The sequence below is a fragment of the Mobula hypostoma genome, chromosome 10, assembly GCF_963921235.1.
Source record: "Mobula hypostoma chromosome 10, sMobHyp1.1, whole genome shotgun sequence".
Taxonomy (NCBI): Eukaryota; Metazoa; Chordata; class Chondrichthyes; order Myliobatiformes; family Myliobatidae; genus Mobula; species Mobula hypostoma.
The window spans coordinates 119,468,613-119,540,701 of NC_086106.1; positions in this window are offsets into that span (position 1 = coordinate 119,468,613).

Below are 72,089 nucleotides of genomic sequence, written 5' to 3' on the forward strand. Positions count from 1 at the left end.
AATTTTTGTTTCTCTCTGAGTCAGGTCAGTCCGCTTGCTCTCTTCACAGGTCTGCATTTTCTGGCCAACATGTGCTGTGTATGTCACTGACACCTCACTAAAATTTACTGAAAACACTTGCGAAATTGGGGCAACAATATGAGCAGGACCACCCACATAAACAGGGTTAGTATTGTTAAGGTGCAATGCCACAGTTGTGCTAATGGGCTGGGAATGAGGCAACACTAGTTAAAATTGAACTAAAGAACTGAGTGTGCAAATCTTTGCGAGTCCCTGGGGAGGTTGGAGCCCAATATCTGCAAGTCTGTGTCCACTGGAGACTGGAGGCTGAAACTTTATCCTGGAGTTAAAGGACCATGTATGTTCATGGGTGGGAGAGAGAAACAAAGCTAGCTCTTCTTTCAGTTAGTCCTGACGAAGGGTTTCGGCCCGAAACATCGACTGTACCTCTTCCTAGAGATGCTGCCTGGCCTGCTGGGTTCACCAGCAACTTTTACGTGTGTTGCTTGAATTTCCAGCATCTGCAGATTTCCTCGTGCTCTTGTTTTACTGTTGTTGTTTCATCGTGTGTCGTGTTCTGCATTGTTCTGCTGAGCGTTGTGAGCATCCTATGTTGGCATCAGAATGTGCAGCTGCCCACAGCACATCCTTGAGTATGTTGGTTGTTAGCACAAGTGACACATTTCGCTTTACATTTCAATGTACATGTGATAAATAAACTTGAATCTTGAAACTCCTCCTGTCCGTCACTCCCTGCATGTCTGAAGCTATAGGCGACTGTCATCACAGTAGTGCCAAAGCCCATTCTCAAATGGTTACTAGTTGACATGTGAATGATTGCTACCTTACATAGGGAAAAGTCATAGTCAACTCTGTCCAATTTTTAGGCATTAAAGTTTACTAATGTCAAGGGCCCACCAAGGAACGCCAAATAATGTGTTTACAAACTTAAGATAATAACCAGCCTAAAATTTGATTATATTTTTGATTCCTCCTTACAACACCTGGAGAATAAAGACACATACGTAAAGGCTCCTTTTCATTGCCTTTAATACCATCATGCCAAATAAACTGATTCCTAAGCTCCGGAAACTGGGCCTTGGCACTCAGATCTGCAGCTGGATCTTCAACTTCCTCACAGACAGGACCCAGGCTGTAAAAATAAGGGACAAGCTCTCCTCTACAATCACTCTGAGCACCGGTGCCCCACAAGGCTGTGTACTCAGTCCCCTGGTGTACTCACTGTACACCCATGATTGTGTAGCCAAGTTTCCATCAAACTCAATATATAAGTTTGCTGATGACACAACAATTGTAGGCTGTATCTTGGTTAAAGATGAGTTTGAGTATAGAGAGGAAATTAAGAAGCTGGTGGCATGGTGCGAAGACAATAACCTATCCCTCAATGTCAGCAAGACGAAGGAATTGGTTGTTGACTTCAGAAGGAGTAGCGGACCGCACGACCCAATTTACATCGGTGGTGCACAAGTGGAACAGGTCAAAAGCTTTAAGTTCCTTGGGGTCAATATCACAAATGACCTGACTTGGACCAACCAAGCAGAGTCCACTGCCAAGAAGGCCCGCCAGCGCCTTTACTTCCTGAGAAAGCTAAAGAAATTTGGCCTTCCCCCTAAAACCCTCACTAACTTTTATAGATGCACCGTAGAAAGCATTCTTCTAGGGTGCACCACAACCTGGTATGGAAGTTGTCCTGTCCAAGGCCAGAAGAAGCTGCAGAAGATCATGAACATGATGCAGCACATCACACAAACCAATTTTTTGTCCTTGGACTCACTTTACACCGCATGCTGTCGGAGCAGTGCTGCCAGGATAATCAAGGACATGATCCACCCAGCCAACGCACTTTTTGTCCCTCTTCCCTCCAGGAGAAGGCTCAGGAGCTTGAAGACTCATACGGCCAGATTTGGGAACAGCTTCTCTCCAACTGTGATAAGACTGCTGAACGGATCCTGACCCGGATCTGGGCCGTACCCTCCAAATATCTGGACCTGCATCTCGGTTTTTTTGCACTACCTTACTTTCCATTTTCTATTTTCTATTTATGATTTATAATTTAAATTTTTAATATTTAATATCGATTTGTACTCCAGGGAACAGGAAGCGCAGAATCAAATATCGCTGTGATGATTGTACGTTCTAGTATCAATTGTTTGGCGACAATAAAGTATAAAGTATTTCCAAAATGCAATCGAGATGTCTTGAAAAAGTAAACAGATCTAGTTGTTTTGAAATTACAGCTACTAAAGACTCCTGTTCAAAAATGCAATCATGAGGTAATCTGAAGAGATGTCTGGTTATTATACTATAAAATGCATTAATTCCTGCACATGATAACTGAGCAAAAATGCCAAAAGGAACAGCAAAACCTAAAGTGGGCTGACTATTTACAGCTTCTTCAGAATTTCCTCAATGTCCTTTTAGTGAAAACATGTCAATTTGTTCCATCAAATTTTCAGTAAGTTTGGTGTTCATTTCCAGACTGATTCATCAAAGACACCATGCAGTTCTGTGATTTTCTATCATTGTCTGTGATAATGTGTTTCTGTGATTGCTGCTTATATCTGTAAGCATCAATATCAAGTATCAAGCCACACAGCAGAAGCACCAAGCAAAATACCATCCATTTAAAAAAAAATGTCTTGTATAGAGCTTAAGTGTGGTTACTGTAAATTATTCAGTTCCTGGCTAGACATGTTTTAAGTTAAATGCTTTACGATCGTAGCAAAATAACATTTTTCATGGACAGTAATCTAGAGAATGGGTTTAGTGATCTGCAGACATGAGTTCAAATCCCAGTAAGGTGATAAGAGGTAAAGACAGTACAGCCAGAGACTTTTCCCAAGGTGAAAATGACTAAAGCGAGGAGGTATAATTTAAAGATAATTGGAGGGAAGTATTGTGGGGAGACGGAGAGAGCAGTGGTAGAGGCAGGTACTTTAGGGACAGATAAAGGAAAAGTTCTAAGTAAATTTTGTTATCAAAGTACATATACGCCACCATATGCAGCCACTTTGTTCAAGAGCCTGATGGTTGTGGGGTAGTAACTGTTCTTGAAACAGCTGGTGCAAGAACACATGGATGATGGAAAAATGGAGTCCTATATAAGACGGAAGTGTTAGATTGATCTTGGAAGAGGGTAAAAGATCAGTGCAACATCGTGGGAAAAGGGACTGTACTAAGCTATACCGATCTATATTCTTTGTTCAAAGCAACTGAAGAATTCAAGTTAAGCTAATTAATTTTGGAAGGCCAAGCTGCAAGGCTAATTTGACAGTTCTCCAGCCATATCCTACCATTACTATACACCTAGTTTTGCAGCTAGGGTCATTCTCTGCGTCTGCACGTTTCCTGAATCCAAGACATGCCGCGGTATTGTAATGAGAGGAGTAAAAACAGATCTTTCAACTTGAAATGGAGTTATCTGCTTATAATGAGCAGGTAAGGTAAGTAAAATGTAAAGTTTTGATCCATGGGGTCATTGAGGCCTTGACAAATGCAGATGCAAACCATAAAGGAATATGATATGATAACTTTTGGAGAAGAGCAAGACTGGTTTGATCGACAATGTAAAATCTTACCTACACATCTATCATTGAGAAACATGACTAGTTTCATAGTTATAGCTGACAGGTTGTCAGGGAACCTTATTGTTATGGAATCTTATTGTCATGGAATTTTAAAATAAAGCTTGATACCAGACTTCAAGTGGCAAATCTTTTATTTTAGCATAATATCATTGATAGTCCACATGTGTGCAACCTTGAGTTGCAAGGAAATCAGCTTGTGGTGATATCTGGTAGCAGACAAGTGAGTGAAACCAGTATCCGCCCTTAGATGTCAAAAAGTTGACAGTCTATAGAGTCTCTTCTCATGATTTGTGGCACCCTTGTCTGTGCTCATCTTGTTTATGCAGCTGTGTAAGGAGTAGCATTACTGCCTAGCACAATTATCTTAGTTATGTAAATTTGCAACTTAATTGGAAAACATAGGGTGCCTGGAAGGTCACAAAACTTTAGCAACACACTGCTCTTTTAACCCTTGATTTGAAATTTTCTTCAACACTGGTACATGTAAATTGGAAAAAAAAAAGACTCCATGAGATTTCTTAATGATAGGAGCACGAGTAGTAAGCAAGTCCATTGGATGCCTCCTCTGACCGGAATTGCAATCGGCACCAAGGTCTCTCCTGGTCAGTTGTTGTAAAGTCAGAGTCCTTGACCAGCTGAAGAGCATGAGACTTGTTATTTTTATCAATTATTTAATAATGCATTTTTAGACTCATTGTTTTATAAATCTTTCATAGCATTTATTATATTTTAATAAAATACCATGTTGAAGTGTTTTTTCCCCTCATTTGATTAGAATCCTCAGAAAACTGCTTATTTTTAGGGTGGCATGGTAGCATAGCAGTTAGCTTAACAGGTTACAGCACTGGAAATCCAGGTTCAATTCCTGCCCCTGTCTATAAGGACATAGCCTCACGATTTGGGGGAGTAGATTTAGGACAGAGATGAAGAGGAACTGCTTTTCCAAGATAGTGGTGAATCTGTGGAATTCTCTGTCCAATGAAGTAGTGGAGGCTACCTCAGTAAATGTATTTAAGACAAGGTTGGATAGATTTTTGTATGATAGGGGAATTAAGGGTTATGAGGAAAAGGCAGGTAGGTGGAGATGAGTCCATGGCCAGATCAGCCATGATCATATTGAATGGCTGAGCAGGCTTGAAGGGCCAGATGGCCGACTGTTGCTCCTATTTCTTACGTTCTTATGTGTTCTCCCTATGACCATGTGGACTTCCTCTATGTGCACTGGTTTCCTCCCATGTTCCAAAGACATATGGGTTAGGGTTAGTAATTTGTGGGCATGAAATGTTGTCGCAGGAAGCGTGATGACATGTGGGCTATTGGTCATGTTTTATATCGCATGGTGATGATGTTTGATTCACTTCGATTCCTGTGCATGATACAAGCATGAAAAAATAAAGATACTTTTTTCTATCTTCACTTTCAATTGCATTAACAGAAACCAACCCACATTATTCCACATGCTTACCCCAGAAACAAGCCTCATGTAAATAAACACATGATCCTCTTGTGACTCTGTTGATTGGGAGACACTGCTCAACATGGCTGCCCAGGCTTTGTGCTTGCATGTCAACGCAAATGACGCATTTCACTATATGTTTCAATGTTTTGATGTACATGTGACAAATAAAGCCAATCCTCTTTATCTTATCCTGACGAAGGGTCTCGGCCTGAAACGTCGACTGCGCCTCTTCCTATAGATGCTGCTTGGCCTGCTGCGTTCACCAGCAACTTTGATGTGTGTTGCTTGAATTTCCAGCATCTGCAGAATTCCTGTTGTTTTTCCTCTTTATCTTTATTTTCCATTACAAGACATCCTGACTAGCTGGTAGCAAGTTCCTTACCAATACTGACAATGAAACTATTTGATACTTGTATTGTATGAGAAGCGATGTCCAATGCTTTTGTCACATTTCCCATGAGTACCCAGCTCAGACCTGATATGTATCAAGGGCAATACGGTTGATACCTGGGGAAGCAAAGGATGTAACCAGCAGACCGAATTCAAATAGGATCTCATTCACATAATGCTACATCTGAAACTCTCACAAATAAGAGATGTAGAGCAACCAATAGAACATCCTCCACTGAAGACAATGAGCTCCTGATTAACAGCAGTTGTCGGTACATTAATGTATTAAAGGTTACATTTCCAGGCTGCAGGAGTATGTGGTGAGAGAAGCACTGAAGCTTGATGCAGCCACCTTAAGGGCTCGGTGGGGAAGGACAACAGTATAGAGTTCTTCCGCTGCTGGGCAGGGAGGAGCCAGGTTGAATAAGGAAGCCCCTCAATCATTGTGGTAGAGTACCACCCCAGGGGGTCACAGGAGTGGCAACAATCCTATTGGTAATATAAAAAACAAAGCATTGACTATGAATGTAAGAATGAGAAGGTATTCTGCTGTTTATTCCTATAAATAATTTTTTTATTCTGAATAAAGTTTATTTTGATTTAAAAAATTACCTTACAAGCAAGCTTAATTTTTAAAGGTACCTTTATATAACACACAGATACTGCTTAAAAATCAAAATAAGTCATCAACTGCTAACACATATTTAGTTCTTCATTCAGTATCCAGATAATATGAATATGTTGTAATATATGTATGGAGAAGTATTTCTTTTCATGTCAACTGTAAAAGTTATATCAAACTTATAATTGTTCATATAAAGTTTGACACAGGATACCAATTCTTATCAACTGATACAGAAGTTTCAAATTATACATTTTACAATCATACATTCAGCCTTGACCCATAATGACAGAGAGCATTTGGATCCCTCTGTTTCAGTTGGTAACCTCTGCTGGTAAGTCTGCCATTATCACTGCTTTACCTGGAGAAGCCATTACAGATTCAAATTCAGATCCAGATTCAGATTCAGATTCATAATCAGATTCAGATTTATTTATCACTTGCACTTCAAAACGTACAGTGCTTGTGACACATGTGGTGACACTTGCTGGGCTGCCCCCAAGCACACCCAAGGATGAGCTGGAGGCAGCCCGCAAATGTCGCCACCCCGTCCAGCTCCAATGTAGCATGCCCGCGATATCCGACACAGCAACGCAACAACACACAACAGAGCAAAGCAACTTTAACCCTCTGCCCGACCACTCATTTAAACAACATTCCCAAAACTAATGTCAGTGTAGAGTGTATAGGCACTTTACAAAGAATAATCAATGGTGTTAGAATTGATAATCGGATATCCTGTAGTGAAAGCAGTACATAGTTAAGCAGGCACCCCTGGGCCACAAATGATCTGACTTGGGAAATTCGACATTATACACATTCTCTCAAACACTTTTAAAGTATTGTTAAAGTTATTGGAGAAAAAAAACACTAAACTAACCTAAAACAAAAAAAAGGGGACTGGGCAGTCCATTTTGAGGATACAGTTAAAAAAAAGGGAAAATCCTTCTGATCGAATTTAAAAATTTACGGATATCTGCATGAAGTGTTTTTAATTTCTTAAAAATCCTTTTGCGCTTAATAGGATGATTCATGCCATTCAAAATCTAAGAAATTATATTAATATTATTAACATCCATGTTTAAGACTTAATTTAAAATTTTATAAAGAAAGCTATTGCTCAAGCACAAACTCGATCCAAAAGAAAAAACAGCACTGACTTGACCAGAAGTGACAACATGATTGATATAAGATATAAACTCTCAGAAATGCCCAGTCCAGAAAAGACTACTCTAATAGCCCCCCCCACCAAAGACCGAAAAAAAAACTATCCAGTAAGGGGATAGCATGCTAACCTATGACCCTAACCTCAATCTCCATTTTGCAGCTTTGTTAACAAAGTTATATGTTTACTCCACCGATTGTGGACATAATGAAAGAAATGAACAAATTTCAAATATTGTAATGTTACGTCTAACAATAGTTAAAACGTAGTTGACAACGGCCATCTTAAATTCATCTAAAGTATATTAATTATGTATTCAGAAAAGGATAAATCCAAGCAAATAATATATTACAACTGAAGTTTTTTTTTAAAAAAGCTTACAAATCATAAAAAAATAAGTAAATATATATGTATCAAACCCAGGGCTATGTTAATATTAAGGCAAGCAAGAAAAAAAATTAAATCAACCAGGTCCTGTGCAGACATCCATAAAGTGTGAAACAGACTTTCTTCAAAAACAACTATAGATATATACTAACAGTTGACAAATAATAAAATAAAATAAAATTAGCCAAATCCTGTACGGACATCCATAAAACGTAGAACAGATTTTCCTCAAGGCATCTATAAACATCTCCCAGCTCAGGATTGTCTATTTAAGTTGCATTCAACATAGACTTAAGCCCCTTGATAAATTCCCAGCCTTCTTTTGTGGCTGAGAGTCAGGCGGAAAAATTATCAAACGTGCCAGATAATGAAGCAATTTCATTTTATATAATTCAGCTATCGGTCCCCGGTATTTCCTTCTTTAGGCATAGATCTCTGGGGCAAAGTCCTCCACTATACGAATTTCTGTTGAATTGTAGATCAGCTTACCCCTTTTTCTTGCCTCTCGGAGTATAGCTTCTTTGGTTGTAAAATAATGCAGGGATAGTACCAGTGGTTGTGGACGTAGCTCGGGTGAGGGCTTAGATCGTGGGATTTGAAAAGCAGTATCGAGTACAGGGTTCGCTTCAAGAATCTCATTAAAGAGTGAATACAGCATATCTGAAAAGAACTTTAACAGGTCACTGGCTTCAGAATCTTCAGGCAAGCCCAATATATGTAAGTTCCTCCCGCGCATTCTGCTATCTAAATCAGTCGTTTTTTTCTTCGTTCTTCGTAATTCCAAAGTAACTTCATTAAGTTTCTTTTCCATAGATGACATCTTCAATTCTTGCTCATTAATAGTTTGCCTGAATGACTCCTGTTCCCTCTTGACTTGATGAGTAGTCTGTTTAAGCATCTGAATTTGAAAATCCAAATTCTTCAAAGATTCTTGAACAGTAAAGATGGATTTTTCAAGCTTTCCGTTAGCATCTGTAAGTTTATCAATCTTAGTGTTAAGCGATCCAAATTCAAGTTTCATATCTTGTATTGAAGAGAATATGCTTTCTAAAGTAGAAAGTTCCTCCGATTTCTTAGATTGTTCTGATTGTTTCGTTTCGGGAAGGATCTTGCCGCATCTCAATTCAATACAGGATTGACTTCCTGCCATCGTAGTTAAATCATAAATCCTTCAACAAAAATAGTGAATCTTCAACTTAAAAAGGATCTATCAGTGGAATGTAAGACATGACAAATAGAGCCGTGGTGAAAAACACGTCTCACTCCATTCGCTGCAAAATGGAGTCCAGGGCTTTACTCTTTGGAGAGAAGGAGGATGAGAGGAGACATGATAGAGGTATACAAGATATTAAGAGGAATAGATAGAGTGGATAGCCAGCGCCTCTTCCCCAGAGCACCACTGCTCAATACAAGAGGACATGGCATTAAGGAAAGGGGTAGGAAGTTCAAGGGGGATATTAGAGGAAGGTTTTTTACTCAGAGAGTGGTTGGTGCGTGGAATGCACTGCCTGATTCAGTGGTGGAGGCAGATACACTAGTGAAATTTAAGAGACTACTAGACAGGTATATGGAGGAATTTAAGGTGGGGGTTATATGGAAGGCCGGGTTTGAGGGTCAGCACAACATTGTGGGCCAAAGGGCCTGTACTGTGCTGTACTATTCTATGTTCAATGTTCTACGTTCTATGAATAATTGCTTCTCTTACTTTTGGTGAACCTTCACAGCTGAACTTCCTTGTGATTTAAATGCTTTACTTAGAGAATAAGATTTTAATGAGTTAATACCAGGTGTGATTATATGTTATGAATTTTGATAAGATTTTAATTATTTTACACACTTTTCTCGAGGCTTTTTTTTAATCAATGTGGCTTAGTTTGGGTATTTTTTGTTCTATTGTTTTGAAACTGTAATAATTATTCTATTTGTGTTTTTTGTTATGAGGCTTTTTGGCCTGGAATACAGTTGACCTTGGAATTAATTAGGAGTCAAATTCAGCTGGCTGTTTTGGGAGGGTGATGTCATTAACGGTAGCTGCCAGCCTTCTTTGGGCTGGCCTTCTGACTTTGAGGGGCAGTGTCTTTTTCTGGGAGCTGTTTTGCGATGTTAGTCAAATCTATTGCTTGGTTACCTCATTTCAAGGCTTATTGTTTGGTTTTAATGTTCATTTTATTGGTTATTACTTTAATTTCTCTATTAAATAGTATTAACAATGGGTCATACTATTAACTTACTCAGTCCTAACGTGAAAGGATTAAATCACCATGTGAAGCGAAATAAGATTTTAAGAACTTAAGGCCCCAATTATTTTTTTACAAGAAACACAGTCCTGACGAAGGGTCTTGGCCTGAAACGTCGACTGTACCTCTTCCTAGAGATGCTGCCTGGCCTGCTGCGTTCACCAGCAACTTTGATGTGTGTTGCTTGAATTTCCAGCATCTGCAGAATTCCTGCTGTTTACGTAATTGTGACAACTTACGTCTTTTCAGTAGATGGAAAAGACAACATTTTTACTCCTCATTGCAGGCTAAGTCTAGGGGCGTTTTAGTGTCTGATACTAATGGGCATTTTGCCAGAGTGTCAGGAAAATTAGATAATAAATTAATGGTATTTGCTAATCTGTATGCTCCAAGTACAGATGATCCAGGATTTTTTGAGCATTTTTTACGTTTCTGCCAAATTTGAGTCTTTATTCATTGGTGATGGGAGGAGACTTTAATTGCTGGTAAGATCCAGTTTTAGATAGGTCATCCTTTAAAACAGCAACACCTAATAAATCAGCTTTGTTTATTCAATCTTTTTTAATGAAATACGTTATTATTGATGTATGGCGTTTCTTACATCCACTAGATGTTTTTTTCTCATGTCCATCATACGTATTTCAGGATTGATTACTTTTTTATTGATAGTCAAATGATTCCTTTAGTTTGATCCTGTGAATATAAAGAAATTGCTGTTTCAGATCATGCTCCGGTGCTTTTATCTTTAAATCTCCCTGGTCTTCCTCAAATAAACAGATCTTGGCATTTTAATTTAACTTTGTTATCTGATAAATATTTCTTAAAATTTCTGGAGAGACAAATTATTCTTTTTTTTTAAGAGAATACTTTGAAAGAGACTTCTATCTTATTATATGGGATTCCTTTAAGGCTTTTATTGGAGGTCAAATTATTTCCTACACTGCAAGTGTCAAAAAAAAAGCTAATAAAGAGAGAATTGAGTTAGCTAATGAGTTAAAACAATTAGACCAGAAATATGCCTTGGCTCCAGATCCTGCTTTATATAAAAGGCGTGTTGAAATTCAAACTAAATATGATCTTCTTTTAACATATCCAATTGAAACTCAACTTTTAAAAGATAAAAGTCAATTTATATCCACAGAGACAAAACAGGTAAATTATTGGCTAACCAATTAAAAACCTTTATAGCTAAATGGCAAATTAAAGAAATTTGTAAAGCCAATGGTGATAGGACAACTGATCATTTAGAAACAAACGATATTTTTAAAGAACTTTATTCTAATATTTATAGTTCTGATCCTTCCAAAGATAACACTGTAATGAATAATTTTTTAGATCAATTAAACATTCCTACACTTTCTGTTGATAACCGAAAATAGTTAGATCAACCTATTTCCTATGAGGAAATTGCTGAGGCTGTACATTCCTTGCACTTACGGAAGGCTCTGGGTCTTGATAGATTTTCTGCAGAATTTTATAAGGCTTTTTCCTCACTGCTTATGCCTCATTTTTTTGGACTCCTTTAAGTTGGGTAGGTTGCCACAATCTTTTTATGAAGCTTCTATTTCGCTTATTCTTAAAAAGAATAAGAACCCAACCGAATGTTGTTCATACAGACTAATCTCTTTACTTAATGTTGATACTAAAATCCCATCTAAAGTTCTGGCCCGTAGAATTGAAAATATTTTACCATCTATCATTTCTGATGATCAGATGGGATTTATTAAAAATTGATATTCCTTCTTTAATATTCATTGTTTATTAAACGTTATTTATTCCCCTTCTAAGGAGATATTGGAATGTGTGATTTATTTGGACGCTAAGAAGGCTTTTGATCAGGTTGAATGGAATTATTTATTTAAAACTTTAGAAAAATTTAATTTTGGGCCTGATTTTATTCAATGGATTAAATTACTTTATCTATCTCCCTCTGCGAAGGTCCTTACTAATTTTTAATATTCCAAACCTTTTAAACTTCAACATGGAACTAGACAAGGTTGTTCCTTGAGCCCTTTGCTCTTTGGCTTGGCTTTAGAACCTTTAGCCATTGCTTTTCGAGAATCTAATAATATTACTAGTATTCTAAGGAGAGGGACTGTTCATAAAGTTTTGCTTTATGCTGATGACCTATTGCTTTTTATTTCTAATGTTGAGACTTCTTTACCTTCTGTACTTTCTCTACTTTCTTGTTTTAGCCAGTTTTCAGGATACAAACTGAATTTACATAAGAGTGAACTTTTTCCTCTGAATAATTTATCAATTCATACTAACCTTCCTTTTAAAATTGTAAGAAATCAGTTTACCTATTCCTGTGTAACAATTACCAAGAATTATAAGTACCTATTTAATGAAAATTTTCTTACCTTACTGAATTTTGTGAAAAGGACACTATCAAACTGGTTACCTTTTTTGTTATCCTTGATTGGCCAAATTAACTCTATTAAAATGAATATTTTACCTAAATTTATATACCTTTTTCAGGCATTACTGGTTTTTATTCCTAAATCTTTTTTTGATTCTCTTGATTCTATTATATCTTCTTATATATGGAAAAACAAACATTCTCGACTAAATAAAGATCATCTTCAAAAATCTGAGAAGAACGGAGGTTTAGCTTTACCAAATTTTAGGTTTTATTTTTGGGCAGTCAATATAAGAAATCTTACGTTTCGGACACACTATATTAACCATGTGGACTGTCCGATATGGGTTTCTTTAGAAGCTAACTCTGATAATAAATTTTCTATTATTTCTCTTCTCGGATCCTTACTCCCTTTATCCTTTAATAAACTAACTGAAAATTTGATAGTTAAACATACTTTGAGGATCTGGGTACAATTTAGGAAAGTCTTTGGTCTATTGAGATTTTCTTTGTCTAGTTCCATTTGTCTTAACTATTTTTTTAAACTTCGATGACCGATTCAGTTTTTAAAGAATGGGATAGATTGGGTATTAAATGCTTCCAGGATTTGTTTATTGGAGGATGTCTTCTTTCGTTTGAGCAAATGTCAACAAAAGATAGTTTACCGAAAACTCACTTTTTCATTATTTACAAATTAGAGACTTTCTGCATTCTCAACTACATATATTTCCTATAAGTTTCGATAAGGACTTATTAGATGTAATTTTTAATCTGAAACCTTTTTATAATAGTTCAATATCCAATACTTATGGTATGTTGCTAGGAATGAGAAATGTTCCTATAGACAAAATTAAAGGTCTTTGGGAACAAGATTTACAGATTTCAGCCTCTGAGGAAACCTGGAATGAAATTTTTAGGTTGGTTAACACTTCATCGTTATGTGCCCGTCATTCCCTCTTACAATTCAAAGTGGTTCATAGGGCTTATATGTCTAAAGATAAGCTACCTTGGTTTTATTTGGGTATATCTCCTTTCTGTGATAGATGTAATATTGGAGAAGCTTCATTAATTCACATGTTTTGGACATGTCCAAGTCTTGAAAGATACTGGAAGGAAGTATTTCAAACTTTCTCGGTACTTTTCAAGGTAAATTTTAAGCCTAACCCTTTGACTGCATTATCTGGTATTGTTCGAGGAAAAGACTTTATTTTGGAGACACCTGATTTGCATATTTTGGCTTTTATCTCTCTTATAGCTAGGAGAGCGCTCTTGCTTAAATGGAAGGATGCTGTTTCGCCTACTCACGCTCAATGGTTACATGATGTTATGTCATACTTAAATTTAGAGAATATCCATTGTTCAGTTTTTGAATCTAACCAAGACTTTTCTACATTGTGTGGACCATTTTTGGGTTATTTTCAAAACCTTTGATTTGTTGTAAAAGTACAGATAGTGTATTGTTATATGATAAGGGTTTTTTCCCCTTTTTTTCTTGTTTTTACTAACAGCTCTGACTTTGATAGTGGGCTTAGATTTTTTTATCTGTATAACAAAATTATTATATTTCAATGTTACGATTTAATTAATTTTTATGACTAGAGAGTTTTGTGATTGTAACTGTGTTTTTAATACAATGTATTTGGTACGATTTTATTTTTTTCTTTTGACTTATATATCTTCTTGTACTCTGTATTCTTCTATGCAGAAACTAATAAAAATATTGAAAGAGGCATTGCTCTGTGAGGATGTCCTGAATGCTATGGAGGATAGTGCCCGAGATGGAGCAAAGTTCAGGACTTTCTGCAGCTTTTTTCAATCCTGTGCAGTAGCCTCCTCCCCCCATACCAGACAGTGTTGCAGCCATCGTTTGCATCAAATCAAAAAGCAAGGATTGTGCTGGCAGCCCACAAGTGTCGCCACACTTCCAGCACCAACATAGCACACCCACAACTCACTAACCATAAACGTATGCCTTTGGAATGTGGGAGGAAGCCAGAGCACCTGGAGGAAAACCTCACGGGGAGAATGTACAAACTCCTTAGAGGCAGCGGTGGGGATTGAACCTGAATCTTACAGCTGGCACACTGTAAAGCATTGCGCTAGCCGCTACGCTACTGTGCCACCTATAGGCTTCATCTGTCAGGGGCAAACATCAGGGATGTCATTGAAATCCAAAAGCAAAAAGTCTTAAAATAACTAGGACCAGGACAATAAATACTGTTCAGTCCAACAAATGGTCTTTAATGTTTGGCCCAGGGGTTGTAGCCATGGCAATGCTCTGATTTTCGACAAACCTTACTTTTCATGTTGAATTGCTAGTTGCCCGTGCTGAAGCGTTCGCTTTCAACACCTGCTCCAATAATCCAACTGTTAGAGCTATTGCAATATTGACTGATGATGTTGGTATTTCAATAACTCGGCACTCAACTGCACTTGAATCTTTTACTGAGGAAAATCTGAGATGACCAAAGATCTGGCAGGGATATTTCAGAAAGGACAATGGCTGCTGTAATTTGAGCCGCATTTCAAGATCATTTCTGAAATCTTTGAACATCAGAGAAGTTTGGGTAAGTGCATGGATAGGAGGGGAATGGAGGGCTATGCTCCAGGTATGGCTCAGTGGGACTAGGCAGAGTAACATCTTGGCAAGGACTGGATGGTTCAAAGAGTCTGTTTCTGTGCTCTATGATTCTATAAATGTACACATTACTGAAGTGATTGTTTGCTGCCTGCTTCATTCTCGACAGCAAAGTTTACTCTGTGTGTGTGTGTGTGTGTGTGTGTGTGTGTGTGTGTGTGTGTGTGTGTCTGTCTGTCTGTCTGTATTTTGGAGGGTGGGGTTGACAAAATAGTGTGAGAGAATAGAAGAGAGTGCAGTTGACAAAGCTATTAACATTCAGTAAAACATATAAATGGGCTAGCAATAGGGGCTCAAGCCACTTCAATACAAATGTACCTAATAAGTGTCCATTTTAATAGGTACACCTGTACACCTGCTCATTAATGTGGCAACAACTCAATGCATACATGGCCAAGAGGTTCATTTGTTGTTCAAATATAAGAATGGGGAAGAGATCTGATCTAAGTGACTATGACTGTGGAATGATTGTTGATGCCAGATGGCGTGGTTTGAGTATCTCTGAAACTGCTGATCTCCTGAGATTTTCACACACAGCAATCTCGAGTTTACAGAGAATGGCGTGAAAAACAAAGAAAAACATCCAGTGAGTAACAGTTCAGTAGGCAAAAGGGCCTTGCTAATTAGAAGAATCAGAGAAGAATGGCCAGACTAATTCAAGCTGACAGGAAGGTGAAAGCAACTCAAATAACCATGTGTTACAACAGTGGTGTGCAGAAGAGCATCTCTGAATGCTCTGCACACAGACCTTGAAGTCGACGGGCTAAAGAAGCAGAAAGTGCCTAATAAATTGGCCTCTGAGTGCGGGCCAACCTGTACTGAAGAGTAAAGTTTGAAGCTTTATTCTTGTGGAATTAAGATCTGAGCCCTTTGATGTACCTAGGAACCCCTCGAGGTTGATGTAACCCAGCTGAGTCTTGTGTAACTTTGATCAGCATCGACCAGAAACCTGGGGTCAGTATCTTTCCACTTTTGAACAGGTTGCTGGGAGAAAAATATCCTCTTGGTTGAACTGGCTCAGCCTGGGGCATTGATAAACCTCCTTTCCCAGACCTGATTACAGTAGCCACCTTTTACTCAACCCATCATACAGTACTGATTCAATGTGAAACGTCTCCAGAGTTCACTGGGCTTATCATTTTCTCTTACATTATTTATTTATTTTCATAATTTATATATACTTTTGCAAACCAACTGATTTCACATCATACAAACCGATTTCTCTTAAAAACATAATGTCTTGCTGTTTAGTTTAAATTATTTTTGTTTATTTACAGTAGGGGTTCCCACCCTGCAGTCCACAGACCCCTCAGTTAATAGTAGGGGGTTGTTGGCATAAAAAAGGTTGGGAATCCCTGATTTAGAGATTCAGCACAGAATAGACTCTATGGTCCTTTGAGCTGCGACGCTCAGCATTTGTCAGGTTGCAGTCAGTGTGAGGTCATTCGCTGGCGATGCAGCGCAAACTTTAAAAAGAGCACAGGTGTTTTTCAGAGGGCTGCAATGAGTGCGAGAGGTAGTTTGTCGGTGACACAGTGTGGGGTTCAGAAAGTGTGAGAGGTTGTTCTTTGGGCGCTTTTTTGGCCCTTTTTGGCGGGCTGGATGCAGCCTGAGAGATCGTTCGCTGGTGACACAGCACAAGGTTTATTGTGAGCTTGAGTGCTTTTCAGCTCTTTTTCGAAGTGGAGCCAATAAAAAGAAAGGTGTAAGTGGAGCGGATATTGTTGAAGTGCAGCAGTGTTAGAGTGGTTCAGCTTTGGCTCAACAGACTTGGGCAAGCACAGGCAGAGGTTCTAAGTAAGTTTCTAGAAGGCATGACTTCAGGATTGAAGGACGCCCTTTTAGAACTGAGATGCAGAGAAATTACTTTAGTCAGAGGGTGGTAAATCTGCGGAATTTGTTGCCACAAGTGGCTGTGGAGGCCAGGTCATTGGGTGTATTTAAGGCAGAGATGGATAGGTTCTTGATTAGCCAGGGCATCAAAGGGTATGGGGTGAAAGCAGGGGAGTGGGGGTGACTGGAAGAATTGGATCAGCCCATGATTGAATGGTGGAGCAGACTCGATGGGCCAAATGACCTACTTCTGCTCCTATATCTTATGGTCTTATGGTCTAATTCTTTTTTCCTGTTAGTACATAGCACTGAGCCTGGCTCTGTGGTTCAGAATGAAAGGAGGGGAGAAGAAGAGGACAGTAGTGATAGCGGATTCTATAACTAGAAGAGCAGAAAGCAAATTCTTCGGACATGACAGACACCTGAACAGAATGTTGCCTCCCAGATGTCTTGGATCAGAACAACAGTATTCTAAAGGGGAAGGCTAAACAGCTGGAAGTCATGGTAGATATTGGTACCAATGGCATAGGTAGGAAAAGGGAAGAGATCCTGATGAAAGAATACAGGAAGTTCAGTAGAAAGTTGAAAAGCAGGAACTCTAGGGTAGTAATTTCTGGATTGTTGCCTGTGCCACATGCCAGGAAGGGTAAGATGCACACAGTATACGTAATAAGGAAGATGATCTTGTAGCGCAGTTGGAGATTGGCAGATCTGATGTTGTGGGCATCTCTGAGTCGTGGCTGAAAGAAGATCATAGTTGGCAGATGAATATTCAAGGATACAGGCTATTTCAGTTCTGTTTTTTTCATCTTCTCGTCCATTCTTTCTGTTCGGGGCTGGTGTCTGGGGTTCGATGTTCTTGCTGTTGTTTCGCCAGGTGGATGATCAGTTAGTATTTGTGTGTTGGGGGGTTGGGGGCTTTGGGGTTTGCAAGTTTTTGTTTCTTTTCTTTTCATGTGTGGGGGTAATTGATGGCTTTTTTTTAACCACATCTATGGATTTCTGTATTTTATGGTTATCTGAAGAAGACAAATCTCAAAGTTGTATTCTGCATACATACTTTGATAATAAAATGAACTTTTGAAACGTTGAACCTTTGATGCACATTGCATTGAAAGGACAGGCAGGTAGGAAGAGGGGGTAGGGTTGCTCTGTTGGTAAAAATTGAAATGAAATCTTTAGGAAGAGGTGACCTACCCAACACTAATTTCTTCAGATATCTCCAAATTAGACATTTTATCAACCTCTTAATACCAAACTTTCCTGAGGTACCCAATAAAAATGTTGTGGACTTGTTTCTTCATATGAACCCATTGAGTAAAGGTTTAATTTCCACTGTTCAAGATAGGTTAGCGATTTTGAGGCGAGCCCCCTTTGACAAAATTAAGTGTCAGGATGGGAGAACACATATCATCTACTCTCATCCTGAACACCGGTACACCACAGGGGTGTATTCTCAGCCCCATCCTCTATTCTCTTTTCACCCATGACTACTCTACCATTCACTCCACCAACACTATTGTCAAATTTGCTGACGATACCACCCTAATAGGTATCATATCAGACTGTGATGAGACAGCCTATAGGGGGGAGGTACAGCATTTGACAGAATGGTGTTGTCATAATAACCTGGACTTGAACATCACAAAAACCAAAGAGCTGATAGTAGATTTCAGGAAATCAAAGCACGTCGAGCACTCTGATCTGCACATATATGGGAAAGAGGTGGAGAGGGTAGAGAGTTTCAAGTTCCTCGGCGTCCACATCTCGGCTGACCTCACCTGGACTGCCCATATCTCTTATCAGGTGGGGAAGGCCCAACAGAGGCTCTACTTCCTAAGGAAGCTAAAGCACGCTCTCCTCCCTCATCACCTGCTGATCAACTTCTATCGGACAGCTATAGAGAGCCTCCTGACGTATTGCTGTGCAGTGTGGTTTTCCAGCTGCACAGAACAGAACAGGAAGGACTCGCAGTGGGTGGTGAGGGTAGCAGAGTGGGTTATTGGCACAACATTACCCTCTCTCAGAGACATTCATACCGGCAGACTTCAAAAGAAGGCTACTTGTATTTCAAAGGATCCCACTCATCCTGGACATCACCTGTTTTCCCCTCTACCTTCTGGGAAGAGATACAGAGCATTAAGGACGAAAACAAAGAGACTCCTTAAAAGCTTCTACCCACAAGCAGTGAAATGTATAACACCCACTTCCCTTCTCCTGCCCCCCTCCTAAGACGGCGGCAGCTAAATGCATCACACTTCCAGGAATGGCAGGTGTGCTATAGTCCTACCCCCCCCATCCATATATTATTAATTTTGGACTGCACTCCTGAGGTTTTAGAGTTTATTTATGTATTTATTCTTTGTCATGCTGCAAAACGTTGAGCTGCTAAACTGTGTTTCATTGCTCCACAACAATGACAATAAAGATATTCTATTCTATTCTATTAATTTTTCCTTTGTCCAGCGAGGTTTGGGATTCAATTCTCAAGTCAGTTAATTCAACCTCTTTACGTGCTCGCCGCTGCCTTTTACTGTTCAAGGTTGTACACAGGACTCACATGTCTAAAACTAAGTTATCGCGTTTCTATCCTGATATTAGTCCCTGTTATGACAGGCGTAAAGGTGGCGAGGCTTCCCTTTTTCATATGTACTGGGCTTGTCTTAGTTTGGAGAAATTCTGGAAAGATGCCTTTTTAACTTTATCCCATATACTTAATTGCTATTTGAAACCTAACCCTTTGATTGCTCTTTTCGGCACCTCAGGAGAAGATGACACGCATCTGAGTCTGACTAAACGTCGTACAGTGTCTTTTGCTTCTCCTTTGGCCAGATGTGCAGTCCTTCTTAGGTGGAGAGATGTTGCCCCACCCACTCATATTCAGTGGCTCAGAGACATTATGTCCTGCTTAGACCTTGAAAAGATCCATTATTCACTACTTAATTCGGACATAAAGTTTCAAAAGGTGTGGGGACCTTTGCTTGAATATTTTCATAATTCCTGTTTAGATTAAGGGTTTATCCCTCCTTTTTTTCCTTTTGCATTTAAATCACTTACTTCCAGCTTCTTTCGGTTAAGACGTATGTTTTTTTTATGTGTAAACATATTATAGCTCAGGTAGTAGGCCATATACCTTCATTTTATAAATACAGCTCTGTGGTGATAACAGTTCTGATTAACTTTTCTATATACCGTAAAGTTGGCTTGGAGTTGGGTAGTGGGAGGGTGGGGTGGTAACTAACTTTATACGATTCTACTATGGGTGCTTTTCCTTAACTGTTATGAACTGTACATTTGATATGTTTGTTTTGCACTGTATAAACCTCTTTTTTTTTTACTGTTTTTTTGTTGCACTGTAGAAACTTATAAAAAAATTAATAATAAAAAAGAAAGAGGTGACATATGATCGGAAGATGTAGAATCCTTGTGGGTAGAGTTCAGAAAATGCAAGGGGGGAAAAGACCCTGATCAGAGTTTTATACAGGCCTCCAAACAGTAACCAGGGTGTAGGTTACAAATTACAATGGGAGCGAGAAAAGCCATGTTAAATAAAACAATTTGCGATAATCATGGGGGATTTTAATATGCAGGTAGATTGAAAAAAATCTGGTTGGTTCTGGATCCCAAGAGAAGGAATTTGCAGAATGCCTACAAGATGGCTTTTCAGAGCATCTTGTGGTTGAGCCCACTAGGAGAATGGCAATTCTGGGTTGGGTGTAATGTAATGAACCAGATTTGATTAGGGAGCTTAATGTAAAGGAATCATTTGAAGGCTATGATAGAATTTACCCTACAGTTTGAGAAAGAGAAGCAAAAATCAGATGTATTAGTATTATAATGGAGTAAAGGGAACTACAGAGGCATGAGAGAGAAGTTGGCCAAAAGTGGCTGGAAGGGGACACTAGCAGGGATGATGGTAGAACAGCAATGGCTAGAGTTTTTGAGAAATTCAGAAGGCACGGGATAGATACATCTCAAAGATGAAGACATATTCTAAAGGAAGGATGAGGTAACCATGGCTAACAAGGGAAATCAAAGACAGTATAAAAGGAAAAAAGAGGGCAAATAATACAGCAAAAATTAGTGGAAGGTAGAGGACTGGAAAGGTTTTGAAAACCAACAGACGGCAACTAAAAGTCATAAAGATGGAAGAGATGAAATATGAAGGTAAGATAGCTAATAATATAAAAGGGCATATAACAGGAATTCTGCAGATGCTGGAAATTCAAGCAACATACATCAAAGTTGCTGGTGAACGCAGCAGGCCAAGCAGCATCTATAGGAAGAGGCACAGTCGATGTTTCAGGCCGAGATTCACTCTTCCTTCAGTTAGTCCTGACGAAGGGTCTCGGCCTGAAACGTCGACTGCGCCTCTTCCTATAGATGCTGCCTGGCCTGCTGCGTTCACCAGCAACTTTGATGTGTGTTGCTTAAAAGGGCATATGTATTTTTACAGATATATAAAAATTAAGAGAGATGAGAGTGCATATGGACTGCTGGCAAATGATGCTGGAGAGGGAGTAATTGGGGACACAGAAATGGAGGATCAACTGAAAAAGTATTTTGCATCCATCTTCACTGTTGAAGACACTAGCAGAATACTAGAAATGTGAGAAAATCAGAGGGCAGAAGTGTGTGTAGTTCCTTTTACTAATGAGAAGGTGCTTGGGAGGCTGAAAGCTAGAAGGTAGATAAGTCCCCTGGTCCAGATGGACTATACCCCAGGGTTCTGAATGAGCTAGTTGAAGAGATTGTAGAGGCAACAGTAATGATCTTTCAAGAATCACTAAATCAGGAATTGTACCAGAGGACTGGAAAATTGCAAATGTCATCCACTCTTTAAGAAGGGAAGGAGACAGGAAGGAAATCATATACCAGTTTGCCTTTAATCAGTGGTTGGAAAGATGTTGAAGCCTATTATCCAGAATGAGGTTTTTGAGTACTTTGGAGGAACATGATAAAATAAGTTTGACAGCATGGTTTCATTAAGAGGAAAGCTTACCTGACATATCTGTTGGAATTCTTTGAGAAAATAACAGGCAGGATAGACAGGAGATCAGTTAATGTTCTTTATTTGGATATTCAGAAGGCTTTTGACAAGATGCTGTATATGAAGCTGCTTAACAAGTTAAGGGCCAGTGGTATTACAGGAAAGGCACCAGCATGGATAGAAAATTGGCTGATTGGCAGAGGCAAAGAGTAACACTTTCTGAATGGCTGCTGGTGACTAGTGGTGTGCTGCAGGGGTCGATGTTAGGACCACTTCTTTTCACATTATTTGTCAATGATTTGGATGAAGGACTAGATTGTCCACAAGCTTGTGGACAATATAAAGATAGGTGGAGGGCCAGGTACTGTTGAGCAAACAGTGTCTATTGAATGACTTAGACAGATTGGGGGAATGGGCAAAGAAGTGGCAGGTGGAATATAGTGTAGGGAAGGGTATGGTCATGCACTTTGGTAGAAGGAATAAAGGCATAAACTATTTTCTAAATGGGAAAAAAATTCTAAAATCTGAGGTGCAATGGGACTTGGGAATCCTCATGCAGGATTCCCTAAAGGTTAACTTGCAGGTTGAGTCAGTGGTAAGGTAGTCAAATACAATGTTAACATTCATTTTGAGAAAACTAGAATACAAAAGCAAAAGCTGAGACTTTATAAGGCATTGGTCAGACCACACTTGGAGTACTGTGAGCAGTTTTGGGCCTCTTCTCTAAGAAAGAATGTGCTGACATTGGAGAGAGTCCAGAGCAGGTTCACAAGAATAACCCAAGGAATGAAAGGTTTAACTTATGAGGAGTGTTTGATGGTTCTGGGCCTTTACTCACTGGCGTTTAGAAGAATGGTGACGGTGGGGGGGGGGGGAAATCGCATTGAAATCTATCGAATATTAAAAGGCCCAGATAGGTTAGATGTGGGGAGGATGTTTCCAATTAGACCATAAGACACAGGATCAGAATTAGGCCATCTGGCCCATTGAGTCTGCTCAGCCATTCAATCATGGCTGATCCTTTTTATTTTCTCCATCTCAACCCCAGTTCCCGGCCTTTTCCCCATAACCTTTGATGCCATGTCCAATAAAGAACCTATCAATCTCTGCTTTAAATTCACCCAACAACCAGGCCTCTACAGCTGCATGTGGCAACAAATTTCACAAATTCACCACCCTTTGGCTAAAGAAATTTCTTTGCATCTCCGTTTTGAAATTTCTTCGCATCTCCGTTCTGAGGCTGTACCCTCGTGTCCTAGACTCTTCCACCATGGGAAACATCCTTTCCACATCTACTCTGTCTAGACCTTTGAACATTCAAAAGGTTTCAATGACATCCCCCCCGCCATCCTTCTGAATGTCTGCAAGTACAGACCCAGAGTCATCAAATGTTCCTGGTATGATAATCCTTTCATTCCTGGAATCATCCTTGTGAACCTCCTCTGGGCCCTCTCCAATGCCAGCACATCTTTTCTAAGATGAAGGGCCCAAAACTGTTCACAATACTCAAGGTGAGGCATCACTAGTGCGTTATAAAGCCTCAGCATCACATCCTTGCTCTTGTATTCTAGACATCTTGAAATGAATGCTAACATGGTATTTTGTTCCTCACCACCGACTCAACCTGCAAGTTAACTTCCAGGGTGTTTTGCACAAGGACTCCCAAGTCTCGCTGCATCTCAGATTCCTGGATTTTCTCCCTGTTTAGAAACTAGTCTGCCCATTTATTTGTACTACCAAAGTGCATGAGCTTGTATTTTCCAACATTGTATTTCATTTGCCACTTTCTTGCCCATTCTCCTAATCTGTCTCAGCCCTTCTGCATCCTACCTGTTTCCTCAACACTACCTGCCCTTCCACCAATCTTCATATCAACTGCAAACTTGGAAACAAAGCCACCTATTCCATCATCTAAATCATTTCAATACAGCATAAAAAGAAGTAGTCCCAACACTGACCCCTGCAGAACACCACTAGTCACTGGCAACCAACCAGAAAAGGATTTTTTTATTCCCAGTCGCTGCTTCCTACCAATCAACTAATGCTCTAACCATGTTAGTAACTTGCCTGTAATACTGCGGGCTCTTAACTTGGTAAGAAACCTCATGTGTGGCACCTTGTCAAAGGCCTTCTGAAAGTCCAAATATACAACATTCACAACATCCCCTTTATCTTTATCTATTCTACTTGTAATTTCCTTAAAGAATTCCAACAGGTTCGTCAGGCAGGATTTTCACTGAAGGAAACCATGTTGACTTTGTACTATCTTGTCCTGTGTCACCAAATACTCCATCACCTCATTCTTAACAATTGACTCAGGCTAACTGGTCTATAATTTCTTTTCTGCTGCCTTCCTCATTTCTTAAAGAGTGGAATAACATTTGCACCATGTTTTTGAAAGACCATTTCTAATGCCACTACAATCCCTAACACTACCTCTTTCAGAACCCTAGGGTGCAGTTCCTCTGGTCTGGGTGAGTAATGTATCTTTAGTTCTTTCAGCTTTTTGAGCACCTTCTCTCTTGTAATACTAACTGCACCCACTTCTCTTCCTTCACACGCTACAACATCAGGCATACTGCTAGTGTCCTCCACAGTGAAGACTGATGAAAAATATACTTAGTTCATCAGCCATCTCTTTGTCCCCTGTTATTACTTCTCCTGCCTCATTTTCTAGCTGTCCTATATCCACTCTCATCTCTTTTATTTTTAACATACTTGAAAAAACTTTTACTATCCACTTTGATATTATTTCCTAGCTTGCTTTCAAATGTTATCTTTTCCCTTCTAATGATTTTTTTAGTTGCTCTCTGTAGGTTTTTTAAAAATTGCCATTCTCTATCTTCCCACTAATTTTTGCTTTGTTGTATGCCCTTTCTTTTGCTTTTACAATAGCTTTGACTTCCCTTGTCAGGCATGATTGTACTATTTTACCATTTGAGTATTTCTTCATTTTTGGAATACTCATGTCCTCCACCTTCCTCATTTTTTTCCCCGGAAACACACTCCATTGCTGCTCTGCTGTCATCCCTGCCAGCAGCTCCTTCCAATTTACTTTGGCCAACTCCTCTCTCATACCACTGTAATTTCCCTTATTCCACTGAAATACCGCTACATCAGACTAAACTTTCTCCCTATCATATCTCAAGTTGAACACAATCATATTGTGATCCTAAGGGTTCTTATACTTCAGGCTGCCGAATCGCCTCTGGTTCATTATGCAACACCCAATCCTGTACAGCTGATCCCCTAGTAGGCTCCATGACAAACTGCTCTAAAAAGCCATCTCTTAGGCATTCAACAAATTCACTCTCTTGAGATCCATTACCAACCTGATTTTCCCAATCGACCTGTATGTTGAAATCTCCCATGACTACCATAACATTGCCCTTTTGACTTGCCTTTTCTAATTCCTGTTGTAACCTGCGGTCCACCTTCCAACCACTTTTGGGAGGCCTGTATAGAACTCCCATGAACATCAATTTACCCTTGCAGTTTCTTAACTCAACCCACAAGGATTCAACATCTTCTGATCCTATGTCACATCTTTCTACTGATTTGATACCAGTTTTTTACTGGTAAAGCCACACCACCCCCTCTGCCTACCTTCCCATCCCTCTGATATAATGCGTAACCTTGGACATTCAGCTCCCTACTACAACCATCTTTTAGCCACGATTCAGTGATGGGCACAACATCATACCTGGCAATCTATAATATTGCAACAAGATCATTCACCTTATTTCTTATACTATGTGCATTTAGATATAACACCTTGAGTGCTGTATTTGCTATCCTTTCTGACTCTGCATCCCTAATGATTTGATACTGTGCCTGTTGGCTGCAACTAAATTCCATCACCTGCCTGCCTTTCCTGACAATCTGACTTCACGCTATCTTTATTTTTTTACCATCTGTCCTATCCTGAGTTCCTTCGCTCCAGTTCCCACCCCGCTGCCAAGTTAGTTTAAACCCTCCCCAACAGCTCTAACAAACATGCCCGCGAGAATATTGGTCCCTCGGGTTCAGGTACAACCTGTCACTTTTGTACAAGTCATACCTCCCCCAGAAGAGATCCCAATGATCCAAGAACCTGAAGCCCTGCCCCCTGCACCAGCTTCTTAGCCACGCATTTTCTGTCAAATCATCCTGTTTCTACCCTCACTGGTGCGTGGCACAGACAGCAATCCAGAAATTACTTCCCGGGAGGTCCTGCTTTTTCAGCTTTCTACCTAGTTCTCTAAGTTATCTTTTCAGGACCTCTTTGCTTTTCCTTCCTATGTCATTGGTCCCAATATGGACTAAGACATCTGGCTGCTCTCCTTTCCCTCTGCAAAATGTTGTGGACACGATCTGAGACGTCCCTGACCCTGGCACCTGGGAGGCAACATACCATCCGGGTGTCCCGTTCACGTCCACCGAATCTCCTGTCTGTTCCCCTCACTACCGAGTCTCCTATCACTACTGCTCCCTTCTTCTCTCTCTTTCCCTTCTGCACCCACAGACCCATGCTCAGTGCCTGTAGCCCAGTCGCTGTGGCATTCTCCCCGGAGGTCACCCCCCACAAAAGCATCCAAAGCAGTATACTTGTTTTTGAGGGGAATGTCCACAGGGGTGCTCTGCTCTAACTGCCTATTTCCATTTCTCCTGACAGTCACCTCCTGCAACTTCGGGTGACTACTTCCCTGTAACTCTGATCAATTATCTCCTCACTCTCCCATACAAGCCGAAGGTCATCCAGCTGCTGCTCCAGATCCCCAACATGGTCTTCAAGGAGCTGCAGCCGGATGTACTTCACGCAGACTCTGCATCTCCCAGTTCTCCAACATCTGGCACGAAGTACACACCACAGCCATTTAAATGCTGCAATTACAGGGGATTCTAGGGCCAGGTGGCACTACCACAGATTTGAGGGACATCTATTTAGACCGGAGAAGAGGAAAAGCTTCTTTAGGCAGGGGGTAGAGATTCTGTAGAATTCATTTCTATAGAAGGCTGAGCAGGCCAAATCCTTGAGTATATTTAAGGCAGAAGTTAATAGGTTCTTGATTAATCAGGGTGTCAAAGGTTACGGGAAGATGGCAGAAGAATGGGGTTGAGAGGGATAGGCAGCTCAATGGAGTAATACATAAATTTTGTGGCTGCCTTTAATTCCTTCTTTTCCCCAGCTTAAACCTTGAATTTTTAACTTTTATTTCTCAGATCTTAGAGGGAAATAGTTGTCATTATGTCAGTGAAAAGCAGCTCTTTGAATCCAGCAATGGAAAGGGAAAAACTTCGAAAGAAAAATCAGAAGATATGCCTGTCTGGGCTGAGTGTTTGGAACGTGCGTTGATGGCTCTCGACAACAAAATAGACAACAACACTTCTGAGTTGAAGTCGTTCCGACAGAGTTTTCAGACTATAGAGGAAAAGGCTTAACGCAAAATTGTCGATTTAGAGGAATAACATTCGAATTATTGGGCTGAAGGAAGGTTCTAAGAGTGGGAATTTATTGGACTATTTTGCCAATTTGTTTCAATCTCTGTTTCCGGATATTCTATCTCAGCCTCCCAATATTGAAAGAGCTCATAGAATTTTCACATCAAACTATCAGATTTCAGGTAAAGCTCAGCCAATTTTGGTCAATTTTCTTCGCTTTAAAGTTAAAGACCAAATCATAAAATGTGCAAGGAAACAGAGTTTTTAAATTTAACGGTTGCAAGATCCGTTTTTATGAAGACTATCCACGGGAAGTTATGGAATAGTGGATCAGATTTGTTCCAGCTATGAAGATAGCCCATGCAAAGGGATTTTTTCCATCGCTGCGTTACCCTGCTCGATTAAAATTATTTCCTAAAGATTCTACATCTCGTGTCTTTTTGGATCCCCAAGCAGCATTGGACTATGTTAATTCTATCGTGGAGTTGGCTGACGTTTGAAGGATATTAGGGTTGCTGAATAATTTTCAGAAAGAAAACAGGCTTTGAAGATTTCTGATATGTTGAAGATATCCTTTGCTCGATGGACTATTTAGATTATGAGGACATGCAGTCCTCTTTTATTGTCATTTAGTAATGCATGCATTAAGAAATGATACTATGTTCCTCCAGAATGGTATCACAGAAACACAAGACAAACCAAGACTAAAAAAACTGACAAAAACTACATAATTATAACATATAGTTACAACAGTGCAAAGCAATACCATAATTTGATGAAGAACAGACCATGGGCACGGTAAAAAAAAGTCTTGAAGTCTCTTGAAAGTCCCATCATCTCACGCAGACGGTAGCCGCAAACTTGCCGATGCAGCACCCTGGAAGCACCCGATCACAGCTGACTCTTGAGTCCGTCCGAAAACTTCGAGCCTCCGACCAGCTCTCTGACACCGAGCACTGAGCACCATCTCTGCCGAGCGCTTCGACCCCAGCCCTGGCAACAGGCAATAGGCAAAGCCGAGGATTTGGGGCCTTCCCCTCCGGAGGTTCTCAATCGCACAGTAGCAACGGCAGCGAAGCGGGCATTTCAGAAGTTTCTCCAGATCTTCATCTGTGCTTCTCACGTCTGTCTCCATCAAATCAGGATTGTGCACGGCCCCTACATACGAATACAATATCATTTCGGAGCGGCTGCGGGTGCTGCATCACGTCGCCATCTTCTCCTCCCCTCCATTTCTATATCAGACCAACACATAATTGCATTTGTCACACTATTGGCTAGAAGGGCTATTTTATGAAAATGGGAAGATGCTTTTGCTCCCACTTTGATACAATGGTTCTCTCAGGTGATGTTATGTCCTAGTTTGAAAAAAATCAGAAGTTGAACTTTTGATCCTCGATTTGACTTTGAGAAAAGGTGGGGCTCTTTTGCCCGCTACTATCATTTGATTTGAGTTAATTAAGATGGTCCCCTTCTGATTCTTGGGCAAATGGATTTGGTTGGAAGATTGGTGTCTTTTTTTATGGAAGCTTGTATGGCGTATAGCTCCGGGTTTGTGCTCCAAATGTCTTTTTTGTTCTCGGTTTTTTTTTGTTAGTAGGGTTTTTTTTGTTTTAGTTAGTAGGGGTTCTTTTTTTCCTTCTTTCTTCCTTTTCTTTCATTAATTAAGTGATAGTTTTTATAGTTTATAGAGACGTTTTCTTATATAGTAAGGAGTGTTTAGTAATAGATAATTAGCTTTAGTTTTTTTGTTAAAATTGGGTAGTAAGCCAAAGGAATAATGATGGCGTTTTTCTCTTGTTAGAGGTTATATTGTTTAGTTTTAATAGTATTGCTTTGATGCCTCTGGAGACTGTTTTTTGCATTCCACAGTTTATTTTCAATGATAAAGTATAAACATCTTTTTTTCTTCTCTGCTGGGCTTTCTTATCTTAGTGTCACGTGTTTTCTTTGTAAGGCGGGGAGAATAGAGAGAAAAAAACTTTTAAATCACTATTTAAATTGAGCGGCACGCGGAGTTCTGCTTTTTTCTTCTTTCTCTGGGGATGCATTCCGGCCTATTCTCTCTTTTTGCCGGATTTCTACCTTTTGGGATGGTGGGAGGATTGGGGGTATTTTTGTATTTTGGAGTTTATCGTGGGATTTTATTTTTCAGTTCTTTTACACACATCTTGTATTTTTGCCCATTATGGATTTCCAGAGCATGCGTGTTTTCTATATGGTTATACTCATCACCGCATCTTTGATTAGCCTGCGATGGTATGCGTGTATTTTAAAAACAATATTCTATGGTAGTTAAACAGATAAACATTATTAGTTGGAACGTACGTGGCTGGAATCACCCTATTGAGCGAAAGAAGATTTATAAAATTATTAATCGATTCCAGTCCGATATAATTTTTGTTCAAGAAACGCATATCAGAATGGGCGATCAAAATAGATTTTTTAAAATGTGGAAGGGCCTTCAATATCAGGCTACTTGTCAAAATAAAACAAAGGGAGTATCTATTTTTATTAAATCTAATGTTTTACTTATCCAAGAAGACATTGTCTCAGATATCAATGGAAGATTTTTAATTATTAAAGGAACAATTTGTAATAGAAAAATTGTCCTGGTTAATCTATATGCACCTAATGTAGATGATGCTTCTTTTTTTAAAAAATGTATTTGGTTTATTACCAGACTTAAATGAATATATGTTGCTGATGGGAAGTGACTTCAACTGTTGTTTAAATCCTTTGATTGACAAGAGTTCGGCCAATCAGCAGCTTCCAAGTTGTTCAGCATCACTTATTAATTCCTTTTTAATTGATTATGGTTTGATAGAAATTTGGAGAAATTTACATCCTAATGATAGAGATTATTCTTCTTATTTACATGTCCATAAAAATATTTGAGAATTGATTATTTTATAGCTGATTTCTGATTTTTGTCCAAAGTCCAGAAATGTGAATATGATGCTATTGCTGTTTTGGATCATGCATCTTTAAGCATAACTTTTAAATTGAATGATGTTAGTAATGTAAACTTACCTTGGCGTTTTCCAGAAAATTTATTACAAAGTTTGGACTTTGTCAAATTTATAGAGATTCAGATAAAAGATTTTTTAAATCTTTAATAATACAGGAGATGAGTCTAAATTGATTATATGGGATACATTTAAAACATAGTTGCGAGGTCAGTTAATCTCCTATTTGGCTAAGCTTAAGAAACAGACAAAAATAGAGTTAGATAGGATTTCAAAACAAAGTAAAGACTTGCATAACACTTATGCAGTTTCTCCTAATGTTGATTTATTTAAACAAAGGGTTGAACTTCAATCACAATATAATTTACTAATAATTTACCCTATTGAAAGAAATTTACTTAAATTAAAAAGTCAATTTTATGTGTTTGAAGATAAAAGTAATAAGCTATTAGCATCCCAACTAAAGGCAGTTAGAGCTAAAAGACAAATTTTAAAAATTCGTAAGGGAGATGGTAGTTTAGCTTGTAATTATGAAGATAGTAATAAAATTTTTCAAGACTATTACAGTGAACTCTATAAATCTCAGTTTCCAGCTGATCCTTCTAAAATGTATGCCGTTTTACAAAGCATTGATTTTCCTAGAAAATCTGTTGAAGATCAACAAATTCTTGATACTGTGGCGACCCACTTTCTGGCACCCACGAACCGGCTCACAACAGCGCGCGCAGGCAGAGGGCCGGCCCCAAAAAGGGCGCCAGGCCATCTTCACCAGCAGGGGGAAAATTGAGGAGTTGAGGAGTTTAGGAGTTGAGGAGTTGAGGAGTTTATACAGTCGCCCCCGGAGAACGGCAAATACACAGCATTCAAAGCCCTGCTCATAAGGACTTTCGGACTCTCACGGCGCGAACGAGCACGCCGCTTAATGCATCTGGATGGTTTGGGAGACAGGCTGCCGTCAGCATTAATGAACGAGATGCTGGCCCTGACTGAAGGACACAAACCCTGCCTCATGTTTGAGCAGGCGTTCCTAGAGCAACTGCCCGAGGACATATGCCTGCTGCTGTCCGATGCAGATTTCAGCAACCCCCGGGAGGTGGCGGCCCGAGCGGATGTGCTGTGGAATGCCAGGAAAGAGAGAGGGGCGCCCGTCGCACAGATCACCAAGCCGTGTGCCCAACGACAGACCAGACCAGGCCCGGCAGCAGAGCCTACAAAACCCGGCGACGGGAGTGAGGAGCCCAACGAGCAATGGTGTTTCTACCACCAGCGGTGGGGCACAGAGGCCCGCCGCTGCAGACCACCCTGCAGATTCCCGGGAAACGCCAGGGCCAGCCGCCGCTGATGGCTACGGCGGCTGGCCATCAGGACAGCCTCCTGTACGTCTGGGACAAGCAGTCGGGACACCGCTTTTTGGTCGACACCGGAGCGGAGATCAGCGTCTTACCTCCGAGTTACGACACCCGCAACAGAGAACCGGGACCCACCCTGAGGGCCGCAAATGGCAGCACAATACGAACCTACGGCACCCGCACGGTGTAGCTACAGTTCAGCTCCAGCCGGTTCACGTGGGACTTCACACTGGCCGCCGTGGCCCAACCACTGCTGGGGGCAGATTTTCTGCGAGCCCGCAGCCTGCTGGTCGACCTGCAAGGGAAGTGATTAGTCCACGCCAAGACTTTTCAAACGTTCTCCCTGGGTGAAGCACAGTTGCCAGCCCCACACCTGGACTCCATCACGCTGTCCGACGACGAATTCATCAGGGTCCTGACGGATTTCCCATCAGTACTGATACCGCAGTTCAAGGCAGCCATGCCCAGACACAGAGTACAGCACCACATCCCGACCCAGGGACCACCCCTCCACGCCTGTGCTCGAAGGCTTCCCCCGGACAAGCTCCGACTGGCGAAGGAGGAGTTCAAGAAGATGGAGGAATTAGGGATCATACGACGGTCCGACAGCCCATGGGCCTTCCCCCTTCACATGGTGCCCAAGGCAACGGGGGGGCTGGAGACCATGTGGTGACTACCGCAGACTGAACGAGGCTACAATGCCAGACCGCTACCCTGTGCCGCACATTCAAGACTTCGCAGCAAACCTACACGGCGCAAGGATCTTTTCCAAGGTAGGCCTCGTCTGGGGATACCATCAAATCACTGTACATCCGGACGACATCCCCAAAACAGCACTTATCACCCCGTTCGGACTTTTCCAATTCCTCCGAATGCCGTTTGGTCTAAAGAATGCCGCACAGACTTTCCAGCGGCTAATGGACGCGGTGGGATGCGACCTGGACTTTGCATTCATCTATTTGGACGACATCCTCATAGCCAGCAGTAGTCGGCAGGAGCATCTGTCCCACCTCCGCCAGCTCTACTCCCGCCTGAGCGAATTCGGCCTTACAATCAACCCTGCCAAATGCCAGTTCGGACTCGATACCATCGACTTCCTGGGCCACAGGATTACTAAAGGCGGGGCAACCCCGCTGCCCGCCAAGGTAGACGCGGTTCGCAACTTCCCCCAACCCAACACAATCAAAGGCCTGCAGGAATTCGTGGGTATGGTGAATTTCTACCACTGTTTCCTCCCCTCAGCAGCCCGAACCATGCGACCCCTGTTCACTCTAATGTCGGGTAAGGGCAAGGACATTACCTGGATCGAAGAGGCCGCAACCGCTTTCGTTAAAACCAAAGAAGCCTTGGCAAACGCCGCGATGCTAGTGCACCCCAGAACGGACGTTCCTACTGCCCTCACGGTGGACGCATCCAACACAGCAGTCGGTGGAGTGCTGGAACAACTCATCAAGGGTCGCTGGCAACCCCTGGCGTTCTTCAGCAAACACCTACGACCACCTGAACTCAAATACAGTGCTTTCGACCGGGAGCTATTGGCACTATACCTGGCAATCGGGCATTTCAGGTACTTCTTAGAAGGTAGGCCCTTCACCGCGTTCACAGACCACAAACCGCTTACCTTTGCGTTCATGAAGGTGTCCGACCCCTGGTCGTCCAGCCAGCAGCGACATCTGTCCTACATCTCCGAGTAGACGACGGACATCCGGCATGTCTCGGGAAAGGACAACGTCGTGGCGGACGCACTTTCCAGACCTACCATACAGGCCCTGTCCCAGGGGGTGGACTATGCAGCGTTGGCAGAGGCACAGCAGGCAGACGCTGAGATCCCCAGTTACAGGACTGCAGTCTCCGGGTTGCAGCTCCAAGACCTCCCCGTAGGCCCAGGTGAGAGGACCCTACTATGTGACGTAGCTACCGGCCAACCCCGCCCCGTCGTCCCAGCAGCCTGGTGCCGGCGGGTGTTCGAGTCCATTCACAACTTAGTGCACCCCTCCATCAGGACAACCGTCCGGCTGGTCTCCAACAGGTTCGTGTGGCATGGACTGTGTAAACAGGTCAGTGAATGGGCCAAAACGTGTATGCAGTGCCAAACGGCCAAGGTGCAGCGGCACACCAAAGCTCCGCTGTAGCGGTTCGAACCCACCCGCCGGAAGTTCGACCACATCCATGTGGATATCGTGGGGCCCCTGCCAGTGTCATGAGGAGCGCGGTACCTCCTAACTATGATAGACCGGTTCACCAGATGGCCAGAGGCAGTCCCGCTCACCGACACCATCTCCAAATCCTGCGCCCGAGCACTGATCGCAACCTGGGTAGCCCGCTTCGGGGTACCGGCCCACATTACCTCCGACAGGGGCGCCCAGTTCACCTCCAGCCTGTGGTCGGCTATGGCCAACCTTTTAGGATCTCAGCTACACCACACAACTGCCTACCACCCACAGTCGAACGGACTAGTGGAGCGCTTCCACCGTCACCTGAAATCGGCTCTCATGGCCCGCCTGGAGGGGCCTAACTGGGTGGACGAGCTTCCCTGGGTCCTGCTCGGAAACCGCACGGCGTCCAAAGAGGATCTGCACACCTCGTCGGCCGAGTTGGTGTACGGCACACCCCTGGTGGTCCCAGGAGAGTTCATACCAGTCCCAAGGGGGCAAGAGGAAGAACCCACAGCAGTCCTGGACAGACTACGTGAGAGGCTCGGTAACCTGGCCCCCATCCCCACTTCACAGCACGGACAGAGCCCGACCTGCGCACCCAAAGACCTGCAGAACTGTAAGTTTCTTTTTGTACGACGGGGCGGACACCGGGCACCGCTACAGCGGCCCTACGAGGAGCCGTTTAAGGTGATCAGGAACAACGGGTCCACGTTCGTGCTGGACATTGGGGGGAGAGAGGAGGTTTTCACGGTGGACCGACTCAAACCGGCCCATGTGGACTTGGCGCAGCTGGTCCAGGCTCAGGCACCGCGGCGCAGGGGCAGACCTCCCAAACAGAGGCCGATCCAGACTGTGGACATTGGGGGAGGTATCGCCGGTTCTGGGGGGGGGGGTTATGTGGTGACCCACTTTCTGGCACCCACGAACCGGCTCAGAACAGCGCGTGCAGGCAGAGGGCCTGCCCCAAAGAGGGCGCCAGGCCATCTTCACCAGCAGGGAGAAAATCCCGCGTGCGGAAAGGGTATGGGAATATGCATTCCCCACAGCAGTCCCGCCCCAGGGATGGTGGGAACGGGAAGGCTTTAAAGCAGGCTGCGAAGTCTGAATAAATTTCTTTTTCATCGCAACTCTAACTCACCGACTCCGTGTGGTTATTATAGCACTGTGTGTAGCACACCGCTACAGTACTCCTTTTACTGAAAGAGAAATTCAGAAAGCTATTCTTTCAATGCAGTCTGGTACAGGTCTGGACTGGATGGTTTTTCTGTAGGATTTTATAAAAAATTTGAAGATTTGCTTACTCCTTATATGTTGGAAATGATTAAAGATTCTTTTTTGTTAGGAGAGTTACCTTCCACATTTTATGAACTTCTATCTCTTTAATTCTTAAGAAAGATAAAGACCATACTGATTGTACTTCATATAGACCTATCTCATTATTAAATGTGGATGCTAAGATTCTTTCAAAAATAATGTTTAATCAGTTGGAGAATATATTAGCTAAAATTATTTCTCAGGACCAAACAGGTTTTATAAAAGATCGTTATTCCTTTTCTAACACTCGGAGACTGTTAAATGTTATATACTCATCCCTCTCGAAAACTCCCCAATCTGTTGTTTCTCTTGATGCTGAAAAGGCATTTGATAGAGTTGAATGGAAATACTTATTTAACGTTTTAGAGAAATTTAGCTTTGGTACTAATTTTAATAAGTGGATTAGAATGATATATAAAAGCCCTATTGCCACTGTTATTACTAATAACTGCAGATCCCCCTTTTTTCGACTTTCGCGGGGTATGGGACAAGGATGTCCGTTAAGTCCTTTGTTATTTAATTTGGTGCTGGAAACTTTGGCTATTGCATTTTGTGAAGCTAAAGATATTCAAGGAATTTCTATAAATGGGACTATTCATAAGATTTCCCTTTATGCTGATAATCTCCTAGTTTATGCTTCGAATCCTGAAGAAGCTATTCCTAGTTTATTGAAATTATTAAATGAATTTGGAAAGTTTTCAGGATATAAATTAAACCTGCATAAAAGTGAATTATTTCCTTTGAATGATTCTGCTTCTATATATGATGACATTCCTTTTAAAGTTACGGATTCTTTTAAATATTTAGGTATTATCATCACTAAAAATTATGGAGACCTTTATAGAGCTAATTTAGTTCCCTCAGTGGATTTTATGAAGCAATTATTTTCTCGATGGAATCCACTTACACTTTCGTTAGCCAGTTGAATTCATGCAGTTAAAATGATGATCTTACCAAAATTTTTATATGTATTTCAAAGTATTCTTAATTTTCAAACGAAGAAGTTTTTGATCAGGTTGATTCTATTATTTCACCTTTTGTTTGTAATAATAAAAGACCAAGATTTGGAAAATGTCATTTACAAAAATTAAAAAAGGGTGGAGGTCTTGCTTTACCTAATTTAAGAATGTATTATTGGGTGGTTAATATACGTTATACGTGTTCTTGGTTGTATTGGACTGATAAAAGTAAATGACCACCATGGGTTGATATGGAATTGAAAACTGTGAAACAATTTTACTTAGCTTCGTTATAAGGAGCCTCTTTACCTGTACAACTGGCCAAAATTTCTATTCTAAATATAAATCCTATGATTAAGCAGAAATTACGAATTTGGTACCAGTTTTGTAAGTTTTTAATCTTAAAATATTTAACCTTCTTAGTTTAATTTATCAAAACTATTTATTTAAACCTTCACTTAGTGATCCTACCTTTTCTCTTTGGAGGAATAAAGGAATTTATTCCTTTATGGATCTGTTTCAAGAAGACTGATTTATGTCCTTTGAGAAATTAGTAACTAAATATTCTTTCTCATACTCACACGTTTTGCAATATCTTCAGGTCAGACATTTCTTACAAGAATATTTAAGTAATTTTCCATATATACAAGATTCTGACCTGTTAGACATTATTTTAAAAATGAACCCTTTAGTGAAAGGTTTCATTGGGAAAATTTATAATTGACTATTATAACAGGATAATTATCCTTTACCTAAGATTAAGCAAGATTGGGAAAGAGAGCTTAACATGACCTTGATAACAGAGGATTGGTTGCGAATTTTGAAGTTGGTTAACTCTTCTTCGATTTGCGCCAGTCACTCTCTAATTCAATTTCAAATTGTACATCGTTATTATTTGACAAAGGAGAGACTGTCTAAAATATTTCCTAATGTTAATAGTCAGTGTGATAGATGTAAAACTGAGACAGCTATATTGACACATATGTTTTGGTCATGTTCTGTATTGAAACAGTTTTGGAAATCTTTTTTTTCTACAATTTCTAAAGCTTTAAAAATTAATTTACAACTTAAGAAATTGACGGCTTTGTTTGGAATAATTCCTCAATATATTCATGGTATTTCTATATCAGACCAACACGTAATTGCATTTGTCATATTATTGGCCAGAAGGGCTATCTTATTAAAATAGAAAGATGCTTCTGCTCCTACTTTGATACAATGGTTCTCTCAGGTGATGTTATGTCTTAGTTTGAAAAAAATCAGAAGTCGAACTTTTGATCCTCGATTTGACTTTGAGAAAAGGCGGGGCTCTTTTGCCCGCTACTATCATTTGATTTGAGTTAATTAAGATGGTCCCCTTCTGATTCTTGGGTAAATGGATTTGGTTGACGGATTGATGTATTTTTTTTATGGAAGCTTGTATGGTGTATAGCTCCGGGTTTGTGCTCCAAATGTTTTTTTTTCTCTGTTTTTTTTTTGTTTTAGTCAGTAGGGGCTCCTTTTTCCTTCTTTGTTTTTTCCAAAAAAATAGCTTTAACATTTTGTTTTTTTTTCTTCTTATTATCGATATACTGTTTAGCTTGGTTGATAGTTTAACTCTTATTCTACATATTGATATGTTGTCTTGATTATTTTAACGTATTTTTCATTGTTGATTTTCAATAAAATTAATAAAAAAGACTTTAAAATGAAAATGAGAGGGATAATAAACTTGCTATGAGTTGAGTCAGTGGGTCAAATGGCCCAATTTTGCCCCACGTCTTATGGTCTTGTCCCCATAACTCCTAGATGGAAAGAAAAGAAGACAGTCGCAAATTTTGTTTGACACTCTCCTAAATCATAGTAGATAGAATTAATCTCAAGGGCACAGACTAATGTAATGGTTTGATCAATTGACCAGCTTGCATAAAGTTGTCTGACTCACATAACTAATGGAGTGGTTAACAGTATATGGCTTATGGAAAGTCCCATTCAAAACAGAGCTTCCTTAGGTGCTGAGTGGTTCCATACTGAACACAATTCTCTGCCTTCAGGGGTTATAGAACATAGAACACAGAATAGTACAGCAAAGTACAGGCCCTTCGGCCCACAATGTTGTGCCGACCCTTAAACCCTGCCTCCCATATAACCCCCCACCTTAAATTCCTCCATATACCTGTCTAGTAGTCCCTTAAATTTCACTAGTGTATCGGCCTCCACCACTGACTCAGGCAGTGCATTCCATGCACCAACCACTCTCTGAGTGAAAAACCTTCCTCTAATATCCCGCTTGAACTTCCCACCCCTTACCTTAAAGCCATGTCCTCTTGTATTGAACAGTGGTGCCCTGGGGAAGAGGCACTAGTTGTCCACTCTATCTATTCCTCTTATTATCTTGTACACCTCTATCATGTCTCCTCTCATCCTCCTCCTCTCCAGAGAGTAAAACCCTAGCTCCCTTAATCTCTGATCATAATTCATACCCTTTAAACCAGGCAGCATCCTAGTAAATCTCCTCTGTACCCTTTCCAATGCTTCCACATCCTTCCTATAGTGAGGCGACCAGAACTGGACACAATACTCTTAAGTGTGGCCTAACCAGGGTATTGATGGATCCTGACAGATTAAACATTGTTTTCAGGAGTAGCAGACCATGGCCTTTCCCTGCCATCAATCAATCAATTGTACATGGGAAACAAAATAAAATTAAATGAAATGAATCATGAGGTGGATATGATGGTGGCTAACAAAAGGTCCACAAAAATGCCAAATTGAGCAAAATAATCAGGGGGTGGCCCTTGAGTGTTGCTGTCCAGTACTCGGTATCTGGAAGAGGAACTGATTTGCCTTTGTTTGCGGCTGACCCAGTGTGAGATGAGAAACTGCTGGGTACTTGTCCTTGCGGAAATGTGGTTCCAGGACAACATCCCGTGCACCATCAATATTCAGGCCATGCCACTCAGGGATTTGTGCTAATATACTATTTGCAACTGTATTTGCAATCATAGCTATATATGTTGTGTGTGACTGTGTGTCCTGTACTTTCCACCTTGGCTCCAGGGGAATTATATTTTATTTAGCACCATACATGTGTACAGTTGAATGACTCTAAACTTGAACTTAAACTTGATCTTCTAAATACAGAGCGCAAGTTCATTCTCAATTTAATTTGGCAGTGCTCTCCCATTGGGCAGAAGATACAAAAGCATGAAAGCACATAGTAACAGGGTCAAGGATAGCTCTACCTATCCCACTGCTATGAGAATATTGAGTGGTCCCCTAGCAATTGCTAATTACCAATTTATTGTGCGCTTACTTGTCCTGTTTGATCTTTCCAACCCATTACTTTCTATTTTTTCTGGATTGAAATCCCCAGCACACTTGGACGATATCCAAAACTAAGCTTAAAGACTGACAAGCAACCAATGAGCAAAAGAAGACAGATTATACAAATACAAAATAATAATAATTGTAATGATAATTGAGAAATTATTTCTCAATACAAGTAATTGTGACTATGCCTGTACCTCAGCTTGAGCTGAGAAAAAATAAAAATAATAATAGACAGACAGACAGGAGAGTTGAGTCTTTAGGTTGTGATATCAGCTCAGTGTTCGGGAAAGTGAAGTTTTCCGTGCTGGTTCAGGAGATGACAAATCAAATATATACTTATGGCAATTAGAGCCACTGAATAATAGAGGACAGAAACAATACTAACTCAGTGGCAATAAAAAGGCTATTGATAGGCGCATAAATATACAAGGAATGGAGGGACATGGGTCATGTGCACACAGGAGGTATTAGTTTATTGGGCATCACCCTTAGCACAGACGTCAGAATCAGGTTTGATATCACTGGCATATGTTATGAAATTTGTTGTTATGTGGCAGCAGTACTTTGCAATACATAAAAAACATTGTAAATTAGAAGTATGTATATATTAAAAAGTTAAATAAATAGCACAAAGAGTGGAAAATTAGTGAGATAGTGCTCATGGGTTCGGTGTCCATACAGAAATGTGATGGCAGAGGGGAAGAAGCTATTCCTGAATCATTGTGTGTGTGCCTTCAGGCTTCTGTATTTCTTCCCTGCTGGTAGCAACAAGAAGAGGGCATGACCTAAATGATGGGGGTCCTTAATGATGGATGCTGCATTTTTGAGACATCGCTCCTTGAAGATCAGAATCAGATTTAATATCACCGACACACCGTATGTTGTGAAATATGTTGACTTTGTGACAGCAGTACAGTGAAATACATTATATAGGGAAAAAAACATGAATTACAGTTAGCATACAGTGCCTGCAAAAAGTATTCACCCCCCTTGGATGTTTTCATGTTTTATTGTTTTACAACATTGAAACACAATGGATTTAATTTGATTTTTTTGACACTGATCAGCAGAAAAAGACTCTTTCCATGTCAAGTGAAAACAGATCTCTACAAAGTGATCTAAATTAATTACAAATATAAAACATAAAATAATTGATTGCATAAGTATTCACCCCCTTCAATATGACACACCAAATCATCAAAAGTGCAGCTAATTGTTCTTAGAAATCACATATTTAGTTAAAGTGAAATCTGTTTTTGGAGACCTGTGTGTAGTCAAGGTGTTTCAATTGATGAGTCAGTATCCTGACAAAAACTACATCATGAAGACAAAAGAATACTCCAAACAACTCCACAAAAAGGTTATTAAAAAGCACAAATCAGGAAGTGGATACAAGAAAATTCCAAGTCACTGAATATCCTTTGGAGTAACATTAAGTCAATCATCAGGAAATGGAAAGAATATGGCACAGCTGTAAATCTGCCTAGAACAGGCTGTCCTCAAAAACTGAGTGACCATGGAAGAAGGAGACCACCAGGAGACCTATGACAACTCTGGTGGAGTTACAAGCTTCAGTGGCTGAGATGGAAGAGACTGTACATACAACAACTGTTGCCCGGGTGCTTCACCAGTCACAGCTTTATGGGAGAGTGGCAAAGAGAAAGCCACTGTTAAAAAAACTAACAGGAAATCTTGACTAACGTTTGCCAGAAGGCATGTGGGAGACTTTGAAGTCAGCTGGAAGAAAGTTCTATGGTCTGATGAAATCAAAATTGACCATTTTGGCCTTCAGACTAAATGCTATGTTTGGCGTAAACGAAACATCACACATCATCAAAATCACACCATCCCTACCGTGAAGCATGGTGGTGGCAGCGTCATGCTGTGGGGATGCTTCACTGCAACAGGCCCTGGAATGCTTGTGGAGGTAGTGGGTAAAATGAATGCAGCAAAATGCAGGAAATTTTTGAAAGAAAACCTGATGCAGTGTACGGGCGAACTGCGACTTGGGAGATTTGTTTCCCAACAAGACAATGACCCCAAGCATAAAGCCAAAGCTACAAAGGAATGGCTTAAAAACAACAAAGCTAATGTCCTGGTGTGGCCAAGTCAGGGTCCAGACCTCAATTCAATTGGGAACTTGTGACTGGACTTTGAAAGGGGTGTTCACTCATGATCCCCATGCAATCTGACAGAGCTTGAGCAGTTTTGTAAAGAAGAATGAGAAAAAATTGCAGTGTCCAGATGTGTAAAGCTGATAGCGACCTATCCACACAGACTCAAGGCTATAATTGCTGCCAAAGGTGCATCTACTAAATACTGACTTGAAGGGGGTGAATATTTCTGCAATCAGTTATTTTGTGTTCTATGTATGCAATTAATTTAGATCACTTTGTAGAGATCTGCTTTCACTTTGACATGAAGGAGTCTTTTCTGATCAGTGTCAAAAAAGCCAAATGAAATCCACTGTGATTCAATGTTGTAAAACAATAAAATATGAAAACTTCCAACGGGTTGAGTGAATACCTCTTTATAGTCAACACACACACACACACACACACACACAGACACACAAATATATATGAAACAGTTAAAATTAAATAAGTAGAGCAAAAATAGAAATAAAAAAGTAGTAAAAAAATGGCAGAGGGGAAGAAGCTGTTCATGAGTCGCTGAGTGTGTGTGTCTTCATGCTTCTGTGCCTCCTTCCTGATGGTAGCAATGAGAAGAGGGTGAAACCTGGGTGATGGCGGTCCTTAATGATGAATGCCATCGTTTTGAGGCATTGCCCTTGAAGGTGACTCAGATACTATAAGGCTCGTGCTTGTGATGGTGCTGACTAAGTTTACAACTGGCAGCAGCTTACCTCGATCCTGTGCAGTAGTACGTGCCCGCACCACCCTCCCCCCATACCCAATGGTCATGCATCCAGTTAGAATGCTTTCTACAATACAACTGTAGAAATTTGTGAGTGCTTTAAGCTGTACACCTAATCCCCTCAAATTCGAGTGTTTTAGGTGACATACCAAATCTGTATGCTACTGGATCCAGGAGGCTAATACCCATGATGGAGCTGGCTGAGTTCACAGTTTCTGCAGCTTATTTCGATCCTGTGCACTGCCATCACCAACACCCAACCCCACCCCCCATTTCAGATGATGATGCAGCTGGAATGCTCTTCATGGAACATCTGTACAAGTTTGAGAGTGTCTTTGGTGACATACCAAATCTCCTCAAATTCCTACTGGGATACAGTATAGCCGCTATCGTGCTTTCTTTGTAAGTGCATTGATATACTGGCTCAGGATTCATCCTGAGAGACGTTGACATCCAGGAACTTGAAATTGCTCACCCTTTCCACTTCTGATCTCTCTATGAGGACTGGGGTGTGTGATGTAGACCTATTGTGACAATAGGAAAGTTGTAATGAGTTCAGTTCCTTGCTTAGACAGGAGTTGATTCTAACCATGCTCAACATCTCAAAGCACTTCATTACCATGGATGTGAGAGCGATTGGACAATAGTCAATGAGGCAGCTCACCCTGCTCTTCTTGGGCACTGGTATGGTTGTTGCCCTTTTGAAGCAGGTGGGAACTTCTCTTTCTTTTTTAATTTTTTTATTACTTTTCAGGTTCATAAACATAGTAACAGTAGTAATACAAAGAGATTGGAATTATATTATTGGTAATAGACATATGCAAGTAAAACTATAGCTAATTCAAGTATACCAGACCTCCCAAACTCCCAATATAGTTAATTATGATAAAAGGAAAAATAAAAAAAATCACAAGAAAAAAAAACCCAAAAGTAACAAAAAACTAAGAAAAAATACTAAACTAAACCAAACCACAAACTGATCTAAACAAAACAAAACAAGGCTGGCCTAATATATTACATTGAATGCAATCGTTAATGTCGTCAACTCCGCTCCTCTATCCATATATTCTAGGTTAATAAAAAGGATTTGGAAAAGATCAAGTTACATCATATGAAAGTGTTGAATAAATGGCTTCTAAGCCTCTTCAAAATTTAACCGAAGGATCAAAAATGACACTTCTAATTTTTTCTTAATTTAAACATGATATAGTTTGGGAAAACCATTGAAATGTAGTAGGGGGATTGATCTCTTTCCAATTCAATAAGATGGATGTTCTAGCCATTAGTGTAACAGATGCAATCATCCGACGAGCTGAAGAAGATAAAGAGCTATGTTCCATCATTGGTAAACCAAAAATTGCAGTAATAGGGTGAGGGTGTAAATCAATGTGGAAAACTGTTGAAATAATATTAAAAATATCTTTCCAAAATTTTTCCAAAAGAGGGCAAGACCAGAACATATGAGTCAAAGAAGCTACCTCAGAGTGACATCTGTCACAAACAGGATTTATATGGGAGTTCAGGGGGGAACTTCTCACTGCAGCAATGAGAGATTGAACATGTCTTTGAATACAACCACCATTGTGGGCCGAGGGGCCTGTATCTGTTCTGTATTGTTCTATGTTCTAATTTGTCTATGCTGACTAATGTGCCTACCTCCGCTTATCCTATTTCATTTCATTTTGATCTTATAGTGTGCACAAAAATCTTGTGCTGTGCAATTTTTTGCACAGAGACAACAATATGTACGCACTGAATAATCTCTTCAATATAAACAGTATAAATGAGCCACTTCTAAAGTCTGGAGAAAAATCATTGCAAGCTCCATGTTGCTAACACTATCTGCATCAGAAACCAGTAAAGGAAATGTGAATGTGTACGATTGCGAAATGTACTTAACATGCCAACGAGGTAGAGGGTGACAATTTTCTGTGCGCAATTTAAATTCCATTATGCGCTATTAGCAAAAGAAGTGTGTACGCGCACACCTTAGAGGGAACATTGCCCTATGTGTCCATGTATCTGTCCAAGTGGCTTTCAGATGTTGTTATTGTACCTGTATTAACCTCAAGTTGGAGCCATAGATGCATCAAGTCCACAGAACAGAAACAGCCTCTTCTTCTTAATTGGCCTATGCTGACCCCAGCATCCTCCCAGCTAGTTCCAGTTGACTGTATTCAGCCCATAACCATTCAAGCCCTTCCTCTTTATGTACCTATCCAAATGACTCTTCAATGTTATAATTTTACCCACTTCGATCACTTCCTCTGGCAGCTCATTCCAGGTACTCACTGCCCTCTGTGTGAAGAAGTTACCTCTCAGGTCTCTTATAAATCTCTTCCCCCTTATTGTGTATCTGTGCCCTCTAGTTTTTCCCTCACAAACCCTGGGGAAAAGCTTATTACCATCCATCTTATACCCCTTATGATTTTATAAACATATGAAATCCCACCTCATTCTCCTGTGCTCTAAGGAATAAAAACAAAGCATTGATAAACCTCTCCCTCTTGTCCAGGCATCATTCTTGTGAAGCAATACACACAAAATTCTGGAGAAACTCAGCAAGTCAGGCAGCATTTCTACGGAAATGAATAAACAGTCAGCATTTTGGACTGAGACCCTTCTTCAGGACTTGTAAATCTCTTATTGCACCCTTCCCAGCTTGACAATGTCTTTTCTGTAACAGGGTGGCCTAAAATGTACACATTACTTCAAGTGCAGTCTGATCTGTAACCTATTCCTTAACTCTCTACCAAATTGTTGAAGGCCAGTGTATACAAGGTGGATTGAAATTCTTAAGACGCTAGCAGGATTCACAAAACAGATTAGAATTCTGGGGCTGGGTATATATTAATTGATCATTATGTGCCAAGTCAATATGACGTGGGTAATTATGGTCTATAACCATAATAGTTCTTGGCAAATGTTTCTACAGAAGTGGTTTGCCATTGCCTTCTTCTAGGCAATGTCTTTACAAGATGGGTGACCCCAGTCATTATCAATGCTCTTCAGAGGTTATCTGCCTGGTGTCAGTGGTCGCATATCCTGGACTTGTGATACGCACCAACTACTCATACAATCATCCACCACCTTTTCCAGTCCTGATGAAGGATCTCAGACCAAAACGTCGACCGTTTTTTCCCTCCATAGATGCTGCCTGATATGTTGAGTTCCTCCAGCATTTTGTTTGCATTGGACAAGGTTTCCCAGGCCTGTAGAATCTCTTCTGATGTTACTGGTTACACTAACAAGGACAGGGAAAGGTGACAGATGAGTGAGCAGTCCAATCTGGTCCCCAGATAGAGTTCTGAAGAGAGAGCTGTAAAGGATTGTCAAGAGGCTTCAATCAATGCACCTGTTGCTCCTTATGAGTGAAGATTGCCTCAGGCACATTGCCTCCTTTTGCTACCTTTACATTCCTCTCACTACTAGTACTGAGAGATCCAATAAGCATTGTCCAGTGGTCAGGATATACCTCCATTATGTTTTGTTTCCTTCATCTCTCCCACCTCCCCCCCCCCACACACACTTCCCCTCACTTGGTTTCAAAATTCAATATTCAAGTTTCAAGATTGTTTATCGTCATTTCTACAATAAACAATTGTAAAGGAGAAGAAAATGATTGCTATTCTGGCTGTGATGAAGCATTAAAAAAACACACGCATAAAGACCACTGTAAACAAGAACAAAGCAACTACAATAAATGACATGATTGAAGTCAGCAATTATGGAGAAACCATCCAGATGCTTGTTTTGTACAGAGCTGATGACACTGTGCAGCTCGCCCAGTGTGTTCTTGGCATTAGCACTGGGGGACGGAGGGAGTTATGTAGACAATGGCGATGGACACCACAGTAAACTCTCTGAACAGGCAATATGACTGGAATTCAATTGTACGATGGTCAATTGCCAGTAAACAGCAACCTCTCACCCGCCAGGTTCTACTCCTTCCCCTCCCACCACTTTCTTATTCTGGCTTCTTCCCTCTTCCTTTCCAGTCCTGATGAAGGGTCTAGGTCTGAACCTTTGAATGTTTATTGCTCTCTATAGACGCTGCCTGGCCTGCTGGGTTCCTTTAGCATTCCGCGTGAGTTACTCTGGATTTCCAGCATCTGCGGAATCTCTTGTGCTTTCTTTGCTTGCTTTTATGAGAGTAGCATCTGCATTCACCACCAGTCACATAAAATTGTCTTTACGAATTTGTCTTTATCTTTCTGTGGTTCGCTTTAATCTGTACAGACTTGCTTCATTCCACACTGCTGGGTTATCACTAGCTGGAGAGGGATGATTAGTGACTGCATGCTCTGCCTGGTACATTGCCAGAGTTATCTGGAAAATCTCTGACTCTGGACATTGGTCATCTTTAACTTGGAGAAGTGTTTGCACAACATAAAACGAATATGAATGCTGCGTTCACCAGCAACTTTGATGTGTGTTGTATGAATAAAAGGATTTAAACCTTCAGATTTGTTTATGGAGCCAGAAATTATGTGCACAGAGACCATTTCTGTGTTATTGGTTGGACTTATGGCTGGGAAAGAAATCAAAAAGCTAGTACTATCTCATAAAGGAATTGAAGGATGTTTCTAAATTCTTCTGATCTGTTTATATATCTATATGCACTGTAAATCTATATATATATAGTATGGTACAAAAGTCTTGGGCACACATATAAAATATATATACAGGATGACTCAGACTTTTGCACCGTACTACAGTAATTTTGTGTATTGTACTGTACTGCTGCAAAAAAACCCACAAATTTCACGACATATGTGAGTGATGATAAACCTGACTCTGAAATGGGTCTCTATTGTAGACTGAGAGTGGGAAGGGGACAGGGAAAGGGGAATCATGGTTGGAAAAAGCAGAAGCGAGAGGGGAGGGGACGGAGAGCATCGGAGACATTCTGTAATGATCAATAAACTAATTGTTTGGAATCAAGTGACATTGCCTGGTGTTTCTGGGCTGGGTGTGTCTACATCCACGCCGCTCTCCTTTCCCTAGCACTCTTTCTTAACCTGTCCCACACCCCTCCCAAGGCACTCCATCCTTGCCAGTCCTGACATCCTTTTCTCCCGTAAGAATTACAAACTTGCTCTCTGCTCCACATCGACAAATACAGTACTGTGAAAGTCTTAGGCACCCTATCTGTATACAGACTTTTGCACAGTACTGTATACACACAATTCCAGGACTGTGAATCCTTCAAATGTTCTAAGAATTTCAAACCACCTTATATACACTGGCTTTCATCAGTCAGAGCATCGTTTAGGAATAGGAATATTATATTGCAAGTACAGTATGCTTTGACTGAAGTCACCTCACAATCCTTCACAGCTCTCCTTTCACAACTCTACCTGTGGACCAGATTGGACTGCTCACTCATCTGTCACCTTTCCCTGTCCTTGTTAGTGTAACCAGTAACATCACAAGCAATTCTGCAGGTGTAGGAAATCTTGAACAATGAGCACAAAATGCTGGAGGAACTCAGCATGTCAAGCAGCATCTATGGAAGGCAAAAACAGTTGATGTTTTGGGCTGAGATCCTTCATCAGGACTGGAGAAGGAAGGCAAAGAGGCCAGAATCAGAAGATGGGGTAGAGGAAGGGTGACAAGCTGGCAGGCGATAGCTGAGATCTGGTGAGAGGGAAGGTGGGAGAGTCGGGATCTTCAAACAAGAGAAAATCTGTAGAGGCTGGAAACCCAAGCACCACACACAAAATGCTAGAGGAACTCAGCAGGCCAAGCAGCATCTATGGAAAAGAGTATAGTTGATGTTTTGGGCAGAGACTCTTCAGCAGGACTGGAAAAGAAAGAAGAGGAGTCAGAGTTAGAAGGTGGGTAGAGGTGAGGAGGAAACACAAGGCGATGAGTGAAACCGGGAGGGGGCGCGATGAAGTAAGGAGCTGGGAAGTTGATTGGTGAAAGAGATACAGGGCTGGAGAAGGGAGATGGAGAGGACAGAAGGCAATGGAAGAAAGAAAAAGGGGAGAAGCCCCAGAAGGGGGTAATGGGCAGGTAAGGAGATAAGGTGAGTGAGGAAAAAGGGAATGGGGAATGGTGAAGGGATGGGACATTACAAGTAGTTTGAGAAGTCAACATTCATGCTATCAGGTTGGGAACTACCCAGATGGAATATAAGGTGTTGCTCCTCCAACCTGAGTGTGGCTTCATCATGACAGTAGAGGTGGCCATGGACTGACATGTTGGAATATGAAGTGGAATTAAAATGAATGGCCATTGGATGATCCTGCTTTTTCTGGTGAACAGAGCATGGGTGCTCGGCAAAACGGTCTCGCAATCTATGTCGGGTCTCACCGATATACAGGAGGCCAAACTGGGAGCTCTGGATACAGTAGATGACTCCAACAGACTCACAGGTGAAGTGTTGCCTCACCTAGAAGGGCTGAGGACTGGAGCCCTGAATGGTAGTGAGGGAGAAGGTGTAGGGGCAGGTGCAGCGCTTGCTCCGCTTGCAAGGGTAAGTGCCAAGAAGGAAATCAATGGGGAGAGATGATTGGACAGGGAGTTGCGTAGGGAGTGATCCCTAAGGAAAACAGAAAGTGTGGGGGGGAGGGAAAGAAGTGCTTGGTGGTGGGATCCTGTTGGAGATGGCAGAAGTTATGGAGAATTATGTGCTGGATGCGGAAGCTGATGGGGTGGTAGGTGAGGACAAGAGGAACCTTATCCTTGGTGGGATGGCCGGAGGATGGGGTGAGGGGAGACATGTGCGAAAGGAAAGAGAAGCGGTTGAGGTCAGAGTTGATAGTGGAGGAAGGGAAACCCCTTTCTTTGAAGGAGGACATCTCTTTCATTCTGGAATGAAGAACTTCATCCTAAGAGCAGATGCGGAGGAGACACAGGAATTGAGAGAAGGGGATGGCAGTTTTACAAGTAACAGGGTGAGAAGAGGTATACTCCAGGTAGCTGTGAGAGTCAGTGGAATTATAATAGACTTCAGTAGATAAGCTGTGTCCAGAGATCTCCATCTTCTAGCAGAAAGCGAGATCTCATGGTGGCCACCCATTTTGATTCCACTTCCCATTCCCATTCGGATATGTCAGTCCATGGCCTCCCCTAATGTCACAATGAGGCCACACTCAAGTTGGATGAGCAACACCTTACGTTCTGTCTGGGTAGCCTCCCAACCTGATGGCATGAACATCGATTTCTGTAACACCTGGCAATGTCCCCCCCCCCACCCCTTCACCAGTCCCTTTCCTTTTTCCCACTCTCACTGTATCTCCTTACCTGCCCATCACTTCCCTCTGGTGCTCCTCCCCCTTTTCTTTCTTCCATGGCCTTCTCTTTCCTACCAGATTCCCCCTTCTCCATTCCTGTATCTCTTTCACCAGTCAACTACCCAGCTCATTACTTCACTCCTTCCTCTTCCCAGTGTCATCTATCACTTTGTGCTTCTTCCTCCCCTCCCTCCACTTTCTACCTTTGACTCCTCATCCTTTTCTCTCCAGTCCTGATGAAGGGTCTCAGTCTGAAATGTTAACTATACTCTTCCATAGATGCTGCTTGATCTGCTGACTTCCTCCAGAATTTTGCATGTGTTTCGCGAGATTTCCTGCATCTGCAGAATCACTTGTGTTTTGAGCAGTGTGCTCTCACACAAATGCATGGGATGAAGTGTAAAGCTGAAAGGTGATAGGAATGGCTGAAGAAGAGGTATATTGTGGTATATTGTGCTGCATCCTGTTGTGCACAACAGCAAAGATCCTTCATCAGGATCCTACGCAGTAAAGCATGTGTTAAATTTTACTATTTCCTTGAGCAGAGGGGTCAAAATTAAAGGGAATAGATGTAAATTAATTGGTAGAAGGGCCAGAGGACAAATGAGGAATAATCCTTTTACCCTAAAAGTGATGGGGACCCGGATCTTCCTGCCTTAAAGAGGCAGATACCCTAATATCTCCAAAGCATTTGGATGTATTCTTGAAGACACATCCAAGTTATTTGTCAGTCTTTATTTATTCAGTTTCTCGTAGATTGTGCTATATTTCTTTAGTGTTCTGTAAGAAAATGAACCTCAGTGTAGTATATGATGGCATATGCACCCAGTGATCACTTTATTAGGTACATGTGAAGTTAATAAAGTGGCTCTTGACTGTGTGTTTGTGGTTTTCTGCTGCTGTAGCCCATCCACTTCAAGGCTAGATATGCTACGTGTTCAGAGATGCTCTTCTGCACACCACTGTTGTAATGTGTGATTGTTTGAGTTCCCGTCACCTTCCTGTCCGCTTGAACTAGTCTGGCCATTCTCCTCTCTCATTAAATAGGCATTTTTGGTTTGAACAATAACTAAACTTCCTAACCATGTTGGCATGCTTTTATGTATTGAGTTGCTGCCACATAATTGGCTGATTAGATAGGTGCATTAACGAGCAGTTGTATAGGTGTACCTAATAAAATGGCCACTGAGTGTATACATACTTCAATATTAAATTTACTTAGACTTTGACCATGAAATGCGAAAGTACACACTTAGAGCTACATAGTGGGATTAGAGCAGGAAGATCAGCACTGATGTGAATGGGCTTCATTTATGTTGCAAATTTTCTGTAACTTTATGCACATGAAATTAATTCTGTACCTAGGCCCAAATTTCAAAGCACTCAAAGTGCTGCCTTTATCTTCAGAATCAGAATGAAATTTAATATCACCAGCATACGTCGCAAAAAAATTTGTTGTCTTTGTGGCAGCAGTACAATGCAATACTTATTAATACAGAAAAAAACTGTAAATTAATGTAAATATATATAATGGTGGACAAGTTGTTGGAAAAGATCCTGAGAGGCAGGATTTATGAATATTTGTAGAGACATGATCTGATTAGGGATAGTCAGCATGGCTTTGTCAAGGGCAGGTCGTGCCCTACAAGCCTGATTGAATTCTTTGAGGATGTAACAAAACACAATGATGAATGTAGAGCACTGGATGTAGTGTACATTGATTTCAGTAAGGCGTTTGATAAGGTTCCCCATACGAGGCTCATTCAGAAAGTAATGAGGCATGGGATCCAAGGAGACCTTGCTTTGTGGATCCAGAATTGGCTTTCCCACAGAAGGCAAAGGGTGTTTGTAGATGGGTCATATTCTGCATGGAGGACGGTGACCAGTGGTTTTCCACATGGATCTGTTCTGGGACTCCTCCTCTTTGTGATTTTTATAAATGACCTGGATGAGGAAATAGAAGGGTAGGTTAGTAGGTTTGCCGATGACACAAAAGTTGGGGGTGTTGCGGATAGTCTGAAGGGTTGCCAGAGATTACTACGAGACATCAATAGGATACAGAACTGGGCTGGGAAGTGGCAGATGGAGTTCAACCCAGGTAAGTGTGAAGTGGTTCATTTTGGTAGGCCAAATTTGAAGACAGAATATAATATTAATAGTAAGATTCTTGGCAGTCTGGAGGATCAGTGAGATCTTGGGGCCCATGTCTATAGGATACTCAAAGCTACTGCGTAGGTTGACAGTGTTGTTAAGAAGGCATATGGTGTAGAAACATAGAAACATAGAAAATAGGTGCAGGAGTAGGCCATTCGGCCCTTCGAGCCTGCACCGCCATTTATTATGATCATGGCTGATCATCCAACTCAGAACCCAGCCTTCCCTCCATACCCCCTGACCCCTGTAGCCACAAGGGCCATATCTAACTTCCTTTTAAACATAGCTAATGAACTGGCCTCAACAGTTTGCTGTGGCAGAGAATTCCACAGATTCACCACTCTCTGTGTGAAGAAGTTTTTCCTAACCTCGGTCCTAAAAGGCTTCCCCTCTATCCTCAAACTGTGACCCCTCGTTCTAGACCTCCCCAACATCGGGAACAATCTTCCCGCATCTAGCCTGTCCAATCCCCTTAGGATCTTATACGTTTCAATCAGATCCCCCCTCAATCTTCTAAATTCCAACGAGTACAAGCCCAGTTCATCCAGTCTTTCTTCATATGAAAGACCTGCCATCCCAGGAATCAATCTGGTGAACCTTCTTTGTACTCCCTCTATGGCAAAGATGTCTTTCCTCAGATTAGGGGACCAAAACTGCACACAATACTCCAGGTGTGGTCTCACCAAGGCCTTGTACAACTGCAGTAGTACCTCCCTGCTCCTGTACTCGAATCCTCTCGCTATAAATGCCAGCATACCGTTCGCCTTTTTCACCGCCTGCTGTACCTGCATGCCCACTTTCAATGACTGGTGTATAATGACACCCAGGTCTCGTTGCACCTCCCCTTTTCCTAATCGGCCACCATTCAGATAATAATCTGTTTTCCTGTTTTTGCCACCAAAGTGGATAACTTCACATTTATCCACATTAAATTGCATCTGCCATGAGTTTGCCCACTCACCCATCCTATCCAAGTCACCCTGCATCCTCTTAGCATCCTCCTCACTGCTAACACTGCCACCCAGCTTTGTGTCATCCGCAAACTTGGAGATGCTGCATTTAATTCCCTCATCCAAGTCATTAATATATATTGTAAACAACTGGGGTCCCAGCACTGAGCCTTGCGGTACCCCACTAGTCACCGCCTGCCATTCTGAAAAGGTCCCGTTTATTCCCACTCTTTGCTTCCTGTCTGCTAACCAATTCTCCACCCACACCAATACCTTACCCCCAATACCGTGTGCTTTAAGTTTGCACACTAATCTCCTGTGTGGGACCTTGTCAAAAGCCTTTTGAAAATCCAAATATACCACATCCACTGGTTCTCCCCTATCCACTCTACTAGTTACATCCTCAAAAAATTCTATGAGATTCGTCAGACATGATTTTCCTTTCACAAATCCATGCTGACTTTGTCCGATCATTTCACCGCTTTCCAAATGTGCTGTTATCACATCCTTGATAACTGACTCCAGCAGTTTCCCCACCACCGACGTTAGGCTAACCGGCCTATAATTCCCCGGTTTCTCTCTCCCTCCTTTTTTAAAAAGTGGGGTTACATTAGCCACCCTCCAATCCTCAGGAACTAGTCCAGAATCTAACGAGTTTTGAAAAATTATCACTAATGCATCCACTATTTCTTGGGCCACTTCCTTAAGCACTCTGGGATGCAGACCATCTGGCCCTGGGGATTTATCTGCCTTCAATCCCTTCAATTTACCTAACACCACTTCCCTACTAACATGTATTTCGCTCAGTTCCTCCATCTCACTGGACCCTCTGTCCCTTACTATTTCTGGAAGATTATTTATGTCCTCCTTAGTGAAGACAGAACCAAAGTAATTATTCAATTGGTCTGCCATGTCCTTGCTCCCCATAATCAATTCACCTGTTTCTTTTTGCAGGGGACCTACATTTGTCTTTATCAGTCTTTTCCTTTTTACATATCTATAAAAGCTTTTACAGTCCGTTTTTATGTTCTCTGCCAGTTTTCTCTCATAATTTTTTTCCCCTTCCTAATTAAGCCCTTTGTCCTCCTCTGCTGAACTCTGAATTTCTCCCAGTCCTCAGGTGAGCCACTTTCTCTGGCTAATTTGTATGCTACTTCTTTGGAATTGATACTATCCCTAATTTCTCTTGTCAGCCACGGGTGCACTACCTTCCTTGATTTATTCTTTTGCCAAACTGGGATGAACAATTGTTGTAGTTCATCCATGCAACCTTTAAATGCCTGCCATTGCATATCCACCGTCAATCCTTGAAGTGTCATTTGCCAGTCTATCTTAGCTAATTCATGTCTCATACCTTCAAAGTTACCCCTCTTTAAGTTCAGAACCTTTGTTTCTGAATTAACTACGTCACTCTCCATGTTAATGAAGAATTCCACCATATTATGGTCACTCTTACCCAAGGGGCCTCTCACGACAAGATCGCTAATTAACCCTTCCTCATTGCTCAAAACCCAGTCCAGAATAGCCTGCTCTCTAGTCGGTTCCTCGACATGTTGGTTCAAAAAACCATCCCGCATACATTCCAAGAAATCCTCTTCCTCAGCACCTTTACCAATTTGGTTCACCCAGTCTACATGTAGATTGAAGTCACCCATTATAACTGCTGTTCCTTTATTGCACACATTTCTAATTTCCTGTTTAATACCATCTCCGACCTCACTACTACTGTTAGGTGGCCTGTACACAACTCCCACCAGCGTCTTCTGCCCCTTAGTGTTACGCAGCTCTACCCATATCGATTCCACATCTTCCCGGCTTATGTCCTTCCTTTCTATTGCGTTAATCTCTTTTTTAACCAGCAACGCCACCCCACCTCCCCTTCCTTCGTGTCTATCCCTCCTGAATATTGAATATCCCTGAACGTTGAGCTCCCATCCCTGGTCACCCTGGAGCCATGTCTCTGTGATCCCAACTATATCATAATCATTAATAACAATCTGCACTTTCAATTCATCCACCTTATTACGAATGCTCCTTGCATTGACACATAAAGCCTTCAGGCGCTCTTTTACAACTCTCTTAGCCCTTTTTAATGCTTGCCCTGGATTTGTCGGCCTGCCACTTTTACTTTTCCCCTTTGTACTTTTTGGCTTTGTGTGTTGGCCTTCATCAACCGTGGGATTGAATTCAAGAGCCATGAGGCAATGTTACAACTATATAAGACCTTGGTCAGACCCCACTTGGAGTACTGTGCTCATTTCTGGTCACCTCACTACAGGAAGGGTGTGGATACTATAGAGAGAGTGCAGAGAAGATTTACAAGATTTATAAGATCTGCCTGGATTGGAGAGCATGCCCTATCAGTTCAATGTCCATTCAGAAATCAGATGGCAGAGGGGAAGAAGCTGCTTCTGAGTTGTTGAGTGTGTGCCTTTAGGCTCCTGTACCTCCTTCCTTCTCCAATGAGAACAAGGCATGTCCTGAATTCAGTCCTTAAGTCTCAACTTCAGTAAAGTCTTTTGATGATCAGTTTTGATGTGAACAGCAGGAGTACTTGCTTCTTCTAAAGACTTTAAAGCATGCAATTATGCAAAAACAGTGAGCCTGATGAATTGGTCTTTAAGGCTGCAAACACTGTGTGATGTTAATTAGAGTTCTTATGCTCTTGCTCAGAACACTTAGTGTGAAGTCTCACAGGAATCCCTGCTTCTGCTCTTCATCAAAGTCTTAAGGAGTATTGTCAAAAGTAGAGTCTTTCCTTCCACTAACATAAGGCTCCAATCAGATTAGAAAGTAGAATAAATTCTTAAACACAAGAGATCTGCAGATGCTGGTGATCTTGGAGCAACACACATACCAAGATGCTGAAGCAAACACAGCAGCATCAATGGAGGGGAGTAAACAGTCAACATTCCAGGCTGAGACCCTTCATCAGGACTGGAAGGGGAGAGGGCAGAAAGCAGAATAAGAAGGTGGCGGGGTGGGAGTAGGAGGAAAAGGAATAAACACTGGCAGGTGATAGGTAAAACCAGGTGAGAGGGAATCTAGGTGGATGGATGGGAATATGGGAGGGGGATGAAGTAAGAATCTGGGAGGTGATGAGCTGAAAAAGAAGGAATCTGAAAGGAGAGGACAGTGGAAAATGGAAGAAGGGGATGAAGGGGGAATCAGAGGGAGGTGATGGTCAGGTGAGAAGAGACAGGATGAGAGCAGAACCAGAATGGGGGATGGGAAAAGTGAGAAGGAGTGAAGGGGAGAGAAATTACCAGAAGTTAAAAAAGTCAGTGCTTGGAGGCTACCCAGATGGAATATGAGGTGTTGCTTCTCCAACTTAATTATGGCCTCATCATGGAAATTGAGGAAGCCATCGAGAGACATGTCAGAATGGGAATGGGAAGTCGAATTGGAATGGTTGGCCACCAGGAAGTCTCGCCTTTTGTGGTTGACCTAGTGAAGGTGATGCTCAGAATAACATCTGAATGATTACCAAGAGCAAGTGAGAACTGGAGTATGCAAATTGAGTAGCAAGGGAGAAAAAATCAGTAGGAGAGAAGAATGTCGGATGATCTCATGGCAACATGCAGAATTCTCACTGTTATGGATGGACTACAATATTGGGAAGTACACAGTCATGCACTTTAGCAGCAGGAATAAAGGCATGGACATTTTTTAAATGGGGAGAAAATTCAAAAATCAGAGTTGAAAAGGGTCTTGTGAGTCTTCATGCAGGATTCCTTAAAGGTTAACTTGTAGGATGAGCTGGTGGTAAGGAAGGCAAATGTAATGTCAGCATTAATTTTGAGAGGACTAGTGTATAAGAGCAAGGATGTAATGTTGAAGCTTTATAAGGCACTGGTCATACTGTAAATAGTATTGTGAGCAGTTTTAGGCCCTTTATCTAAGAAAGGATGTGCTGGCATTAGACAGAGACCAGAGGAGGTTCTCAAGAATGATCCCAAGAATAAAATAGTTAACATATGAGGAGCATTTGATGTCTTTGGGCCTGTCATCACTGGGGTTTAGAAGAATGAAGGGAGATCACATTGAAACCTATAGAATATTGATAGGTCTAGATAAAATGGATGTGGAGCGAATATTTCCCAGAGTGGGAGAGTCTAGGACCACAGCCTCAGAATTGAGGGACATTCATTTAGAAAAAATTCTTTACCTAGAAGATGGTGAACCTGTGGAATTCTTTTCCACAGACAGTTGTGCAGGCCAAATCATTGGGTGTATTTAAGGTGGAGATGAATAGGCTCTTGATTAATCCCAACATGAAAGGTTATAGGGAGAAGGCAGGAGAACAGGGCTGAGAGGAATAGTAAATCAACCATGATGGAATGGCAGAGCAGATTCGATGGGTAGAATGGCCTAATTCTGCTCCTGGATATTCTAGTCTTATAGAGTCATGCAACATGGAAACAGGCCCTTCAGCCCAATGATTCCATGCTGACCAAGATTTCTATCTAAGTTCATCCCATTTACCTGTGCTTGGCCCATATCCCCCTGAGATTTCCTATCCATGTACCTGACCAAATGCTGTTAATGTAACTGCCACAAACACTTCCTCTGGCAGCTCATGAGGTATACTGACCACACTCTGGGTGAAAAGGTTGCTCCTTGGATGCTATTAAGTCTCTCCCATGTCACCCTGCATCTCTGTCATCTACTGTAGATCTGGATTCTTCAACCTGGGGTAAAAGGCAGTATGGACTAGCCCTGAATTGTTTGAAATTTTATAAAGGCAATATAAAGAATATTGAGAGTGGATTTGGTCTGCATATAAAAGGAAATGTACTGACCGTTTGCCTTGGAGTCAGTGCATTAATTTAGGTTCATTGAATTAATTTACGTGATCAATCTACAATACTATGTGGACTAATTAATACTGACCTTAAGATTCATAGATACAACAGAGAAACCCAACCAAGATGTCTCTATAGTCTAATTACCTTTGTCTGTGTGTGGCCCATATTTCTCTGAAGGTTTCATATCAGTGTACCTGCCTAAAGACCAGAAGACCATAAGATATAGGAACAGAACTGGACCAGTCAGACATCAAGTCTGCTCTGCCATTCCATCATGGTTGATTTATTATCGCTGTCAAACCCACTCTCCTGCTTTTTCCCCGTAACCTTTCACACCCTGACTAATGAAGAATCTATCAACCTCTGCTTTAAGTATACTTAATGACTTGGCCTCACAGCCATCCATGGCAATAAATTCCACAGATTCACCACTCTCTGGCTAAAGAAATTCTTCATCATAGCAGTTCAAAATGGATGTCCCTCTGTTCTGAGGCTGTGCCCTCTGGTCCTAGACTCACCTGCTCCATTTCCACTCTGTTAGCCCTTTCAGTATTCAACAAGTTTCAATGAGATCTCCCCTAATTCTTCTAAGCTCCAGCAAGCACATGCCCAGAGCCATCAAATGCTCCTCACAAGTTAGCCTATTATTCCCAGAATAATTCTCGTGAATCTCCTCTGGACCCTCTGCAATGCCAGCACACCTTTTCTCGGATAAGGAGCCCAAAACTGCTCACAATTCTCCAAGTGTGGTCTGACCAATGCCTTCTCGCTCTTGTATTTAGTTTTCACAAAATGAATTCTGACAATGCATTTGCTTTCCTTACCACTGAATCAACCTGCAATTTAACCTTTGGGAAACCCTCCCAAGTCCCTTTGCACCTCTAAATTTTGAATTTTCTCCCTGTTTAGAAAATAGTCTATGCTTTATTCCTTCTACCAAAGTTACACTTCCCTACACTACATTCCATCTGCCATTTCTTTGCCCATTCTCCTAATCTGTCTAAGTCATTCTGCAAATTCCCTACTTCCTCAGTACTACCAGCTCCTGCATCTAACATTGTATCACCTGTAAACTTAGCTACAAATTTATGAATACCGTCATCCAAATCATTGACATATGCATGATGTGTAAAGAAGCGGACTTGATACTGACCCCTACGGACCACTAATCACTCCAGCCAATCAGAATAGGCCCCCTTTATTCCCTCTCTTTGCCTCCTGCCAGTCAGCCAATCTTCATCGATGCTAAAATCATTCCTGTAATACCCTGGGCTCTTATCTTGACAACCAGCTTCATGTGTGGCACTTTGTCAAAGGCCTTCTGAAAATCTAAATGAACAGCATCCACTGACTCTAGCTTTGTCTATTCTATCTGTTATTTCCTCAAAGAATTCCAACAGATTTGTCAGGCGAGAGTTCTTCTTCAGGAAACCATGCTAACTTTGGACTATTTTATCAGGTGCCTCCAAGTACCCCGAAACCTCATCTTTAATAATGGACTCCAACATCTTCCCAACCACTGAGGTCAGCTAACATTCTTCTGCCTCTCTCCCCTCTTAAAGAGCGGAGTGGCATTTGCGATTTTCCATTCCTCTGGAACCATTCCTGGGTCAGAATCAGAGCCAGATTTATTATTGTATTATGTGTTGTGAAATTTATTAACTTAAGCACAACAGTACAATGAAATATGTGATAATGTAGAAAGAAAGACAGAATAAATAAATAAACACATAAATAAATTAATTATAGTAAGTATATGTATGTATATTGAATAGACAAAAACAAAAATCAGAAATAATAAATATTAAAAGAAGGTGAGGTAGTTGTTCATGGGTTCAATGGCCATGTAGGAATTGTATGGCACAGGGGAAGAATCTAATGATTCTTGAAAAATCAGTGTCAGTAAATATCTGTTAAACATTGTAATTGTATTTACCTCTACCACCTTCTCTGACAGCTCGTTTCATTTAACCTCCACTCTCTGTATGAAAAAACTATCCCTCAGATCCTTTAAATTTTACCTTTCTCGCCTTGAAACTGTGCCCTCTAGTTTCAGATTCCCATATACTGTGAACAAGAGTGTGATCAACTGCTCTATCTATGCCTTTCATAATTTTATAAATCTCAAGGAGGTCACTCCTCAGCCTCTTTATCCCCAAGGAAATGCTCGCAGCCTATCCATTGTTTCAAGTCCTCCAGTCCAGGCCACAGTCCCTTGAATTTTTAACATAGAATGTGGAATATAGCACAATACAGGTCCTTTGGTCTACTATGTTGTGGCAAAGTTTTAAGCTACTCCAAGATCAATCTAACGCTTCCCTGCCACGTGGTTCTCCATTTTTCTTTCAACAATATGCCTATCTAAGAGTCTGTTAAATATCTCTAATATATCTGCCTCTACCACCACTCCTGGCAAGGTGTTCCATGTCCTTACCATTCGCTATGTAAAGAACTTTCCTCTGATATTACCCCAATACTTCTCTCCAATCACCTTAAAATTATGCCCTCTCATATTAGCCATTTCATGCCTGGGGAAAAGATACAGGCACGTCACTCTATTTATGCCTCTTATTATTTTATATACCTCTCTACCAAGTCATTCTCATCCTTCTTTTCTCCAAGATATGAAGACCCTAGCTTGTTTAAACTTTTCTCATAAGACATGCCTAATCCAGGCAGCATTCTGCTAAATCTCTTCTGTACCCTCTCTAAGGCTTTCATGTACTTTCAATAATGAAGTGACCAGAACTGAACAGAATATTCCAAGTGTGGTCTAACCAGGGTTTTGTGGAACTGCAACATTATCTCATGGCTCTTGAACTGACTAACGAAGACCAACACACCATACACCTTCTTAACCACCCCATCAGCTTGTGTGGCAATTCTGTGAGATCTATGGATGTGGGCCCCAAGGTTCCTCTGTTCCTCCACGCTACAAAAATCTTGCCTTTCACCATGTTCTCTACCTTCAGTCTGACTTTCCAAAGAATATCATGTCTCACTTTTCCAGATTGCACTGCATCAGCCACTTCTCAGCTCAGCTTAGCATCTATCAATCTTTTCTGTACACTCTCCACCTTAAGCACATTTTTGCTGGTGACCGGAACTGTACAATGCAGCCTAGCCAACTATCTGTGCAATAGTAACAACTCTCCTTCAAACTTTAGGACAGCAAGGGCTGATTTCTTTGAAACCTACAGGTTTCTGGGAACACACATCAAAGTTGCTGGTGAACGCAGCAGGCCAAGCAGCATCTATAGGAAGAGGCGCAGTCGACGTTTCAGGCCGAGACCCTTCATCAGGACTAACTGAAGGAAGAGTGAGTAAGGGATTTGAAAGCTGGAGGGGGAGGGGGAGATGCAAAATGATAGGAGAAGACAGGAGGAGGAGGGATAGAGCCGAGAGCTGGACAAGTGATAGGCAAAAGGGGATACGAGAGGATCATGGGACAGGAGGTCCGGGAAGAAAGACGGGGGGGGGGGTGACCCAGAGGATGGGCAAGAGGTATATTCAGAGGGACAGAGGTAGAAAAAGGAGAGTGAGAGAAAGAATGTGTGCATAAAAATGAGTAACAGATGGGGTACGAGGGGGAGGTGGGGCCTAGCGGAAGTTAGAGAAGTCAATGTTCATGCCATCAGGTTGGAGGCTACCCAGACGGAATATAAGGTGTTGTTCCTCCAACCTGAGTGTGGCTTCATCTTTACAGTAGAGGAGGCCGTGGATAGACATGTCAGAATGGGAATGGGATGTGGAATTAAAATGTGTGGCCACTGGGAGATCCTGCTTTCTCTGGCAGACAGAGCGTAGATGTTCAGCAAAGCGGTCTCCCAGTCTGCGTTGGGTCTCACCAATATATAAAAGGCCACATCGGGAGCACCGGACGCAGTATATCACCCCAGTCGACTCACAGGTGAAGTGATGCCTCACCTGGAAGCACTGTTTGGGGCCCTGAATGGTGGTAAGGGAGGAAGTGTAAGGGCATGTGTAGCAGTTGTTCCGCTTACACGGATAAGTGCCAGGAGGGAGATCAGTGGGGAGGGATGGGGGGGACGAATGGACAAGGGAGTTGTGTAGGGAGCGATCCCTGCGGAATGCAGAGAGAGGGGGGGAGGGAAAGATGTGCTTAGTGGTGGGATCCCGTTGGAGGTGGCGGAAGTTACGGAGAATAATATGTTGGACCCGGAGGCTGGTGGGGTGGTAGGTGAAGACCAGGGGAACCCTATTCCTAGTGGGGTGGTGGGAGGATGGAGTGAGAGCAGATGTACGTGAAATGGGGGAGATGCGTTTAAGAGCAGAGTTGATAGTGGAGGAAGGGAAGCCCCTTTTTTTAAAAAATGAAGACATCTCCCTCGTCCTAGAATGAAAAGCCTCATCCTGAGAGCAGATGCGGTGGAGACGGAGGAATTGCGAGAAGGGGATGGCGTTTTTGCAAGAGACAGGGTGAGAAGAGGAATAGTCCAGATAGCTGTGAGAGTCAGTAGGCTTATAGTAGACATCAGTGGATAAGCTGTCTCCAGAGACAGAGACAGAAAGATCTAGAAAGGGGAGGGAGGTGTCGGAAATGGACCAGGTAAACTTGAGGGCAGGGTGAAGGTTGGAGGCAAAGTTAATAAAGTCAACGAGTTCTGCATGCGTGCAGGAAGCAGCGCCAATGCAGTCGTCGATGTAGCGAAGGAAAAGTGGGGGACAGATACCAGAATAGGCACGGAACATAGATTGTTCCACAAACCCAACAAAAAGGCAGGCATAGCTAGGACCCACACGGGTGCCCATAGCTACACCTTTAGTTTGGAGGAAATGGGAGGAGCCAAAGGAGAAATTATTAAGAGTAAGGACTAATTCCGCTAGACGGAGCAGAGTGGTGGTAGAGGGGAACTGATTAGGTCTGGAATCCAAAAAGAAGCGTAGAGCTTTGAGACCTTCCTGATGGGGGATGGAAGTATATAAGGACTGGACATCCATGGTGAAAATAAAGCGGTGGGGGCCAGGGAACTTAAAATCATCGAAAAGTTTAAGAGCGTGAGAAGTGTCACGAACATAGGTCGGAAGGGATTGAACAGGGGGTGATAAAACAGTGTCGAGGTATGCAGAAACGAGTTCGGTGGGGCAGGAGCAAGCTGAGACAATAGGTCGGCCAGGACAGGCAGGTTTGTGGATCTTGGGTAGGAGGTAGAAACGGGAAGTGCGGGGTGTGGGAACTATAAGGTTGGTAGCAGTGGATGGGAGATCCCCTGAGCGGATAAAGTCGTTGATAGTGTGGGAGACAATGGCCTGGTGCTCCTTAGTGGGGTCACGATCGAGTGGTAAATAAGAGGAGGTATCCGCGAGTTGTCGCTGTGCCTCGGCAAGGTAGAGGTCAGTACGCCAGACTACAACAGCACCCCCTTTATCAGCAGGTTTAATAATAATGTTAGGATTAGTGCGGAGGGAGTGGAGAGAATTTCCAGCATCTGCAGAATTCCTGTTGTTTGGGTTTCTGGGAACGATTGCACAGGATAGATGAGAGGTGATTTCTTACAGCATAGAACAATACAGCACAGGAACAAGCCCTTCAGGCCACAATATTATGGCAAACCTATTAATCAAATGGTGAACTAAATTAATCCCTGCGGCCTACACAGTTTCTTCAAGTTGTAGAGACTAGAAGCACGAGGCCTTGTCTCAGGTGTTCATCCCTCTAATACTGAGATGAACAGGAAACAATTTCCTCAGAGGATGGCAAATCTTTGAAAACTATTTGCTCACTTGCTGACATTTAGTTCAGATTGTTGAATTTATGTTTGGTAAAGGGTACGGGGATAGGTTGGGAAAATGGAACTGACATATATTGGACATGATGTTACTGTATTACTGATTTTTTATTTGCCTTTATGAAGGGGGAAGAGGTAGGGGGAAGTCTGGCAGACAATTCCAGAGATGGGGCTTTGAATGGTAATGGCATGGATGCTGGGGATGGACGTGATTCAGATGTGGGAACGGAATCTGTTAAATAAATGGAAAGACCAGAAGCATGGGAACGTTCTGAGAACAAGGAAGAGACCTTGTCAGACGAGGAGCCAGTATAGATCAGTGAGTATAGGATCAATGGAGGACTGTGACTTGACATACAAGGACAGGCAGCAAAATATTGTATCAACTCAAATTAACAAAGAGGACAAGAAATGTAAAATAGAAGTACTTTGGAAGATGTCAATTAACAGAAAATTTATTGTGATCTTTCAGCAAGAAAGTTTCAAGATAGAAAGTAGAACTTTGTAAACAGCATTCTTTGATTCAAAGCTAGCTCTAAAATAAATTAGAGCTTCACATTTTTAATGTTGATAAATCATGAGCTTTAACTAAACTTTATGGAAAGCATCAATATGTTCCATATCTTTTTCAGTCACATTATTAGTGTTACAAATTTAGTCTGTAACATCAGTCGCAATTATTGCACTTACGAAGGTTTTTTTTCCATTGAGTTTAATCTATAAACAAGAGAGAATCTGCAGATGCTGGAATTATTTGTTTCTAAGTGACGTGGCAGTGCTTGACTTATTATATTTTGAAATATTGGATCTAAATTTGCAGAAAAAAATTAATTAACTTAATTTATTAGTTGCTCATTTGGAAAGCTCATCATGAATGTTTCTTTCATAATTGAGTTACTGACAATGAGAACATCGTTGCAGATGGATTAATGTCCTCATTGTGAGAGTAAATCAACAAAAAACATCATTTACATTGAGCTTTTTATAAATGCAACTAATGAATAAAATAAAAATATTTTTTTCCTTTAAGTTCATATCCAATTGTGTGAAATATACCGTGTCAAACCTTGCCGTAGCATTATTCCACCTGCCTCCACAGATCCTGCCTGACCCTCTGAGATCCCCCAGCCATTTTATTTTTGTTCCTAAAACGTTCCTAAATCTGTGAATGGTTTTGAGATGATCTGAAATTGTAAACACTATATTAATACTGGTGGTTTTCTTATTTTAAATTCATGCTTCCTAAAAGCTGAATCAGAATCAGAATCAGGTTTAATATCACCAGAATATGTCATGAAACTTGCTTTGCGACAGCAGTACATTGCAATACATAATATTAAAAAATCTAAAAATTACAATAAGTATAGATTAAAAGTTTTTAGGTAAGTAGCGCAAAAAGAAAGGAAACTTAAAAAGATGTTGTGCATTGAAACATTCATGGCTGTGACTGTGGATTTCAGCTGTAGCAGTATTTAATGACTCTCAGTGGAGCTGCAGCAAAGAGTCGTCACTTATCAGTTCCATCTCAGAATCTGTTTTACCATCTTATAGCATATTGAGTTGTTTTCGCTGGGGTGGAGTCAGCCAGGAAGGATGACAGAGAGGCCTCAAGGGCTTATGTTCGCTTTCAGGTTTCTCCTGTGACAATAATGGATAATCCTGCTTATGTGGTGATATTCAAGATTCAAGATCTATTTGTTATCAAAGAACATATAAATTATACAACCTTGAGATTTGATTGCTCACATGTAACCACAAAACAAGAAACCCGAAAGAACCCGAAAGAAAAAAAAAGAATCAAAATAGAAAAATCTACATATGATGTGTAGGAGAAAGAAAAAAAAAATCATGCAAACAATTGAAGCCAACAACAGTGTTTCGAAGCAAAATTGAGTCCCCAGATCCGAACCCCGGAGCAGCCCAGAGTAGGCCCAAAGCCTCACTTATCAGTTCATCGTATTAGCAGGCACAGAGCATAGCAGCTGGGGTAGTCTTCATAGCCTCAGCACCATTGAGATGACCATCATGGAGAACGAGCAAAATTGGCTCTCGTCCTGACCAACACCCTGTCTTTTCAGTCTGTCTAGGCCAGTGTTTAAACTGACCCAACAACAGAGCCCCAAAAGGCTCCACAACCTGGAAGGAGGAGTGAAGATCATGGAGACTGAGCAAGACTGGTTCTCACGTCTGATCTGGGCCAGCGTTTAAGTTACCTAAACAGTGTATCATACCTTGTACTAGGACCCAGCTACTGTGAAGGACTTGGGGCCTAGACCACACTGCCCAACGACTCGCTCCAGGTCCAGATTCCGTCGCCCAGCCCGAAGCTGCTCTGAAGCTCCTCAGATCAGCTCACTGCCCAGAGTGATCCAATCTTGCATCCGGGCCAGTTGTACGGGCACAAATCTTCTCTGCCCAACTAGATCTAAAACTACAGGAATTAAGAAAATAATTTCCTTGGTAGATAGTCATCATTTGCCTAGCCCACTATCTAAAGAGGAATTTATTTGTCTATAATTACATTTGCGGCTGAGATATTTAAAGATATCCATAGGCCACTGATAGACACGTAACATGTGGAGAACCAGGCTGATTCATTGATTTAGTATGAAGCTTAAAACCTCATTAGACATGTTTTAAACTTCAATTTTAAGATTATTATTTACCTGACCTTGCAAAACTTGACTTGGTGCTCAGACAGTGAAACAAAGCTCATTAGAAACTCAGGGAAGTACTTCCCTGATATTCAGGCTTCCCAGCACCACAGAATACAAATCTTCCCAGAGAGAGACAAGTGATTAAAGTGCAGTCATACTTGAAATCTAAAATTCTGAACAGAAAGAAGTGCTTCTTTAGAAGAAGAAGTTTCTATTAAATCTTTCCCATCTCACTTGAAACCGCTGTCCGTCAGATATTGTATTTCCAACCTGGGGAAAAGGACTGAATGGTTTAATCTTACCTATGCTCCTCAGGGTGGCATGGCAGGATAACAGTTGCCATTGTACTTCTACAGCGCAAGCAACCCAGGTTCAATTCCTGCTGCTGTCTGAAAGGAGTTTGTACGTTCTCCCTGTGTTCATGTGGGTTTCCTTCACGTACTTCACTTTCCTCCCACATTCTAAAGTCGTACAGATTAGGGTAAATTGTGGGCATACTATGTTGGTGCTGGAAATATGGCAACACTTGTGGTCTGCCTGCAGCGCATCCTCGGATTACATTGGTCATTACTGCACAGATGTTTGTATGTTTTGAAGTTTCAATGCTATGTAACAAATAAAGCTACCCTTTATCTAATCACAATTTTAGGATGTCCTCTTCATCTCCTATACTCCAAGCAAAAAAGCTTTTTAAGATTTAAAGTGAATTCATTTCTATTTCACCTTTATGTCCTCGTGTGAACGTGTACATTCTCTGCTGATTGTCCCACTCCAGAGAAAGGAATCCACATAGGATAAAACTCAGCCGGCCTTTGAAACCCGGAACAAGCCCTAGAAAGAGCATTGTCAGAGTGTATGAAAAATGGCATTGGGAAGACTGAATGATGGAAGAACCTTTCTCTCTCAGTAATCACCAAAAATGTTTATGTACTGTATAACTTGAGATCATTGGGACATGCATACATTTTCACCAAAATAGTAAGAGTACCCCCATAGATACTGTTGAAGTTCAATTCCTGTACGCAATTTGGACAGCACTGTGTCACAGCTGTCTCTGCTGTTGTGAACCAGGCCAATCCTAACCTCTGGTGGTGGTGTTGTGGTGTTTGCATAGTCTCTCTCTGACTGCATGGGTATCAGAATCAGGTGTGGCGACCCATTTTCTACACAAGCGAACCGGCTCACAAAATAGCCCGCGCACAGGGAGAGACTTTTGTAATGCACCTCTGACGTCATTTCCACCCAGAGGGGGCTGGAAGGGAACTGCTTAAAAGCCAGTGCCGCGAAGTTTGAATAAACTAGTCTTGAGTGCAACGTACAGACTGCGTGTCGTTATTTCTAGCTCTGTGTGTAGCACATCACTACATTGGTGACCCTGACCGTCCAAATGGGATTCGGACCAAAGATGATCGACTCTTCATCTGTTCACGCAGTTTCGCTAAAACTGCCAACTTTCTGGCCGCTGCGACCACGTATGTGGTTTGACCAAGCAGAAGCCCAGTTCCAGATTTGGCAGATATCTTCGGATTGCATGCGTTACTATTACGTGGTGAGCTCCCTTGACCAGGAGACAGCCGCACGGGTTGGGGATTTCATACAGTCACCCCTGGAAGAAGGCAAATATGCAGTATTCAAAGCACTTCTTATAGACACCTTTGGCCTTTCACGGCGTGAGCGAGGTGCCCGCTTGCTGCACCCGGACGGTTTGGGAGACAGGCTGCCGTCAGCATTAATGAACGAGATGCTGGCCCTGGCTGAAGGACACAAGCCCTGCCTCATGTTTGAGCAGGTGTTCTTAGAACAACTGCCCGAGGACATACATCTGCTGCTGGCCGATGCAGATCTCAGTGATCCCCGGAAGATGGTGGCCTGGGAAGACGTGCTGTGGAAAGCCAAGAGGGAGAGCGGGGCATCCGTCGGACAGATTACCAAGCCACGCGCCCAACAGCAGGCCAGAACAGGCCCGGCAAAGGAGCGCACACAACCCAGAGGCAGGAGTGAGGAGGCCAATGAATAGTGGTGTTTCTACCACCAGCAGTGGGGCACAGAAGCCCGCCGTTGTCGCCTGCCCTGCAAGTTCCCGGGAAACGCCAGGGCCAGCTGCCGCTAATGGCTACAACGGCTGGCCACCAGGACAGCCTCTTGTACGTCTGGGACAAACAGTTGGGACGCCGCTTCTTGGTTGACACTGGAGCGGAGATCAGCGTTTTCCCCCGACGGGGTACGACACCCGCAACAGGGAGCCAAGACCCACCCTGAGGGCCGCAAACGGCAGCACGATTCGGACCTACGGCACCCGCACAGTGCAGCTGCAGTTCGGCGCTAGCCGGTTCATGTGGGACTTCACACTGGCCGCTGTGGCCCAACCACTCCTGGGGGCGGACTTCTTGTGAGTTCACAGTCTGCTGGTCGACTTGCAAGGGAAAAGACTGGTCCATGCCAAGACTTTCCAGACGTTCTCCCTGGGTGAAGCCAAGTTGCCGGCCCCACACCTGGACTCCATCACGCTGTCTGACAATGAATTCACCAGAATCCTGGCGGACTTTCCATCGGTTCTGGCATCACAGTTCACGGCAGCCATGCCCAGACACGGAGTACAGCACCACATTCCGACCCAGGGACCACCCCTCCATGCCCACACACGAAGGCTCCCCCCGGACAAGCTCCACCTGGCGAAGGAGGAGTTCAAGAGGATGGAGGAATTGGGGATCGTACAGCGGTCTGACAGCCCATGGGCCTCCCCGCTGCACACGGTGCCCAAAGCAGCCAGGGGCTGGAGACCATGCAGCAACTACCACAGACTGAACGAGGCTACAACTCCAGACCGATACCCCATGCCACACATACAGGTGTCCTCCGCTTTTCGAACGTTCGCTTTACGAAGCCTCACTGTTACGAAAGGCCTACATTAGTACCCTGTTTTCGCTTTCAGAAGGTGTTTTCACTGTTACGAAAAAAAAGCAGCGCGCGATAAAAAATCAGTGGGCGATAAAAGGCAGCGCGCGCCCCGAGCAGCTGCTCTCCCCGGATTCGGAACGGCATTGCTTTAACACGTGCCTGTGAGCAGCCGTTTGCAAGATGAGTTCTATGGCATCCGAAAAGCCTAAAAGAGCTCGTAAGAGTGTTACACTTAGCGTAAAACTAGACATAATTAAGCGTTTCGATTGTGGTGAACGAAGTAAGGACAAAGTGAGTTTGGTTTGTGGAAGCTGACGAAGATGATGTTGAAGAGGTTTTGGCATCCCATCACCAAGAACTGACAGATGAAGAGCTGATGCAATTGGGAAAAAAAAGGATAACAATCGAAACCAAATGAGTAATGATAAAGTACGACTTTAATTTTGAAAGGGTACATTGGTTTAAGGGATATTTGCAGGATTGTTTGAGTCCTTCCAAAGAACTGTGTGATAGAAAGATGCGCGAGGCTCAGCAGTCAAGCAAGCCTTCCACATCAGCCACAGCAGACGACGAACCTCGACCTTCGACATCGAGGCGGGCAGTCATAGGAGAAGATGAGCTGCCTGCTCTAATGGAAACAGATGACAAGATGACACCCCAGTGTCCCAACATCCCAACCCCCAGGCCGCGGACAGACACCTATTTGCGGAGAATGAGGCGGTAGCCGGGAGGCACACAGCACATCTTTAAGAAAAAAGCCGAAATAAACATGCTAATTAATTAGGTGCCGCTGACACGTAACTGTTGGCCCAGATCAGAGACGACGCAATTGGAAATCGGCACTGATATGGGCCAACAATTACGTGCCAGGCGGCACCTAATTAATTTGCATGTTTGTTTCGGCTTTTTTCTTAAAGATGTAAGAAGTTGTACTGTCTGTTATTTCGTGTACTGATTTGTAACAGGCTAACAAATCACGTAGCATCCACACAAACAAGGGGGGTTTTGGGGTGGACTCGCATCTCAATCTCACCCGTTTGGCGGAGCCAGAGATTGTCTTCCCTAGACTTATGCAGCCAACAGAACCTGAGGATTATCTGATGGTGGAGTGGAAGAAGCGGTTCCTAAAATGTTTTGAGTGTGTCTTCAGGCTCCTGCACCTCCTCCCTGTTTGTAGTAATGAGAAGAGAGCATGGCCTTGGATGGTTATGGTCCTCCATGATGGATGCTGCTTTCCTGAGGCATTGCCTTTTCAAGATGGTGACAGGCATCTTCTGGCTGTCTGAATTTCCTCCCACATCCCAAAGGCGTGCAGGTTGATAGATTAGTTGGCAACCGCTGATTGCTCCTAGTGTGGAGGTGAGTGATAAAATCCGGATAACGGCAGCAGGAATGTGGGGATAATAAATTATGATCGATATACCCAGACAAAATGGTGCTGGAGTGTGGAGACTTGTAGCAATCTGCTCCCTATGGTTCCTTATCTCACGCTGGGTCAGCTGCAGACAAAGTCAATTCATCTTGTCTTCCCGGGGGCCAACAATGGAGAGCAGCACAGACAGGAAAACTGGCCTGCAAGGGTCATCACGTAACCCAGCATGGATTCCAGTGCGCATACCATATCTGTTTCCTTCCCACACCACCCCTGGCACCTTGTCCTCCTCTGGATGGCTGTAACAGATGACACAAAATCTGGCTCCCTTCTTACCCCCTTCTCTTCTCCTCACCTGCTATCACCTCCCACTGATGCCTCTCCTCTTTCCCCTCCTTCACCCATATTTTACTGACCTCCCCTTCATCTTCAGCTCTTTATCTTCTCTATCTAACTCTTCTCTTCTGAATTCGCCCCACCCACCCAGCTTCCCCTTCTCTGGTTTCACCAATCACCTGCCAGCTTGTTCTCCTTCTCCTCCCCCTACTTTCTTATTCTGACTTCTTCAAGGTGTCAGTCTAAAATGTCAAATGTTGATTCCTCTCCATAGGTGCTACCTGACCTGCTGTGTACATACATTTTGTATGTTTTACTTCTATTGAGTGGCGGACTGAAGATATGTCTCTGCCAAAGGAGGTGTAAAGCGCTCCTTTCCTCCGCGAAACTGCAGGTCACCCTGGGCAGGGTATAACACCTGCTTAGCGCTCCCTACCCCGATCAGGGTCACGTGAAGCCACAGGAGCAGGTGCTGGATGGTCGTACGAGCAGCTGGTGCATATCACAAGTCCTGCTTATGTGACCACTGATGCCGGGCAGACAATCTCTGAAGAGAATTAGTAATGGCTGGGGTCACTCGTCTTGTCAAGACACTGCCCAGAAGGCGGCAATGGCAAACCACTTCTGTAGAAAAATTTGCCAAGAGAGTCATGATGGCCAACGTCATACAACACAGCACATAATGATGACGATGGCTTCTATTTTCATCATTCTACACTTCTAAATCTAAAATTTCTATCTACGAAAATTTCTTTATTTTGGATTGTTATTGTTCTAGGTTGTTCTAACTCAAAGTACTGTGTAATCATCTGATCTCTATGAACAGTATGCAAGACAAGATTTTCAGTGTATCTTGGTAAATGCATCAAATAATAATCCAATTCCAATTCCAATAGATGTCCATGTCTCCATGTGTTCACATGGGTTTCCTCTGGGTACACAAGTCTCTTCCCCCGTATGAGAAAGTTGTTTAATTGGACACTATAAGGTGTTCCTAGTGTGGAGATGAGTGGTAAAGTATGTGGTCTAGGGGTGGGGGTGGGGGTGATGATGGAAATGTGTCCAGAATAACATAAAATTAACGTAATTGGTGCTTGATGATTAGCATGGACTCCGTGGACAGTGGGGGCAGTGGAGAAATTTTGAGAGTGCAGAATTTGTATGTTCCTGTCAGGATTAAGGGCAAAGTGAATAGGAATAAGGAACCTTGGTTCTCAAGGGATATTGCAACTCTGATAAAGAAGAAGAGGGAGTTGGATGACATGTATAGGAAGCAGGGAGTAAATAAGGTGCTTGAGGAGTATAAGAAGTGCAAGAAAATACTTACGAAAGAAATCAGGAGGGCTAAAAGAAGACATGAGGTTGCCTTGGCAGTCAAAGTGAAGGATAATCCAAAGAGCTTTTACAGGTATATTAAGAGCAAAAGGATTGTAAGGGATAAAATTGGTCCTCTTGAAGATCAGAGTGGTTGGCTATGTGCGGAACCAAAGGAAATGGGGGAGATCTTAAATAGATTTTTTGCGTCTGTATTTACTAAGGAAACTGGCATAAAGTCTATGGAATTAAGGGAAACAAGTAGTGAGATCATGGAAACTGTACAGATCGACAAGGAGGAGGTCCTTGCTGTCTTGAGGAAAATTAAAGTGGATAAATCCCCGGGACATGACAGGGTGTTCCCTTGGACCTTGAAGGAGACTAGTGTTGAAATTGCAGGGGCCCTGGCAGAAATATTTAAAATGTCGCTGTCTACAGGTGAGGTACCGGAGGATTGGAGAGTGGCTCATGTTGTTCCGTTGTTTAAAAAAGGATCTAAAAGTAATCCAGGAAATTATAGGCCGGTAAGTTTAACGTCGGTAGTAGGTAAGTTATTGG